At 35.9% G+C, this 72,089-nt stretch overlaps 1 protein-coding gene across 1 annotated transcript; it reads left to right on the plus strand.

The window, feature by feature from the left end:
• The first annotated feature begins 12,252 nt into the window (after positions 1–12,252).
• Positions 12,253–41,620, plus strand: LOC128642580 (lens fiber membrane intrinsic protein-like). The gene is made up of 4 exons (XM_053695346.1): positions 12,253–12,427; positions 15,229–15,369; positions 34,071–34,205; positions 41,553–41,620. Exons 1-4 carry the CDS (start codon positions 12,253–12,255, stop codon positions 41,618–41,620), a joined length of 519 nt encoding a protein of 172 aa, XP_053551321.1.
• The last annotated feature ends 30,469 nt before the right edge of the window (positions 41,621–72,089 follow it).

Raw genomic sequence — 72,089 nt, forward strand, 5'->3', positions numbered from 1 at the left:
CATAAGTAACACCCAATACATTTATTTTTAAAGCTTTGAAATAAAGACTTTAAATGCTAAACAGCATTATAAACCTAATAAAATAATCACACAACACAGAATATATAATTAAACTAAGTTAAATGAACAAAAACATTTGCTAAACAGCATTATAAACCTAATAAAATAATCACACAACACAGACTTCACTTGCATTTTTCTGCAAACAGTTCTTTCTATGCATTCCAATCTGGACTGATTTATAGACAGGAAGATCTTGTTCCTGTGAAATCTGCTCGATAGCTCAGGTCTAGTTAAACTGATTAATTTCAGCTTGCTTGGCTTTGCTGCAACACAAGCGGACAGCTCCACCTACTGGCTATTTTAATAAATGCACTGCTTCTCAATGCTTTTCAATAGCAGTCACATGACTGGAAAAAAAGGTTGTTATTCTGAAATGGTGTAAATTAAGCCGTTGTAAAACTCGAATATTACATAATTCCAATTGAACTATTAGAAAAATTCAAATTGACTATTACATTTAAAGAAAGCATTAGAAATACTATTACATTAAACTAATGTTAGAATGTTGTACAAACATTCGAAATTTGCGTTAAAATTCGTTTAATTTTTCGAATGTTGCAAAACATTCGCCCATCCCTAATAGCCAGGTGACAACTGTTGCTTACTAGCTTATTATCAAGGGTAGCCAAATTTAAAAGAGGGTTTCATACATGTTTTTGGGCTTTTTAATAAAATCTAGAGGTTCCCTTTTTTGCTAGAAAATAAAGGCACCACAGTGATGAAGCTAGTCAAACAAAATACTTTTTTTTCATAAAGGAACTTGTACCCTATAAATAAACTTTATTGGGGGGGGCTTTAAAAATTTAATTTTTTTATTATGTGTCCCTGAAGATACCCCCTAAGTGCTACATTATGAGTGGAGAAGTAATTACCGCGTGACTTCTGCTCTTTGTGCACATCTTAGTTTATTGGCTGGTTGTGCTTAGATTGGCAACAAGCTTTGAAGCGTGAATATAATTTAAATTTTAGTTTTATTTTGTGGAAAAAAGGCAAAAATTGGTCTCAAAACTAGTCTCAGATCGCGAAATGGATCAGGGTGGTATAGCCTATAACGCTAGCATTTTAACCGGACCGCACAACCTGTAATACAGCGGTATGGAAATCCTGCACTCAAACGTAATTTTTTGAGTGTGGAATGGAGATTTGCGGAAAGGCTAAAATGCTTGCGGTATAGCTATACCGAAACGACTTGTAATACGGGAGACCTGCCATTCCATGCACAATGGCCAATTTTTCAGCGGTATAGCCGTACAGCACCATACCGCAAACGTTGTAATTTAGGTGTTTGTGAGGTAAAATATCTTCCTGTTTTACATAGAGATGCTTTTTTGAGTTTTGCTGCATCACTTTCCAGTGATTTAGCCTATGGGTATTATGTCCCTTTAATTAATAAAAATAGTTTTAAAATATTAAAAGTTTAAACAGATAATTGAGCAAACATTTTCAGCTATTAAAAGGACACTTAACACCTTGAGTTGTATTAATTACATTTTTCTGCAGTCCTCCCATATATTAACATATCAGCAGTGTTTGAACATTTTTAAAACAATTTACTCCTTGTTTTCTGCAGTTGTTTTTTTTAATTGTCAAACTCCACACTGCACTTTCCATATTTCTGGGAGCCATGTACAGACTCTGTAGAACACAGGGCTTAACATTGCCATTATGTAAACACAATCTCTATTGTTTGGCTTCACCTGAAATGATAATAGAATACAAATGAGATGCAGATACTGATATGTAGCAGGGTTAGGCTTGCAAACCCGCCATGCGATCTTTCAGTTTTAAGGACTGGAAAATGCACAATTTCCTGACTTTCTTGCTATGGTGCCTCCACACATCTCATGTTTGTACGTTACCATATTCATGCAAAATACATAATATTTGTCTAATTTACAATAAATGATCACTATGAATTAGACCATACAAAATATAGTGACAGCAGGTGGTTTTATGTTAACAATATCACAATCCTGTCTCTAGTTTAGTGACAGCTCACTAAATAATAGCACTTGCCTGTACTTGCTTCATCAATACATTTTACTTTTTGAAAAGAAACATTTCTCAATATAATTGCATTAGCAAAAAAGCTTCTAGCAAAAGCTACCACTGTATTCATTGTGAGTTTTTACTCTGCATGTGCACGTGAAGTATATCCTAAGGGCTACATTTATTAAAGCTGAGGCGTACAGGGGCGAGTATACGCGCCCCTGTACGCCTCAGCTCGCCTGTAGCGGGGCAAAATTACCCGTAGGTATTCGCCATTGCACATGAGCGCAATTTTGCGCTTGCGTGCAATCCCGCCTCCTGCCTGCGCACATCCAATCACGCGCGGGCAGGAGCTGTCAATCTCCTCGGTCTGACTAGACCGAGGAGATTGAATTTCGCCACATTAGAGGTGGCGAAGAGGTTAGGGAAGCGGCGGTCTGGTGACCGCTGCTTGATAAATAACGGCGAGCAAGTTCTTTTGAGAACTTGCAGCCGTAGAGGTTTAATAAATCTAGCCCTAAATATAACAGATTTAAACAGTGTTTCTATTTAGAGACCTGCTGCAGAAGTGGTATGCGTTCTGAACTGCCCATACTGTCCTCCTCTCACCTGTCAGCGTTCTTCACGCTGTGTGCCCGGTGCTCCCCACCGGAAGTCCCTCCAGGAACTCAACCTCACTATTCCGGTGCCCAGGATAAGATAGCCTCACCAACGCTCCCCAAACGAAGACTCCAAAACACAATAAATAATCCTTGCACTTGGAAAATGAAGACTTTTGATACATAAATTGTAATACCAAATATGTGATTTATTTGCTTACATGTAGGCTGTGGCAAAAAGTATGTAGGTCACACGACTCGATCTTTGAAAGTCCGTTTTTTGGAACATTTGAGGGCAATCAATGATCCTGAATCTACAACGCCAATAGCATTACATATTCGCAAATATCATGATTCTAACAGTTTCCTACTGTCAGTACAGGGCATTCAACACACAAAAAGACATCCTAGAGAAGGGGACAGGATAAAGTCACTAAAGCAGCAAGAGGTAGATTGGATGTTTTAATTAGGAACCAGATACCTGCAGGACTTAATTCTGAGTGGGATGTAACGTTATTTGTAGAGTGATGTCAGTAATTTGTAGAGGGAAAGTACATTTTTGTGTGTTATTTTTTTTACATGGATTTTTCATTACATATTATCTTCATCAATAATACTTTTTTTGGAATAAGGTTTTTCTGTACATCATTATAGAAATTAGAATCTAATTATATTTTGATGCACATCAATATATAATGAAACAATGCAGTTGTTTATTAATATGAATTGAAGTTTAAATTGTGTTTTTGCGCCTATTGAATAATTGAAATATAATGTTAAATGAATAGTTGGATAATATATATTAATGTACCGAAGAATGTATCTTATGAGTACCAAGATGACTAAACGAATACTGGTTTGCAATATATATAGCACTTATAGGGTTAAATGAAGGTGTGACTTAACGCTTTATAAGTCAGCATACTGGTTGTTTAGTTCATGAGTCATTGAGGAAGTTTTGTCATTGATGACGAAACGCATTTGACTTGCTACTATTTCACCTGGTTTACACTTTGGAGTAAAATTTTTGCTTTTATTCATCATTCCCAGATCAAAAGTTTTCATTTTCCGAGTGCAAGGATTACTTTCTATTTAGAGAGCTGGCAGGAATTTGTATCATGATGCAAATTGAGTTATCGATCGTCACCATAATATAAGGAATCCTAAGTTCCCGAGTAGATACATAATTCAAAATGCTGGTGCTTTACATGCACACACACAGTAAAAGCTCTCACTTAAAACAGACATAGCTTCTACAACAAGCATTTTAGTAAATGCAAATATATTGCAAAACGTCTTCTATTCAAAAGTAAAATGCATTGATGTACATTTCACTTTTGACCAGAATGTCCCTTTAAGTTTAGTTTTTGAATGGATATTAACATAAAGAGCATTTTTTTGTCTTGGCAACACGCCCCCCCCCCACCCTTTTTATTTTTAAAGTGAAGTGCTTAAAGGACCAGTCAATACAATAGATTTGCATAATCAACAAATGCATGATAAGAAGACAATGCAATAGCACTTAGTCTGAACTTCAAATGAGTAGTAGATTTTTTTTTAAATAAATTTCAAAGTTATGTATATTTCCACTCCCCCTGTACCATGTGACAGCCATCAGCCAATCACAAATGCATATACGTATATGCTGTGAATTCTTGCACATGCTCAGTAGGAGCTGGTGATTTAAAAAGTGTAAATATAAAAAGACAGTGCAGATTTTGTTAATGGAGGTAAATTGGAAAGTTGTTTAAAATTACATGCTGTATCTGAATCATGAAGTTTAATTTTGACTTGAGTGTCCCTTTAACAATTAAGAACTCTACTGTACGAAAAACATAAAGGATAAAGTGATGCAGAGGATGTAGACATTGGTAACGTTGTGAATAATAACTTGCTACAAAGTGCCACATGCTGCAGTGTAGTGGGATAATGTGCCACATGCTGCAGTGTAGTGTGATAATATGCCACATGCTGCAGTGTAGTGGGATAGTGTGCCACATGCTACAGTGTAGTGGGATAATGTGCCACATGCAGCAGTGTAGTGGGATAATGTGCCACATGCTGCAGTGTAGTGGGATAATGTGCCACATGCTGCAGTGTAGTGGAATAATGTGCCACATGCTGCAGTGTAGTGGGATAATGTGCCACATGCTGTAGTGTAGTGGGATAATGTGCCACATGCTGCAGTGTAGTGGGATAATGTGCCACATGCTGCAGTGTAGTGGAATAATGTGCCACATGCTGCAGTGTAGTGGGATAATGTGCCACATGCTGTAGTGTAGTGGGATAATGTGCATGATGCACAGGAAATCTTTTTCAGTCAAGGATTATCAGTAACTTGGGCACATACTCTTAAAAATGTTCTTCACCACTAGTGTAGAGGTACCAGTGTTATTTATATAAAGGGGATCCTCGCCCACTGCCCTAGTAACCTTAACCCAAAAAACACTGACCTTACTAATGGTTACTAAGTCCCTCCATTACAATTAACAACAATGGCCTCCATAATCACTATTAACATTGGCCACTATCACAATTAACCCCAACTGCACTGTCCCCCCCTGCTATTAACAATTAAACTCAATAAAATCAAACTGATAAACCCTGGTCTCCTCTGCACTTATCCCTCAAGCCACACTTGCAATTACCATGATTACAGTAAATCTATTTCTATATAAGCATTTCTATTTTCTGATACAATAACAAACCACAGGCAAACACGCTACACTAACAGACACACACACCACAGGAAAACACACCACACTAAACAGACACACACATGAACACACACACACCACAAGCAAACAAACCACACTAAACAGAAACACACACACACAAACACATCACAGGCAAACAAACAAAACTAAACAGACACACACACACACCACACTAAACAGACACACACACACAAACACACACAAGGAGACAAAAAGCAAGAACAGGGCGCCACAAAGGTGTGATATCTTCACTGTGAAAATAAATTGTGTAACAAAAAGAAATGTACTTACAATAATTTTAATAGCACCGAACAAGTGCTATACAGACAGGATGGACAGTTAGTAGTCACCCAGCAGACTTGTACTCCACAGCAAGGTGTATCCAGTGTGGTCAAAGATATAAGCAGAGACAGGTAAGGTGTGGATAGCCCAAAACCAATAAATGCGATGGAATCAGCAGCTCAGAAAGTAAGTCTCAGAACGATATATAATGATAAAAAGGTATATTTAATAAAAAAAACAGTAAAATCAATACAATAAAAAAATCTCACAACACGTTTCTCGGATTTACCATTTCATCAGGTGAGATACACTGTAACAAAGTTCTGAGTCTTATATACCCTTGAGCTGTATATCAAATGATCACTAGCATGAACCTGTGATCTCATGTGTTACCACTGATTGGACTCAACAGAATTCTAAGATAAATGTGCCAATCTTATGTGTAATATATCGGGCTTAACCCCCTCTATATCTAAATGGTCTAAAGAACATAAGCTCATATTACGTAATTCTATTAAACAATATTAATAAGATCCGCAGATAAACAGATGCCCATTAAATAGATGGAGCCAATCAGAGCCCATTCTTAAGACACCGATTCATCAGAAACACACTTCGAAGAGTGCGCATGCACATTGAAAGTGCATCATATTGTAAAGTAACTCAAATTGGAACTGTCACAGGTGCCATCTACGTAATACGCATGCATGTATGGATCACGATTTCAGATGTTAAACGAACAATACCAGGAATGTTAGATAAGAGAGATATAAAGATATATATATATCGTGGCAGAAGCCCGCTATTATCTATTTTATATAAGTTCATATTTACGTAAGGATGATCCCCACAGACAAGAAATAAAATTGAGCATGACAATATTATAACAAGATCAGCATAATCTAACCGATTACTGATCAAAGAAGATCTATGTTATACAAAATATACAGTGATGTTACAATTTATCACAAAAATAACACTTACAGCTGTATATGCAATTGTATGCAAAAGTTTAGGCACCCCTGACAATTTCCATGATTTTCATTTATAAATAATTGGGTGTTTGGATTTGGACAACGACCCAAAACACTACTCCAAATCTACTCTGGCATTTATGCAGAGGAACAAGTAAAATGTTCTAGAATGGCTATCCCAGTCCCCAGACCTGAATATCATTGAAAATCTGTGGAGTGATTTGAAGCAGGCTGTCCATGCTCGGCAACCATCAAACCTAACTGAACTGGAGATGTTTTGCAAGGAGGAATGGTCCCAAATACCTTCATCCAGACACTCATTACAGGCTATATGAAGTGTCTAGAGGTGGTTATTTCTGCTAAAGGAGGCTCTACTAAATATTGATGCAATATTTCTGCTGGGGTGCCCAAATTTATGGACCTGTCTAATTTCGTTTTGATGCATATTGCAAATTTCTATTAATCCAATAAACCTAATTTCACTACTGAAATATTAATGTGTCCTTCAGTTATTTGATAGATCAAAATGAAATTGCTGATCCAAACACCCAAATATTTATAAATGAAAATCATGGAAATTGTCAGGGGTGCCTAAACTTTTGCATACAACTGTATATGACAGACATATAGACACTGTAGAATAAATGTACAAAACATTAATGTAGAAGGACACAAAAAGATGCAGATAGAATGATACAATATATAATAACAGATTAGTTGTTAAACGCGGCCATATCAATGTTTTCATCTAGCCCAAAAGGAGTTAGGGTGTGCAACTTCCATATCCAAAATGTTTCTCTTTAAATGTATAAATCTATTGGAACCCCAAGATTTGGGTATAAATTAAATCGGTATATACTGATAGAATCAGGGTTACTGTAATGATGACAAGCCACATGTTTCGGAACACTATGTTTCAGCCGTTTCTTATACACACAAACTCACACACCACAGTAAACAGACACACACACACACACATCACACTAAACAGACACACACACTCAAACACACACCACACTAAACAGACACACACACATGAACACACACACTATACTAAACAGACACACACATACACACACCACACTAGACAGACACACACTCCACACTAAACAGACACACACACAAACACACACCACACTAAACAGACAGACACACACACCACACTAAACAGACACACACATGAACACACACACTATATTAAGCAGACACACACACACCACACTAGACAGACACACACCACACTAAACAGACACACACACACATGAACACACACCACACTAAACAGACACACACATGCCACACTAAACAGACACACACACATGAACACACTACACTAAACAGACACACACACACCACACTAAACAGACACACACATACACCACAGGAAAACACACCACACTAAACAAACAAACACACACACCATACATACACACACAAATTTATATTGAGGTTTTCGGTGTACATTTTCTTATACAGACATTTATTTGATCTGACTTTTTTACACACACACATATAACATACAATTCATTGCTTATTTGATCAGTTTAGTTAAAAGCACTTCACACATCCACCCTCTTATTCGCTGTGTTTTGATTTTATTTGTGTAAGTAGTGAGATGTAGCACAATGCAGACCCTAATCCTATGCTCAGCTATCTGCCAATTTGTTAATCCATTTAACAATACTACAAAAAAGGTTGCACCTCGGCATCAGCAGAACAGGTTGCTTTGGTGGGCTTGCCTGATCCAGTGAGTCCCAGATGGTTCCAGGGATTCTCTCAATTGTCCCATAGAGTGGGGTGAGGGAGGGGACAAATCTATATAAACCTTAGTCCCCAGCCAAAGGCATCTTTTATTCTACTGATGTGTAAATATCCAGTTTATTATCAAACTGGAGAGAATTTTATTTATAGCCAGGTCTTGCCATGGGCAAAATGTTTACTGAGCAGCAATAAGGTAAGTTGTGTGGTTTCTATAATTCTCAGTCTGCTGTGTTTTAAAATAATAGCTGAAAACCAGGAATTCTTATGTGTACATGTAAAGAACAACATAGGGAGAAACATCACAAGTGATATAACTGATTAAAAGGGGACATTCTGTTGCAAATTCTATGTATTTTGTTACTGCATTATTAACCCTTGCTATGTGTTTAACTCCCTTGTGGTAAAGTTTCACCCTGGAGCCGTATAAGACTTATTTTGTTCTTTAGATAACAGCAAATGCACCTCTTTCCTACTTACCTCTAAATGAGCATCCTGGCAGCCAGTTCAGAGACAATAATATGGCAATAATGCACAGGAGGGCAGTAGAGACAGTGTTGCCTTTGGCCATTTCTAAAGAATAAAATAAAAGACTTAAGTGATGACAGTAAGTTTAATGGTACAATCTAATAGAAATGGTCTAGCCCACTGATGGGTTAAATACATAGGTAAAGCCTCCTTAAGAGTCACTTCTGAGCACAACGCTGTTAGTAACACAATCAGAAGTAGCAGTTGCACATTGCCACCAATAACCAGTGGTCTCCGGCTTGGGAGATGCAATGCTTGTGGGTCCACAGTAGCACTTTACATGTGTGTTTAATACCTTTGAGGGGCTTAAAGGACAATGTAAATAGGTAAGAAGACAAAAATAATTAAATGTATTCAAAGCTCTTGCTGGAAGACTCTTTTAAATGGGCTAGTCTTTCTATATCTCTACCATTACCCATTGGGGGATTATTTATTCTGCTGCCTTTTGTTTACATAGCTTTTCTATAGCTGGTACTGCAATACAGACATTTTCAGTGTAGAATGCATGTTCAACATGTAAAAACAGCTATTTCTAAATTAAAAGTAAAGGAGATATTTGTACATAATTTATATGCTACAGTAGGTGAAATAAAGCATTGGGGACACATCAAAGGGGATAAAATGTTAGAATAAGATTGCCTTTTAAACACATAGAGCTAGATTATGAGCAAAGTGTTATTTATCACTCCCGTTACTCAGCTAGAAATAAGCTTTTTGCGGGTCGGGTAGCATGTGCATTACAAGTGGAAAGTAGAAGGTTTTTGCATGAACACTAACCTGACACGCCCAAAATGCTTATATTATATTACAACCACGTTAACATATTCCCCCATATGCATAGACTTCAATGCAGTGGGAAAAGTGGGAAAAAAATAATACCCAACAAGTCACGTAAGCCTGATTGCGTTTTATCAAATGTGCTAACCCGACATGAATTATGAATATTTCACATTCCAATGTTCTTCACATAGCAGAATCTGTTCTATTTATTCATAAACACATATTCTATACATATATGATTTTTTGGGGTAAAATATAAATATATACCTATATATATATATATATATATATATATATATAGTCCAGAAGAGAGCACTCTCACCTTACAATCAGCTGCCAGGGTGCCAACGGTTAAATACAAAGGATATGAGGAGGCACTCACTGTCTTTTTCAAATATAATTTAATAGAACAAACATAGAATGCTGCATCCAGGTGGATTCCAAAAGTGGCAGGGTGGTGAAAGAATCCACCTGGATGCAGAATAGGCAAACCCAAAGCCTTAAAAAAAACAAAAAAAAAACACACAACTGCTCGTACAAAATGACTAAAAAACACTTAACCGCCCGAAAGAAACAAAAATAAAAACACGTACCCGCCCGCACAAAGTATAACAAAAAAAACCTAACCTCAAGCACAAAGTATTATCAAACACCTACATCGTCAACCCCCACATCGCAAAATAATAAAGTTATTAACCCCTAATCCGCAAATAACATAATTAAAATATTGACCCCTAAACCGCCAACCCCCCACATCGCAATAAACCTATTTAACCTTTTAACTCTTAAACCACCAACCCCCCACCTCGCAATAGACCTAATTAACCTATTAACCCCTAAATTGCCAAACCCCCACATCCAATAACCCTAATTAACCTATTAAACCCTAAACCGCCAAACCCCCACATCGCAATAACCCTAATTAATATATTAACCCGATCCCACCAACCCACAACGCAAAGAACTATTTTAATTACTAAGCTCCCTAACCTAACAACCCCTAAATTAACCCAATTACTACTAAATTACAATTGAAATAAAAAAACTAACATTAAATTACAAAAAAATAAAAAAGTCTAACATCACAGAATAAAATAAACTAAATTATCAAAAATAAAATAAATTATACCTAATCCCTATGAAAATAAAAAAGCCCCCCAAAATAAAAACACACCTAATCTAAACTACCAATAGCCCTTAAAAGGGGCTTTTGTAAGGCATTGCCCCAAGTTAAACAGCTCTTTTACCTCTAAAAAAATACTCAGTCCCTCCTAACTGTAACCCCCCCACCTACCTAACCCTCCAAAATAAAAAAAAACTAACACTAAAAAAAATAAACTACCCATTGCCCCTAAAGGGGCATTTAAATGGACATTATCCTTAAAAGGGCATTCAGCTCTTTTGCTGCCCTTAAAAGGGCAATCAGCTCTTTTTCAAGCCCAAAAAAACCCAAATCTAAAAAAAAAACCACCCAAAAATTAAAATAAAAGAGTGGAGGTGCGGAACTGTGTTCCAGATGCCTGTATCCTCAACGGCGGCGGTCCTCAGCGGGGTGGAGGCTCCTCTTCATGCACGCTGAAGATTGAATGCAAGGTACCCCAATAAATATATGACATTTTTAAATCAGCCAATAGTATGAGAGTTACTGAAATCTTATTGGCTGATTTGAACAGCCAATAGGATTTCAGTAGCTCTAATCCTATTGGCTGATTTAAAAATTTCAGCCAATAAGAATGCAAGGTACCCCAAATTGATTGTGGTACCTTGCATTCAATCTTCAGTCTACGGACATCGGATTAAGAAGAGCCTCCATGCCGCTGAGGAACACTGCCATTGAGGGCTGCCGCCGTTGAGGACCACCACTGAGGATCCAGGCATCGGGAACACAGCTCTGCACCTCTGCTCCGCACCGCCTTCACTCCGGGTGAAGATAGAAGATGATGGATCCGTCTGGAAGAAGACCTTTTCCGCCGGACTTCAGGAACAGTGAGCACCTATTTCGGGCTTAGGTTTAGGCTTTTTTATTTAAATTTTTGGGGTATTTTTTTTTAAGATTAGGATGTTTTTGGGCTTGAAAAAGAGATGATTACCCTTTTAAGGTCAGTAAAAGAGCTGAATGCCCTTTTAAGGGCAATGCCCATACAAATTCCCCTATAGGGGCAATGGGTAGTTTAGTTTTTTTTAGTGTTAAGTTTTTTATTTTAGAGGTTTGTTGGGTGGGGGGGGGTTACTGTTAGAGGTAAAAGAGCTGTTTAACTTATGGCAATGCCCTTGAAAATGCCCTTTTAAGGGCTATTGGTAGTTTAGTAAGAGATTAAGGGGTGTTTTTATTTGGGGGGGGGGGTATTTTTATAGAGGTATTAGTTTAGGTTTAATTTTTTTATTTTGGATAGATTTGTTTATTTTTTTCTGTAACTTTACATTTGAATTTTTTGTAACTTTAGCTTGGGGGTTTGTATTTTTTAAACATAGACTGCCATAAACACGATTCTACTGTATGATTCCTTTTCTGTTTGTTTAGGAAAGCAAGTTGGTGAGCTGAAAGGACCGTTGCTACCGGAGATGTACACCTTGATGGGAGGAGGCCTGCTATGTGCAGTGTCTGGCTTGGTCCTCCTCATTGTTGCAACAGCCACAGACTTTTGGATGCAATATCGTTATTCAGGCAACTTGAGCAATCAGGGACTATGGCGATTCTGTGTGGCAGGAAAATGTCACGCCCACACCATCACTGTTGGTAAAGACAAATATGTGATGCAAATATAGTAGGAAAATGTGTCCAAAGAAGAAAAAAATGTCATTTAAAGTCTTAAAATATAAAATATTCTCATGATCACCAACAGAGAGTCAGATAAATCCATAAACAACACAAATGCACATCACTGAAAACATTTAGATTGCCACATTAGTAAGATCCTGTTTAGGCAGAGGCTAACTAAGCCTAGGCCTGGGGCTGCACCTTTGAGGGGCACCAAAATGTAAGAAAACCTTCTGTCACTGTATACATTTTCTATCTTTCTATCTATCTATCATCTATCTATCTATCTATCTATCTATCTATAATATATCTCTCTGTCTATATCTTTCTATCTATTTATCTATCATCTATCTATCTATCTATCATCTCTCTCTCCCTATCTATCATCTGTCTATCTATCTATCTATCTATCTATCTATCTATATATATATATATATATATATATATTTTTCTGTCTCTATCTATCTATCATATATCTACCTATCTATCATCTATTTATCTATCATCTATCTCTCTGTCTCTATCATCTGTCTGTCTGTTTGTTTATCATCTATCTATCTATATCTGTCTGTCTGTATCTATCTGTCTGTCTGTATCTATCTATCTATAATATATCTATCTATCCTGGTGACTTATACCTTTCTATTTCACACTTGCTTTAGACAAAACACTTTGAAAAAACAAAAAGCAATCAACTATAGAAAACACAAATTAGAGGAGATGTAAACTAAAGACTTGAGGGGGAACCTATAAACCCTACACTAATTCATCATATAAAGGTTTTTTTCTTCAGTTTCATGCCAGCAGAATGAGATCGAGCATGCACACACGTACACAAATGTAGTAAAAATGAAATATCTGGGCAGGCAGAACATTCAGGAGATAGATAAGATGTGTAAATCCTCATATTTATAAACACTCTGGGTGTGAAAGATGAGCTCACTATTACAGTATGACACTCTTTACTAATGATGTTAACATGTTTTAACAGCATTCAGCAAACTACATCATTTAATCATGTCTGTCACTTTAGCGTCGTTACAGGGGCATTATATTATATAGCTAACAAATTCCTGTATAACGTCTACCTTTAGATATAAGTGTTTATTGAGTACTATAAATGATCATCTTGCTAAGGAATGCATCATTTGTAGAAAATCAGTTTGCTGGCAGTCATGCCCCTATTTAGAAGCAAATGATAAGTATACAGTTGTATAACATTCCCTTTTCTAATAATTACATACAGATCTAAGCAGAGTTGTGTAATAAACAAGGGGATATATGTTTGAGTTATTCATGTGTTGTAATATCACCTCAAAAAAGATGATCATGAAATAACACTCATCTAACTGTAAGCCTCTGTGTCCAGCTGGTTTCTTAAAAATTGGTAGGAACCCTTAAGAAATCTAAAAGGGGAGCAGGAATAAATTAGACAAATGTGTGCAGGCACCAATCAGCAGCTAGCTCCCACTAGTGTAGGATATGTGCGTATTCTTTTTCAACAAGGGATACCAAGAGAACGAAGAACATTTGAAAATAGAAGTGAATTTATAAGTGTCTTAAAATTGCATGCTCTGTCTGAATCCTGCAAGTTTAATTTTGACTTTTCTATCCCTTTAAACTTATAAGGAAAGTCAAGTAAAAATTAAACTTTTCTGATTCAGATAGGGCATGCAATTTTAAACATCTTTCCAATTTACTTTTATTATAAAATTTGCTTTGCTCTCTTGGTATTCTTTGTTTAAAGCTAAACCTATGCTAGCTCATATGCTAATTTATATGCCTTTGAAGGCCATCTCTTATCTCAGCACATTTGGACATTTTTTTTGCAGCCAGACAGTGCTAATTCATGTGTGCCATATACATAACAGTGTGCTCACTCCTGTAGAGTTATTTATGAGTCAGCACTGATTGGCTAAAATGCAAATCTGTCAAAAGAACTGAAATAAGGGGGTCAGTCTGCAGAGACATGGTAATCACAGTGGTAAAAAGTATATTAATATAACAGTGTTGGTTATGCAAAACTGGAAAATGGGTAATACAGGGATTAACTATCTTTTTAAACAATAACAATTTTCAAGTAGATTGTCCCTTTAAGGGAAATGCAAGTAAGTGCAAACACAACTCATAATATTAATCCTCATTGCATAGTGTGTATGCATTTGCGTTTTTATTCTTGTGTGTGCATGTATGTGCATATGTATGCATGCAGGAGCACATATTTAAAGGGACATAAAACCCCAAAAATTTCTGATGAAAAATAGAGCATGCAATTTTAAACAACTTTCCAATTTACTTCTATTATCAAATTGTCTTCGTTCTGTAGGCATCCATTGTTGAAAAGCAGGGACATACGTTTAGAAACGTGCACAGGATCAAAGCACTATGGGGTAGCAGTTTGGAAAGAATGTTACACATTCTCAAGAGTACTAGATGGCAGCACTTTATCCTGCCATCTAGTGCTCCAGACGTGATCTCTACCAACTTAGGTATCTCTTCATCAAATAATACCATGAAAACAAAGCACATTTTAAAATACAAGTAAATTGAAAACTTGTGTGAGTATATGATGTACATGTGTGCCTGTAATGTGCTCAGATACCATAAATAATTATTAGGTTATTAAATACTTATTAGGTTATTAGAGCTGTTTATCTTCCATCCTGTAATGCACCATAGCTTTACTACTAATATTGCAGCTACTATTCACAGGTGTCTGATAAATATAACCATTTCTGTGTTGTGAATTTACTTATATTATTCTTCCCCATCTATCTTAGCTTTCTGGGATGCCACCCGAGCATTTATGCTGCTGTCCATCCTCTCTTGTTTTGCCGGCATTATCCTAGGACTCACAGCTTTTTCTAGTGGTGCCAAGTCAGCTAGAACTCGCTCAGCGGGGGTCACACTGTTAATTGCAGGTAAGTACCAACTACAGAGAAACTGTCTGTGCATATCATAAGATTTATAATAGCAACAATTTCACTGTAAAGTTTTATGAACACAAAATCATTTCTGTGTGTTTTTCTCTACATATACAGGTTACTGCTGTCTGCTTACATGAGAGCTTTAGATGCAAACTATACATTTTTTTTTTAGGCTGCATAAAGGAATTACATTTGTCCGTTATTATGTGGTGAGATCCTTAGTCATGACACAGTAGTAAGTGGTAATTGTGATGGAAGATTAAAAACAGTAGAGGCTTTTGGGGTTGGATGAAGGAAATATGAAATGTGTAAGCTAAACTCATCTCTGAGGTGGTAACAGTGATGAGTGACTAGTGCTGTTGAGTGTTTCTTTTGTTAAGGGAAGCAGATCAGTTAAAAGAGATGACAGCAGATGTGCTAGTAATGTGTAGACCAGCACTAGATCAAAGCTGTATAGCTGTCTGTGTGTGTGAGGGGAGCTAGGTATAGTATTGCGTGATGCTGACAAGTGCTGGACACAAAGAAAAGGCAAAGAATGGTAAACAGATCAGACATTGGAGAAAATGGACCATCATTCAGTGCGTGTTTGAAAGTTGGTCCACCGAGACAAAACAAAATAAAATGTTACAGATCAAGGAGTTAAGTCAGGAGGTATTAGTTGTGTCAGTTGGACTGCTGATATTACCCCGAATGACACACAGATTGTCAGAGGCAAGGAAAAGGGGAAGTCATGCAGTGAAGTGATAAAGAAATTGTGACGATGATTATGAGAGGTGATATATGACAGCAACACATAAAGTGAAGAGAGACAACTGACTGACTCAGGTCATATCAAATTAAAGGGACACTTTACACTTTAGTCATCTTAAAGTCTTACTCCTCCTGATCCCTTTCTATATCATGCAGCAGTAACAGTAAAAAGGTTATTTTAAAATAAATATTGTTTCTGGTCACTTTGAAATGGCTGCCAAGGTCTACCACTGATGACATCACGATCTTGGCTGCATTAAAGGCTTCAGTAGTTACAAAAGACTCATTAATTGGATTCAACAGACTGTCAATGCTATTCAGCAGACCAGAAACAATATTCATTTTAAAATAACCTTTTTACTGTTACTGCTGCATGGTATAGAATGGGTACAGGAAGATATTTGCAGCTTAATCTAAAGTAAGACTTTAAGATGACTAAGGTGTAGACTGTTCCTTTAATTAAATGGAAGGTGCAGTTACAGGATAAAGTGTATTTAGTAGAAGGGGGCACCTACCCTCCCTTTGTCTGTCCTCAGAGTGTGTAGCATAGTGTCAGATGAGGACAACAGGTTTCTGCGATCAGATACATAGAATTATTTTATAAATGTCACAGTGTGAAAGAAGATATTATATGTGTGGAGTTAACAAGACAAACGTAAACTGTAGGAAAATACAATTTCTATAAAACCCATCACATGTAACTTTACATGGTTTTCTTTTTTATTGTTCTGACTATGGAATTTTTTTGTTAGAGAAAAATAAAATACAACAATTTTGTTTACAGAATAGTGTAACACCATTTTCCAATTTTTTAAACCCATACATTTGTTGTGTTTTCTAAGCTTTGATCAGTGTGAAGCTGTTGTTTTATTTTAGTGAGATTATTAGTTCCACAATAAAGTGTTCCGAACAGTTCGTGTCTGTAAAAAGCTGTCATACAAAGGGCAAGAAGAGCTCTGGTTTATATTTGCTGTATTAACGTTAGTCGAGTGATGAGATGTGTTTATATATATACATATACAGTATATATATATATATATATATATATATATATATATATATATAGATATCCAGACATCAACTTATTCCCACAAATGGACATCCGCCTGGGTGCAGACTTGAACAGGATACAAAAAACAAAAAGATGCACTCTCAGGACTTTTCTCAGTGAAGTAAAGATTACTTTATTCGGAACGTTTTCGGGGATCAGGTCCCCTTCGTCAGCATGCTGATGAAGGGGACCTGATCCCCGAAAACGTTCCAAATAAAGTAATCTTTACTTCACTGAGAAAAGTACTGAGAGTGCATCTTTTTGGTTTATATATATATATATATATATATATATATATATATATATATATATATATATATACCTCTTCCCTGCCAAACACCTTGACATATAATAATTTTTATCCATTTTTTTCAATAATAAACATATATTTTATATATAATAGAAACTATATGTGCGTGTAATACTTTATTTGAATATGTTTTACACGTGTTTTCTTATACTTTTCTTGTGGTCTTAATACTTTACTTCCGGTTTCGAGTTGCACTAACTATTTAATTGATGTTATCTGTTGTGCTTGAGAGCAGGTAGGTAGGTAGGTGGAGCAAAGTGGGCGTGGGGGGCCCTGTCACACTTTTGCCCGGGGGCCCTGAATGGTCTCAGTCCGCCCCTGGGAATCAGTTGATGTGATATACTTAGATTTTGCAAAGGCATTTGATACAGTGCCACATGAGAGATTAATGCACAAATTTAAGGGACTGGGAATAGCTAAAAATGATAGCTCATAGATAAATAACTGGATAAAAGATAGGGAACAACGAGTAGTAGTAAATGGATCATACTCAGATTTGACAAAGGTAATCAGTGGAGTCCTCCAGGGATCAGTACTGGGCCCCGTTCTTTTTAATATTTTTTATAAATGACTTGGAGCAAGGATTAAATAGCTACATCTCTATTTTTGCAAATTATACTAAGTTAAGTAAGGTCATTAGGTCAGAGAAGGATGAACTTTCATTACAAAGGGATCTGCAAAAATTAGAAGTATGGGCAAGTAAATGGAAAATGAGATTTAATACGGAAAAATGCAAGGTTCTACATTTTGGAAGTAAAAATAAGCAGGCAACGTATTTTTTAAATGGGACAAGACTTAGCCAAACAGAGGAGGAAAGGGATTTGGGAGTAGTAATAGATAACAAGCTAAATATGGGTGCACAGTGCAGGGCAGCAGCTTCAATGGCTAATAAGATACTAGCATGTATTAAAAGAGGCATTGATTCAAGGGAGGAAAGCATAATTATGTCACTATATAAAGCCCTGGCAAGACCTCACCTTGAGTATGGAGTGCAGTTCTGGGGATCAATCGCAAAAAAAGATATTGCAGAACTAGAAAAAGTTCAGAGAAGGGCCACAAAGCTAATAAGGGGATTGGAGAATTTAACCTATGAGGAGAGGCTAGCCAAACTGAGTCTGTTTTCTTTAGAAAAAAGGCGCTTGAAAGGTGACATGATTACTTTATATAAATATATTCAAGGCCCATATTCAGAGATGGCAGAAGCTCTGTTTATTCCTACAAAATTGTTTCTGACAAGAGGTCACAATTTAAGGTTGGAGGAAAGGAGATTTAATCTCCTGCAACGTAAACGTTTTTTCACTGTAAGAGCAATAAAATTGTGGAACTCATTACCAAAGGAGGTAGTGAATGCCAATACCCTAGATAAATTTAAAAATAGTCTGGATACATTTCTGTATATAAACAAAATTCATGGATATGATTGCTAGTATTAAATGAGTCACCTTTTAGTGGGGTTATTTAAGCTTAACTGGAGCTTTTTGTAAGTATTTTAGATTTGTATAGGTTTAACTCGATGGACTTCAGTCTTTTTTCAACCTTATCTACTATGTTTAACACGTAACTCACCACTTGTAATATGAGCGCTAAACAGGCTCTGGGTATTCTGTTTTACCATGGACTTGTAATACCAGATTGGGTGCTAATCTTAGGACAGTCCAGTGATATTGATAGCGCACCCTGGGCTTGTAATCTAGGCTATTATATATATATATATATATATATATATATACAGTTTATACACACTGTTCAGGGCTCAAAATTTTCACTAGCCCACTAGCCATTGGCGAGTGAAAGTTAGTGAGTGAATGTTGGGCAACCTGCTACAAATATTATCTACAGGAATGTTATATATCCATGAAAGGGCAAGGATATTATGTTCCTCTAGGGCTATAGGGACCCTATTAGTGCTTAGACTGTTACTTCTGAGAGGGTAAACAGGGACAGAGAGAGATTGGAGAGGAAAACTAAGAGTTGAGAAAAGATAGAGTGGAGAGAAAAAAGAGAAAGAGTGAAGAGATATGAGATAGGAAAGAGAGTGAAAAGAAAAGATATGACCTGAAAGGTAAGTAAGGTGGTAAAAAGAGATTGGAGAGAGGAGGCAGTGGAGAAAGATAGATAAGAGATGATAATTACAAAACAAAATTTTTCTGTCCAGCTGTTGTCTTTCCCAGAACCCTAGTTGATGTTGCTAACTGCTATGCACTTATTTTTGTTAATGTGTTACTGTATGTAGCATTATTTAATTGTTGGTATAAAGCATAAACAAAATTAAAAAATTACTTCACAATAAGGTGTTTCACATTGGCTAAACACATGAAAAGATGGGGGTGGGTTAGTGGGTGGGATGTGGGTGTGGTGTGGGTGGGTAGTGGGTTGGATTAAAAGTGGCAACTGGCAAGTAACATTTTGGGCTGGCAAGTAGCTTTGGGCTTGACATGTTTAGCCCTGCTGTATATAATATAGGGCAGTGTGTGTGAGAGAGAGATGTATAGATGTAAAGATGTCTGTGTATGAGCAGAGATAAAGAAGAATGATGGTTCTCTTCTGTGATTTTATCACACAGCCAGTGAATGAAGCTTTTCATACCACACTAACTTTCCAAGGTCTAGACACAAACGTGAACCTGTTACTTTGATAAAACAGAGCCAAACTAAACACACAAATTGTGTAATAAATCATGTCACAGGAATCTGTTAGTTACATGTCACTGGGAAAATACCAAACGTTGTTGCAACTTACAAACATGCAAGTTTAAAATGAATAAACCTTGAGAAATTTCTAAACAGAGTAACAGCGGTGCTCTTTGTTTCTATGGTTCTTTATTTTATTTCATTCTTTAAAGGGGAAGTAAAGTGTAAATTAAACTTTGGTGATTTAGATACAACTTGTGAAAAGATATGTTCAGGAGAAGCAATGCACTACTGTGAGAAAGCTGAACACATCTGGTAAGCCAATGACATAAGACTTACATGCACAGCCACAGTGTCCTGCTGCTCCTGAGACTACCCAGTTATGCTCTTTAACAAAGGATACCAAGTGAAAAAATAAAAATTGAGAACAGAATGAATGCTGTACCTGAATCAGGAAAGTTTCATTTTGACTTTACTGTCCCTGTAATCTCAGTTTGCACTACCCATTTACAGGTTATCTTGTCACATGATAGCCTGTGCTTTTATTCTCTCTCTGGCCTTGGTTGCCTTTTAAACCTGTTTCCTGAATTACTAGTTGTCATTTCACTTATTTATGGTTCCTTTGTCCTGAGGTTCTCTTACCCCAGGTCTCCTTTCCCTGCTATCCCCTTTTTATCTTGTTTACTGGTTGTCTTCACTTTCCTCTGTTTCCTAATAGTGTAACAATATTATCCCCCCCAACACACAAACACAACATGACAAAAATATATCAGACAGGTGACACTAATATGTTTCATTTTAAATTGATATTCAAGATATTACATGTGGCGCAGTAACAGTTGCGCGCAAGCAATATCAGGGTTTTCGTGGCTGTTTGCGTGCATCGGAAGTAGCGAGCGTATTACAAGTTTTACATAAACACGATCACTTGAGAGCAATTGAATTTAACGCCTGTCAGGTTAGCGCAAACTCAGAGCTCTAGTTAACTGTTACGTCCGAATAAAAAGTGTCACCAAACACATCAAAAATACATTTATAAGTACAGTTACACTCATAATAACACCATCTAATAAAATTATTATTAAAAAAATGCATAAAAAAGTTATAAGGGCTCAAAGATGTCTCAGGACTGCAAAAGGCTTTAACATAGTGATACATACACATACATGTCTAAATATATATACAGGTGGCCCTCGTTTTACAACGGTTTAATTTACACCGTTTCAGAATAACAACCTTTTTTTCCAGTCATGTGACTGCTATTGAAAAACATTAAGAAGCAGTGCATTTATTAAAATAGCCAGTAGGTGGAGTTGTCCGCTTGTGTTGTAGCAAAGCCAAGCAAGTTGAAATTAATCAGTTTAACCAGACCTGAGCTATCAAGCAGATTTCAAAGGAACAAGATCTTCCTGTCTATAAATCAGTCCAGATTGGAATGCATAGAAAGAACTGTTTGCAAAAAAATGCAAGTTAAGTCTGTGTTGTGTGATTATTTTATTAGGTTTATAATGCTGTTTAGCATTTAAAGTCTTCATTTCAAAGCTTTAAAAATAATGTATTAGGTGTTACTTATGACAATTTTGAGAGGGGCCTAGAACGTAACTCCCTCACTTCCCATTGACTTACATTATAAACTGGGTTTCAATTTACAACAGTTTCGATTTACAACCATTCCTTCTGGAACCTAACCCGGGCGTAAACTGAGGGCTACCTGTATGTACGTATATATATATATATATATTTAAAGATATATATATATTCATATGTGTATATATATATATATATATATATATATATATATATACTGTATATAGATGTCTATATATGTGTACTTATGTATTTATGTATTTATATGTGTATATACTTTATACTGTATTTACAGACATATGTACACATATAAACACATAAATACATATGCATACATATATAGCTATATATATATATATATATATATATATATATATATATATATATATATATATATATATATATATAAGAGCATTGGAGCCCTTTGCAGTTAAGTAGATGAAAACATGTAAAAGCATATTTATGCAATATTCATATTTAAAGGGACACTGAACCCAATTTTTTTCTTTCGTGATTCAGATAGAGCATGTAATTTTACACAACTTTCTAATTTGTACTAAAATATCATCAGCTATATGTAGAAATATGTATTTATGAATAAATAGAACAAATTCTTCTATGTGAAGAACATTGGAATGGGAAATATTCATATTTTCATATCAGGTTAGCACATTTGAGAAAACATGATCATTTTTGCGTGCGAGTAGGGTGTTAGTTTTCCCCCCACTTTTCTTACTCCTAGAACTTCTATGGGGGAATATGTTAACACAATCTTGATATTTAAAGTTTGGCTTTTAGGTTCCACATGGCTAGGACGCAAGTGAAAACTTTTTACTTTCAACTTGTAATACAAGCACTACCTGACGCACGCATAAAGCTTACTTCTAGCGGAATCAACGAGCAAGTGGATGCAAAAAATAGTGCTTCATTTGTAATCTTATTAATATTAACCCCTTAGTGACCAGACCATTTTTCAATTTTCTTACTGTTAAAGACCAGGGCTGTTTTTACATTTTTGCAGTGTTTGTGTTTCGCTGTAATTTTCCTCTTACTCCTTTACTGAACCCACACGCCATTAAATTGACTTTCTAAAGATACCATTAATTTCATCATATCATATAATTTACTATAAAAAAATATACCCCCAAAATCTCTTACGCATCTACAACCACCAAAAAACACCCATGCTAAATAGTTTCTAAATGTTGTCCTGAGTTTGGAAATACCCACTGTTTACATGTTCTTTGCTTTTTTTGCAAGTTATAGGGCAATAAGTACAAGTAGCACTCTGCTATTTCCAAACCATTTTTTTTTCAAAATTAGCAAGTTACATTGTAACACACTGATATCTGTCAAGAATCCCTGAATAACCCTTCACATGTATATATATATATATATATTTTAGTAGACAACCAAAAGTATTGCTCTAGGCCCATTTTGATATATTTCATGCCACCATTTCACCGCCAAATGTGATCAAATAAAAAAAAAAATCGCTAACTTTTTCACAAACTTTAGGTTTCTCACTTAAATTATTTACAAACAGCTTGTGCAATTATGGCACAAATGGTTGTAAATGCTTCTCTGGGATCCCATTTGTTCAGAAATAGCAGACATGGGTTTGGCATTGCTTTTTGCTAATTAGAAGGTCGCTAAATGCCGCTGTGCACCACACTTGTATTATGCTCAGCAGTGAAGGGGTTAATTAGGTAGCTTTAAGGTTAATTTTAGCTTTAGTGTAGAGATCAGCCTCCCACCTGACACATCCCACCCGCTGATCCCTCCCTGAGCCCTCTCAAACAGCTCTCTTCCGTCCCCTACCCCCAAAAGTCTGCCAGTATGAAAATAAGACTTTTAAAAAAAAAAAAAAAAATTAAAATATATTTGCTGCAGTGTAGGTTCACCCCTAACCCCCAACCTCCCTGATCCCCCCAAAAAAGCTCTCTAACCCTCCCCGCTCTACCTATTTGCCGTCATCTTAGGTAAAGGCAGCTGCAAATTTGGCTATTTTTTTTTTTTTTTAAACTTTGCTGCAAATTTGGCTCATTTAAAAAAAATAAAATAAAATACTTTTCCTGTAGTGTAGCTGCAGCCCTCAATACCATACCCCCTCCCAGATTCCTTTACTTTATCGGATCCCACATAGGATGCCCCTCATTGCCCTTCCTCCCTCCCCCTCCCTCCTTCCCCCTAACTGCCGCAGTGCCACTGCAGCTCAATATAAAAAAAATTTTGTGTTCCTGTAGCGTGGTGTAGCGGTCCCACCCGCTCCTGCCCTCCTCCCGTCCCCTCCAGCGATGGACTGCCCACCTGCTTCCCTCATAACCCTCCCAATGATTGGCCCCATTGCTGGCCGATGTAGAGCGGGCCACAGAGTGGCCCACTCTGCATCGGCAACTGACTGGAAGGTATTGCATGATGCCTCAATATTGAGGCATTGCAGCAATACGCTGAGAGCATCTGGAAGCGATATCAAACGCTTCCAGCGCTCATTTTCACAGAGGACGTACCAGGTACATCCATATTCATTAACTGAAATTTTTTGCAGGATGTTCCTGGTACGTCCTCGGTCGTTAAGGGGTCAATATTAACCCATAATCCACCACACCCCCACATTGCAAAATCTGCACTACACTATTAACCCCTAAACCACCAGCACCCACCGCAAAGTAAGCTTCTACACTATTAACCCCTAAACAGCCAGAGCCCCACAGTAAGATAACCCACTACCATCTAACCCTCTTACTTAACAACCCCTAAATTAACCCAAAAGAAACTAACAATACCTTTAACAAAAAGAAACTAACTAAACTTAAAAAAAGATTATTGCTCCCTTTCCCACTAATTGTAATATTCCATGGCCCTCATTTTCTCCTTGATAGGTTTTTCAACAGTTTTCATTTTCTTGTGGTTCTGATGTTCCAGTAATTGCCTTCAGCCTTGGCTAAAATTGATATCTATATATATATATATATATATATATATATATATATATTCACTTTTCTGTCTCTCTTGTTTCAGTTTGTGTCTTTGCCTCCAGTTACTTTGTTCCTAGATCTTACTTACTAGTTACAAAAGCCCTAACAGCTCAGCCTCTCTCTATGCTCTCTAGGATCACCAGTTCCTATGCTATCAATGCAACTGATTCCCTGTAGAATTGATAGATAAGTGAGCTGGAGCATATTAACTACAAAACAAATAACATAGGAGCTGGTGATCCTGGAGAAGCTGGTGATCCTGGAGAGGTGGGAGAATGCTGTTAAAATTTAATATTGGCTGCTTTATAATTGTTGTGTGTCCAGGTGTGTGAGTTGTTTTTTCTTCCCATTGTTGTTTTTTTCTCATTTCCCGCCTTTCTTGATTTCATGTTTCATTTTGTCTTCAAGATTGTGTTATCTATTTTGTCTCTGATTCGTTGGTTCCTTGTTTTTCTCGTTCCTCTAGCTGTCTTGACCCTCATGTATTTTCTTCTTGTTAACCTGCCCCTCTGGCTGTTTTTTTTATCCTAGTTATCCTGTGGATCTATTTGTCTTTTGTCTGATTTACTTGAATTATGTTACTACCTTATGTGCTTAGAGTGAATGGTTTCATCCCAAATAGCTTTGTCTGTTGTGCCAGTTGTCCTCTCTGGTTGTTTTATTGGTACAATATATATATCTATGCCTAAATATATAGATGATTATATATAGGATTAGATATATATAGTAATATCTATTTAGAAATATATAGAACATATTTTGCTATGTGCAGAACATTGGAATGTAAAATATTTACATAAATACATCATTAAAGAATATTGCATAAATATGCTTTTACATGTTTTCATCTACTTAACGGCAAAGGGCTCTAATGCACTTATATAAATGTTATGTGTGTACATAAGCATTTATGTGTTTACTCTATGGCATCTATTTATCAAGCCATCAACCGCAAATATGCTGGAATTCCGCAGTGTATTTGTGGCGAGCCTGATTCCCCTTAGTTATCAAACCCTACAGACCGGGAAAAGTAGAATTTTGTGACGTAACATACGATCCGCCGGACTCAGTCCGACACAGATCGATGCTTACGTCATTACAGATGTTCCGAATGCAAATTCAGCACAATCTGACTACTTTTGGTAGTTATCAAATACCTACCAGGTATGCTCGCCACTATTCCGGCCCAGCGTACCTGGTTTTCAATCCGCCGCCCTGGAGGCGGCGGATGCCATAGGAATCAATTGAAGTCTGAAAGCAGCGAAAGCTCATGTTCGCTGCTGCCCGATATCCCATTGATTCCTATGGGAGAATAAAAGTTACGTTTACACCTAACACCCTAACATATACCCCGAGTCTAAACATCCCTAATCTGCCCCCCCTACAACGCCGCCACCTACATTATACTTATTAACCCCTAATCTGCTCCCCCTACACCGCCACCACCTACATTATACTTATTAACCCCTAATCTGCCCCCCTACACCGCCGCCACCTTCATTATACTTATTAACCCCTAATCTGCCCCCCCGACACCGCCGACACCTACATTATACTTATTAACCCCTAATCTGCCCCCCTACATCGCCGCCACCCACATTATACTTATTAACCCCTAATCTGCCACCCCCTACACCGCCGCCAAGTATATTAAATTTATTAACCCCTAAACCTAAGTCTAAACCTAACCCTAACACGCACTAACTTAAATATAATTTAAATAAATCTAAATAAATATTCCTATCATTAAATAAATTATTCCTATTTAAAACTAAATACTTACCTTTAAAATAAACCCTAAGATAGCTACAATATAACTAATAGTTACATTGTAGCTATCTTAGGGTTTATTTTTATTTTACAGGCAAGTTTGTATTTATTTTAACAAGGTACAATAGTTATTAACTATTTAATAACTTCCTAGTTAAAATAAATACAAATATACCTGTAAAATAAAACCTAACCTAAGTTACAATTACACCTAACACTACACTATAATAAATTTAATTCCCTAAACTAAATACAATTAAATACAATTAAAGGGACAGTCAAGTCCAAAAAAAACTTTCATTTTTCAAATAGGGCATGTAATTTTAAACAACTTTCCAATTTACTTTTATTAACAATTTTGCTTTGTTCTCTTGGTATTCTAGTTGAAAGCAAACCTAGGGAGGCACATATGATAATTTCTAAGCCCTTGAAGGCCGCCTCTATTTTATTTACTTTTCACAGCAGGGGAGAGCAAGCTCATGTAGGCCATAAAGATAGCATTGTGATCACGCCCGTGGCTAGTGGCAGACACTGCACTAATTGGCTAAAATGCAACTATATGCAAAATAACTAAAAGTCAGGTGATTAGGGGCGGTCAGAAGATGCTTAGATACAAGTTAGTTACAGAAGTAAAAAGTGTATTAGTATAACAGTGTTGGTTTTGCAAAAAAATGGGGAATGGGTAATAAAGGGATTATCTATCTTTTTAAACAACAAAAATTCTGGTGTTGACTGTCCCTTTAAATAAAATTATCTAAAGTACAACCCCCCCCCCACACTAAATTACAGAAAATAATAAACAAATTACAAGATTTAAAACTAATTACACCTAATCTAATCCCCTAACAAAATAAAAAAGCCCCCGCAAAATAAAAAAAAGCCCTACCCTACACTAAATTACAAATAGCCCTTAAAAGCTCTTTTACCTGTAAAAAAAAATTACTAACCCCCCCAACATTAAAACCCACCACCCACACAACCAACCCTACTTTAAAACCCACCCAATACCCCCTTAAAAAACCTAACACTAACCCCTTGAAGATCACCTTACCGTGAGAAGTCTTCACCCAACCGGGCTGAAGTCCTCAACCAATCCGGCAGAAGTGGTCCTCCAGACGGGCAGAAGTGGTCCTCCAGACAGGCAGAAGTCTTCATCCAGATGGCATCTTCTATCTTCATCCATCCAGCACGGAGCGGGTCCATCTTCAAGACATCCGTCCATCTTCAAGACATCTGATTGGAACAGTCAATAGAATGCAAGCTTAATCCAATTGGCTGATTTTTTCTACCTTAATTCCGATTGGCTGATAGAATTCTATCAGCCAATCGGAATTGAAGGGACACCATCTTGGATGACATCACTTAAAGGTACCTTCATTCAACAAGAAGACGTCGGATGAAGAGGATGCTTCGCGTCGGATGTCTTGAAGATGGACCCGCTCCGTGCCGGATGGAGGAAGATAGAAGATGCCGTCTGGATGAAGACTTCTGCCCGTCTGGAGGACCACTTCTGCCCGTCTGGAGGACCACTTCTGCCGGATTCGTTGAGGACTTCGGCCCGGTTGGGTGAAGACTTCTCATGGTAAGGTGATCTTCAAGGGGTTAGTGTTAGGTTTTTTTAAGGGGGTATTGGGTGGGTTTTAGAGTAGGGTTGGTTGTGTGGGTGGTGGGTTTTAATGTTGGGGGGGTTTGTAATTTTTTTTTACAGGTAAAAGAGCTGATTACTTTGGGGCAATGCCCCGCAAAAGGCCCTTTTAAGGGCTATTTGTAATTTAGTGTAGGGTAGGGCTTTTTTATTTTGGGGGGGGCTTTTTTATTTTGTTTGGGGGATTAGATTAGGTATAATTAGTTTAAAAATATTGTAATTTGTTTATTATTTTCTGTAATTTAGTGTTTGTTTTTGTACTTTAGATAATTTTATTTAATTGTATTTAATTGTATTTAGTTTAGGGAATTAATTTAATTATAGTGTAGTGTTAGGTGTAATTGTAACGTAGGTTAGGTTTTATTTTACAGGTATATTTGTATTTATTTTAACTAGGAAGTTATTAAATAGTTAATAACTGTTTAATAACTATTGTACCTAGTTAAAATAAATACAAACTTGCCTGTAAAAAAAAATAAACCCTAAACTAGCTACAATGTAACTATTAGTTATATCGTAACTAGCTTAGGGTTTATTTTTTAGGTAAGTATTTAGTTTTAAATAGGAATAATTTATTTAATGATAGGAATATTTATTTAGATTTATTTAAATTATATTTACGATAGTGGGTGTTAGGGTTAGACTTAGGTTTAGGGGTTAATAAATTTAATATAGTGGCGGCGGTGTAGGGGGCGGCAGATTAGGGGTTAATAAGTATAATGTAGGTGGCAGCGGTGTAGGGGGGGCAGATTAGGGGTTAATAAATATAATCGAGGTGGCGGCGGTGTAGGGACGGCAGATTAGGGGTTAATAAGTATAATGTAGGTGGCGGTGGGCTCCGGCGGTTTAGGGGTTAAACACTTTATTCAGTTGCGGCGGGGTCTGTGAGCAGCGGTTTAGGGGTTAATACATTTATTAGAGTTGCAGCAGGGTCCATGAGCGGTGGTATAGGGGGTAAACAGTATAGTATAGTGTGGGTGTTTAGTGACAGGGTACCAATAAAGCTGTGAAAAAGCTGAAGAGCAGCAAACTCGATGACTGTTAGTTAACAACAGTCCGCTGCTCATCTCCGTACTTGGTGCACGGCTTTTTGACAGCTTTTTTGGTAACTTGGGAGAACGTATTCAGGTCCGTGGCAGCGATGCTAGTCGATCTTAGGCGAGCGTATTGGTGCCGTCTAATGCAAGTAAGTTGACGGCTTGATAAATAGATGCCTATGTGTGTGTGTATATATATATATATATATATATATATATATATATATATATATATATGTGTGTGTAAATACATATATACACATATAAATACATATGTACACATATATAGACATATACATACATACATATACATCATTATATCTTTAGATCTTTAGATGTATATGTATGTATCTCTATGTTAAAGCCCTTTGGCTGCCTTTTTTTCTAATACCTAAGACCTGATATCTTTGAGCCCTTATAACTTTTGTGTGCAATATTTTTTAAATAATTTTTATTAGATAGTGTTATTATGAGTGTTACTGTACTTTGTAATGTATTTTTGATGTGTTTTGCACAACTTTTTATTTTCGCAAAACAGTTAACCAGAGCTCTGACGTCTCGGTAATCATTCTAGTGTAAATCGCAATTGTGCTCAAGTGATCGCATTTACTTTCAACTTGTAATGCGAGCGGTAAGCCTGATGAGCGCAAACCCTCTTGATATACCCCTTATTGCTTGGGCGCAAATGTTTGCGCTCCACTCGTTATCTAGCCAAATATGTTTAGTGTGGTGTGTTTTTTCTTCTTGAAATTTTAGTGTTTTTTCCCCAAACTTTTTAAGGGAAAGAATTATTAATATTAAAATGTTTTTTGCTGGTACTGTTTTACTTAACTCAGTTCATCTTGTATACTAATATGGAATAGTGTAGATAGAAAAAGGATTGAGAGTCAATTACACATGAATACCTATGTAGGTAGAGAGAAAGCACATAAGATGTTTAAATGGAATAAATGGATAATGAGTGAAGACAGAATAAAGGAAGTAGCATCTGTAGACTTTATTGTCAAAGACAATCTTGCCCTTACTTTTTTATATTCCTGTAGTGAATGAAGAAGCAGTTCATCATGCTTGCTTGATCTATGCTCCATTAAAGGGACAGTCAACACTAAAATTGTTATTGTTTAAAAATATAGATAATACCTTTACTACTCATCCCCCCGGCTTAGCACAACACATTGTTATATTAATTTACTTTATAACATTTAGGGCTCCATGTACTAAGCTGTCAATTCATCCGTCATTGTAGACGCGGATAAACTCGCCGTTACTCGCCGCGGGCGAAATGGTGTCCGCTGTCGCTATGTACTAATATTCCCCCAATAAATAGACAAGTCTAGCCCGCCGCGAGCAGTTGCGGATTGTTGATAAATTTGACGCCTCGCTCGCCGCGACTAAGCTGATGGTACTTAACTTTCAGTTGAATTGTCTGGCCAATTATTAACACGTGACATGCAAGGTGTCACGAACATCATAGTAGTCGCGGGATATTTTGCTCCTATAAAAGTTCAACTTATCTAAACAACTTTATTATTGTTCAAAATTTTTTGAAGAGTGATAACAGAGCGTTATTTTTGTAATATTTATTTACAATTTGGATATGGCTTCATCTGGATCTGATAATATATAAATATTAATATAAAAATAATTATAAAGATTGACAACTAACAATACAAATTTAAATAGATTACTCTTTAATTACAGTCGACAAATTGGGCGCAATTTATGTACATGGAAATGAGAGACAAATTAGACGCCAGTTATGCTGTAAGTACAATGCTGATATTACTGCCTTTTATATATGTCTAGACTGGCGTCTAGATTGACTTTCCTATTGTTTTGTACCTTGCCCGCCACCTAAAAGGTGGCGAGGCAAAAATAGCGAGGTGGGAGCGGAAATTGTAGCGAGCGGACAAATAGATTTTTTAGTACATTCGTTTTTTGGCGAGTTGGTGGTCAAATGTGTCTAATTACAGTGAAAAATGGAGCGGTAGCGAGGTTTGGCGGATAAGTACGCTCGCAATTTTAAAGATGCGAGTTTTAACATAATTGACGGCTTTGTACATATCAGTTTGCGAGTTTTGACGCGAGATTTGTTGCGGGTAGCTCGCTGACTGCTTAGTACATGGAGCCCTTAAACCTCAAAATGTCTGCCTGTTTCTAAGCCACTAGAGACAGCCTCTTATCACATGCTTTTTTATTAGCTTTTCACAGCAGGAGACTGCTAGTTCACATGGGCCATATAGAAAACATTGTGCTCATGACACAAAAAGTCATGTGATCAGGGGGCTGTTAAAAGAGGCTTAGATACAAAGTAATCACAGAGGTAAAAAGTATATTAATATAAGCATGTTGGCTGTATTAGTTAACTGCCCCATTAAACACTGTGACTAGTTAACATTCAACTTTAATTTTGACTTTCCTATCATTTTAAACCTAAAGTATTTTTTTATTTGGTACAACTAAAAACCTATGTTCCTGTGCTAAAAAGAAAGTTTTTATGATTAGAGGATATGTTACAATCTACCAGTAGAGCTGTGGCAGGTCCTTCAATGTTTTAAAATCAAAGAAATCATCTTTAAAAAAAAGTAATTGTTTAAAAGAAAGACCACTATTTAACACGTTTAAAATATTTTTGTTTGAACAAAAGATTGTTAAAGCTGTTTATTTTAATTTTGGAACTGCTTTATTATTATTATTATAGGTTATTTGTAGAGCGCCAACAGATTCTGCATCGCTAGTCTGTGCACAAGTGGAGTAAAAATAAATACGAAGCCCCTGACGCGGTTGCGTTTCATGCATACGCTTATCACCCCTCTGAGGAAGCGTATAAGTGAAACACGACCGCATCAGGGGCTTCGTGTTTATTTTAACTGCACTCTGTTAATTTCAGACTATCTACTAATTGATATTTTTATTTCTTGTTGTAACATTTGTTGTAACATTTGGGGAATATTGTGGGAAAGATGGGGAAGGGATATATAGCATATTTAGTGTAAAAAAAGTGGCTTATCTACCCTAATATAGGGCAATACAGGACACAGTTCCTAAATAGAGGCTCTTACATTTACCTAATATCGTTGATTTTTCCCCTCCTCCTCATATATGACAGACAACCTAAAATCAGCAACATTGAAGTACTTTATACAAGCCACAGTTACAGAGTTGTGTTTTTAACTATTTTTCTGGCACGCTAGATACAACTTCTATTTTTGCTGCCTTTTTAACTATAACTAGTGAAAGTTAAATTTTAAGTGGAAAAATATATGCTTTATGTGTATAAAGAGCATACTTTTCCCTATTCTCTTAATTGGTTTTTTTTCCATGATTTGCTTGTATTTCAAGTTGAGCGCAATTTAGGCTAGAATCATTACAGCAATCTCAGAGCTGTGGTTAACTGTTTAACGAAAATAAAATTTTAAACAAAACATCAAAAATACACTTACCTTAATAATAACACTGTCTAATAAAAATTATTTAATAAAAATATTGCACAAAAAAGGGCTCAAAGAAATGAGATCTCGGGTGTTAGAAAAAAAAAAAGTTGGCATTAACATTGAGATACATATATATATATACACACACATGTCTAAATATGTACTTACAAGCAATCAGCTAAGATTAAAAGCAAAAATGGAAGAGTTAGTTACTGCATCTGGCAGTCCCTAATACAGCCATACAAATGCAAGCTCTCAATCAAACAAACTGGGAACAAGTGAAGGGTGCACAGACTTATATAATCACCCTAGACACATACAAAACACAGAAGGGGACTGCACTCTCAGACTGGACTGGGTACACATCCCATGACCCTGCAACATGCACAGTCCTGGGTGCTCAATAGCACTCTCAGGAAGCTGCACTGTCCCCAGAGTCCCAGGCAGTTAACCCCAGACAGGTCTGGGTGCAAGGCCCATAGGGAAAATTACAAAACAAATGAATACAACACACACAGGATGTCCAGCACTCATTTACAAGCACAAGCTAAGATTAAAAGCAAAAATGGAAGAGTTAGTTACTGCATCTGGCCAAATGGGACAAGCTCAGGTACCACATCAAGGTCTCTCCCAAAACCTGGGTCCCTAAACAGCCAAACAATGCATGCTCTCAAGCAAACAAACTGGAAACAAGTGAAGGGTGCACAGACTTATGAAATCATTCTACACACATACAAAACACAGAAGGGGACTGCAAAAGAGGGCATTATAGTTTTTTATTAACAGAAAATGTTGCATTTGTTTTTTTTTATTACAAAAACTGTACTAGGCAGTTTTGGGGCTTTAAAGTTGGTGGGAGTGAGGTGTTAGAAAAAAAAAGTCACTGAAAATGTAATATATATTTACGTGTTAATATGTGTATATACACAAATTAACACAAATATATATGTGTATATTCATATATATTTAAAAATGCTGTGCTACTTACCCCCTTCGCTGCGCGAGGTTCTGATGCCATCTGTGACGGCCTCAGAACGAGGCTTCCATAGCAGCCTATGGAAGCGCGCTCTCAAGAGCGCAATGCTTCCTAGCAATGCAAACAGAAGCTCACGTTCGTATAGCAATTCACTTGTATATTTTTTCTTAAATATGCACAATAAATGGATTTTTCACTTTATTGAGATGGAGCCGGTCCAGGATTATTTTGTTCGTTAAATGTTGTATATAGCCTTGTGCAAATAGGTGGGTGGAGTTTGGCTATTGAAAAACAATTGCAGCAAAAAATATTTAGATTTAAGTTTAGACTTAGTTCATGTGTTATTTTATAGCATGGGAATAGAAATGTATTTTAATTACAAGGCGTTTATGTCCTTTTAATAGGCTCCCTAGTCAAAAATACATTTTGGTTCCATCATACAACCTAGCCCTGAGATAGCATCTTCATGCACTACTGAATCTGAATAAGTGAAAACATTACAGATCTTGTCCTCATTATCTTCCCAGGATTCTTTGCTCTTCTGGCTTTATCCGTTTATACTGGGGTGACTGTCAATTTCTTTGGAAAGCGCTATGCAGACTGGCGATTCTCCTGGTCATACATTTTGGGCTGGATTGGTATCATTCTTACAGTATCTGCAGGTATGTCCTTGTGTAACTTCCTTTGTGTCCTATGACTTGACTAAAAACAAAAAAACCTTTGCACAATGTTCAGAGGTTTTCCTACAAGATAACCGATCTCCAGTACATGAATCATAAACTGCTGCATTTAGCTTGTTTCAGAAATGATGATAAATGTATTGTTCATGTAAGCTCTCCTCTGTGACACATTAGGGAGAGGTATAAAACTGGTGCAACAAGTCCCCATATTAGCTGTCAATATCTTATTTTCATACTTGTCCTTTAGAAATATTTATTGAAATAAACTGTACTGGGTGATCCAAAGCTCCAACACTATGACACATACACAAACACAAAACCATTCATTAGAGTGCAATCATTGTAGCTATAGCAACTACACTACATATAAACACAGCCACATTAATTTAAGACTTCACTGTAATTAAATGATGGGTTTAAATGATAAATATTTACATATATACAGTATATATATATATATATATACTAGTTTACATACATAAACATCCTGCACTCTGTGAATTTTTAAGACACAATGCACAGTTATGTTTGGGAACTGTTGCAGTTATACCAGTGAAAACTGAGATAGATAAATAGATAGATGTGAAAAAGAAAGTTATAAATCACCAGGATAGATAGAGCGATAAATACAGTAGATAGATAGATAGATAGATAGATAGATAGATAGAGAGATAGATAAATAGATATAAAGAAAGCTAGATAGATTGATAGATGATAGTTAGATAGATAAACAGATAGATAGATAGATAGATAGATAGATCGATAGATAGATAGAGGGGTTCAGAGCCTACAGCTGCAAAGGTGGCAGAGTTAAATCACCCCAGTCTGATTTGATTGTGATTGACATACCACGCTCTTGTACCCTGGTTGTGCCATATCAGGGGGCATGGAGGCACAAGCGTTTGCTTGTAAAGTCTTAAATTCTTCCAGCAGATCCTGCTTCACTGAAGGTGAACACAGTTGTACCAGTTCCCTGCCTGGGATCTTTTCCAGTCTGCATTTTTTTTAAATGGGTCCTAAGAATTAAGTAGAAAATATGATTCAGTGATCTTGATAACGTATTTTCTTATTAATATTAGTGAATAAAAAATACAAAAAAATATTCAAGAGTCATTTAAAGAGACAACACCAGAATTTGTGTTGTTTTAAAATATAGATAATCCCTTAATTACCCATTCCCTAGTTTTACATAATCAACACAGTTATAATAATACACTTTTTACCTCTGTTCAAACTTATTTCAGTTCTTTTGATAGACTTGCATTTTAGCCAATCAGTGCTCACTCCTTGGTAAATTCACGTGCATGAGATCAATGTTATCTATATGAAACACATGAACTAATGACCTCTAGTGGTGAAAAACTGTCAAATGCAGAGGTGGCCTTCAAGGTCTAAGAAATTAGCATATAAACCTCCTAGGTTTAGCTTTCAACTAAGAATACCAAGAGAACAAAGCAAAATTGGGGATAAAAGTAAATTGGAAAGTTGTTTAAAATGAAATGCCCTATTTGAGTTATGAAAGTTTTTTTGGACTTGTCTGTCCCTTTAAGCTGCAAACAGAATAAACAAAATAAATAACATAAAAGAAGCAGAGCAGTTATGAGCGTAGGATCATAAAAAAAATAATTCCTCAAGATATTATAGTACAGTGCCCATAAAATAAAAAATAATAAAATAGTAATATTATATAAGTATACACTAAAATCCTTAGCTGATAATTAATATACAATAAACGTCTAAATATTCTTCTGGGTTACGGTATTACAAAAATAACTATAACTGATAAAGGTTTTATTGGCGTTCTGTAAACATTTTTGCCTTTAAAGCATGCATTTCCTTTCAGCTCTTATTTATTTAGTCTGGATCAGATTAAAAACGGTGTGCAAACAATAGCCCAGGCACAATAAGCAATGGTAAAGTGCGATCAAAAGCCAAAACTACGCTATATATGTGTATGTGTGTGTACATCTGTGTGTACATGTGTATTTATTTATTTATGTATATATACACACACAGTATATAAATACACACTTTTGAGCCTTGCTAGTTAAAGGGACATGAAACCCCAAATTTTTCTTTCATGATTTAGAAAGAGCATGCAATTTTAAACAACTTTCTAATTTACTTCTATTATCTAATTTGCTTCATTTCCTTGATATCCTTTGCTGAAAAGCATATATAGATATGCTCAGTAGCTTCTGATTGGTGGCTGCATAAAGATGCCTCGTGTGATTGGCTCACCCATGTGCATTGCTATTTCTTCAACAATGGATATCTAAATAATTAAACAAATTAGATAATATAAGTAAAATGGAATGTTATTTAAAATTGTATTCTCTACCTGAATCATGAAAGAAAAAAATAGGGTTTAGTGTCCCTTTAAGTACCTTGAAAAGTGCAATATAATTTAAATCAATGTTCATGTGTCGTAATGTGTTTTGAATGAACATACTTTAAATTCTTATGTATATATTTGTATATATACTATATATAGCTATATATATTTTTATATCCAAATAATTATTATAGCTATATATTTTACAAAAAAAGATTATATATATATATATATATATATATATATATATATATATATATATATATATATACACACACATACAGAGAGAAGCGCATATATAAAAATATTTTAAAATTAAAAGAACATTCTCTTCTATGTGAAGAACATAGGAATGTAAAGTATTCCTAACTCACTTTGGGTCTGGCTCAGTTGGTGTTGGGCAATAACTGTTTAGTTTTTTTTAGAGCGTGATGGGGTATCCGAAGTCTTGAAGTTAGAAGGAATCAGTTGTTCGCTTGCTCTCTAACTTTTTACTTTCAATTTGTAATACCTATGCTAACACGGCCGCAATAAATTTTTACTTTGAGCACAGTTAGCATGCGAGTGGAAAAATGTATTTAGCGCACCGCTTGTAATCTGGACCTCATGTTTTAATCTTTCACACTTTAAAAAATACGAGATGAGCTGTTCAAAATGATTTTGTTTTTATGTTTGTTACCTACGTTATTAATAAATAAAGCAAGTATATTACACACAAGCACAGATGTTCTGCAAGTCATATGATGGGAAGTATCCTTCTGCACCATAAGGATCACAGGGAAGAGATGACTGAAAGTGTGCATTCTAAAATGATTACCACCCATAAATTAAACAGATTACACCCTGTGGTTAAATTATGTATGTAATGTAATCATTTAAATTGTTTGTAGGTGGTGAGAGAGTTGTGGAATTAGCAGCAAGTCATGGTACAAAGCATTTAAAGGGACAGTCAAGTCCAAAAAAAAACTTTCATGTTTCAAATGGGGCATGTAATTTTAAACAACTTTCCAATCTACTTTTATCACCTAGTTTGCTTTGTTCTCTTTGTATTCTTAGTTGAAAGCTAAACCTAGGAGGTTCATATGCTAATTTCTTAGACCCTGAAGGGCTCCTCTAATTTAAATGCATTTTGATAGTTTTTCACCACTAGAGGGCATTAGTTCACGTTTCATATAGATAACATTGAGCTCATGCACAATGGAGACAGCTCTGATTGGCTAAAATGCAAGTCTGTTAAAAGAACTGAAATAAGGGGGCAGTCTGCTGAGGCTTAGATACAAGGTAATTACAGAGGAAAACGTGTATAATTATAACTGTGTTGGTTATGCAAAACTGGGGAATTGGAAATTAAGGCATTATCTAACTATCTTTTAAAACAACAAAAATTCTGTTGTTGACTGTCCCTTTAAATTACTTCACATTCTATAATTTGCTATAAAGGGGGAAATATACTAAAGGTAAAATAGCTGCTGTATTTAGATTTTGTGCTGCCCTAAATTTCACACGCTATTGGAAAATATTTAGACAGGGCACATAACAGTTTACTTGATTTTTTTTATTGTTTAAAAAGATAGATAGATAGATTACACCTTTACTACCCATTCTCCAGCTTTGCATAACCAGCAATGTTATATTAATATACTTTATAACCTCTAAGCTTACCTGTTTCTAAGCCCCTTATCTCAGTGCTTTTTAAATCTTGCAAGACATTGCTAGTTCATGTATGCCATTTCGATAACATTGTGCTCACTACTGTAGAGAATGGTAATAGTTATCAAGCGGAGAGTGAAACCACGTGGTGTAACTGCGTCAGACGTACCAGAACCAAGCGTGCAAGTGGATGTGTCCAATGAGGATAGAACTAGCAGAGAGCCGTAGCTGCGGTCTGATCCACAGCCGCAAAATGTAACGGACATATAGAAAAAAGAAAATGCAGGCTCTAGTGGCGCTTAATTATATGCTATAGGGCAAAGGAAATATTACCTATTTATAGAGTAATGTGTTAACCCCTCCAATGCTGACAAAATATTGTTTTAAAAACATTATCAATAAAATCATGTACAGACTTACAAAATTGATCTATACATAAAAAATGGGGAATACATAAATATGCTACATATATATAATATCAAAACACAAAAATAAACAATTAATTAATTAATTAAATAACAATTATAATAACCTTATGAATTGATATATATAGTAACTAAAAATAAAAATCAGCATTAAATAATTAATTAATCTGAAAACTTGAATTCATTGAATTCATGTAAGATATAAAAATAGCTTCTACTTTAGTCATCTATTAAGTAGTTGATGTCACACTCTTTATTCATACCATTAGGTTGTCGGTGTTTAATTTTATAATCCAAACTATTTCTTTTTTTATCCAAGATCTTATATCTGTTACCCCCTCTCGGTGGAATAACAGCTATATCAATGATCTGAACAGACATGTCGGCTATATGAGAAAAGTGGAGATTGTACTACCTGTTCTCATTTGATTATAGGTGATTCGTTCTCCTCCAGTACTGACCACAAACAATATGGCATTAAATTTTATGCTAATTGTAAAACCAAATTTGCAATATATCTTTTGACTTGCAATATTTGTAAATATCAATACGTGGGTAAAACCTCACGTGAGGTCAGGACTAGATTTGGAGAACATATTAGGGACGTAAAGAATTATTGCAAAGACTCAGCTGTAGCTAATCATTTCAACAGTATCCACTTTTCTCACATAGCCGACATGTCTGTTCAGATCATTGATATAGCTGTTATTCCACTGAGAGGGGGTAACAGATATAAGATCTTGGATAAAAAAGAAATAGTTTGGATTATAAAATTAAACACCCGACAACCTAATAGTATGAATAAAGAGTGTGACATCAACTACTTAATAAATGACTAAAGTAGAAGCTATTTTTATATCTTACATGAATTCAAGTTTTCAGATTAATTCATTATTTATCACTGATTGAAAATAAAGATGTATAAATTCTCTCTTTTTTATTTTTAGTTACTATATATATCAATTCATAAGGTTATTATATAATTGTTATTTAATTAATTAATTGTTTATTTTTGTGTTTTGATATTATATATATGTAGCATATTTATGTATTCCCTTGTACTTATATATTGAATCCAGGATTTTTTATGTAAAGATCCCTTTTGTAAGTCTGTACATGATTTTATTGATAATGTTTTTAAAACAATATTTTGTCAGCATTGGAAGGGTTAACACATTGCTCTATAAATAGGTAATATTTCCTTTGCCCTGTAGCCTATGATTAAGCGCCACTAGAGGGTGCGAAACGCGTCAGGCGGTTACTCTATCACCTACCCTTGTCTTGTGTCATGCCTGTTTTGTACATTTACTTTTTTCATTAAAGTCAGTTTTTTTATTGCACCCTTTTGTAGCAGAGCCTGCATTTTCTTTTTTTCTAATGGTAATAGTTATGCAAGAACCACCACTGATTGGCTAAAGTGCAACATTATAAAAATCACTGAAATAAGGGGGCAGTCTACAGAGGCTTAGATACTAGTAATAATAGAGATATAAAAGTGTATTTAATGTAATAAAGGGTAATAAAGGGATTATCTATCTTTTTAAAAAAATAACACATTTTCAAGTAGAAAGTCCCTTTAAATTCTGATATATACATATAATACCTTCTTTTTAAAAGAGCTAGGGACTTTATAAATATCTATTTTACTTATATTTGATGCCCCTTTAGGAGTGTGAAAGCAGAGCAATAGCGTGTACACGGTATCCTGTTTTGTGACATGTCTAGGTTCTGTTTCCAGAGCCCACTCTGTCCTCTATTACCCTATCCTATCTCTTTTTAACTAATTGAATGCTGCCTAGTTATTTGCCTAGTAAATTGATTACCAATTGAAATATATTATCTAGGGTTAGTTATATTTTTGGAAGACTTAAAGGGACATGAAACCCACATTTTTGTAGTTAAAGGGACAGTCTAGTGAAAAATTAAACTTTAATGATTCAGATAGGGCATGCAATTTTAACTTTAACAACTTTCAAATTGACTTTTATCATTAAATTTGCTTTGTTCCCTTGGTGGTATTTTTGAAAAGCTAAACCTAGGGAGGCTCAAACTGATTTCTAAACTGTTGAAAACCGCCTCCTAACTCAGAGCATTTTTAAAGTTTTTCACGGTTAGACAGCACTAGTTCATGTGTGTCATATAGATAACATTGTGCTCACTCCCATGGGGTTATTTACGAGTCTGCACTGATTGGCTAAACTGAATGTCTGTTAAAAGCACTGAGATAAGGGGGCAGTCTGCAGAGGCTTAGATACAAGGTAATCACAGAGGTAAAACATATATTAATATAATTGTGTTAGTTATAAAAAACAGGGGAATGAGTAATAAAGGGATTATCTATCTTTTTAAACAATAACAATTCTGGTGTAGACTGTCCTTTAATTATCTGATTCCCCTATACATTTTACACCCTAGGGGGCCGATTTATCAGCTTGTCCACCCAACATCGTAAATGTCGACAGCATACGCTGTCGGCATTTATCATTGCACAAGCATTTGTGGTGAAATTCTTGTGCATGCCAATCGTCCGCTAGCGGGGGGTTGTCAATCATCATCATCTTACGACTGCTGCTTTTTTACTCTTGTTTCCGGCACATCAGAAACATCGGGGGTAGATTGCAGCATTCACTGCTTGATAAATCTACCCCCTGGTCTGGACCTACTTGGTATATTATACCCCTGGTAAAAAGAGGAAGAGAGAGCTATGAGCTAATCACATATGCTATAAGGAGTGCACTCTATAATAAAAATAAATGCAACATAACTACACAATACAGCACTGAGCACTATCTCCTAAAGAACATTGTTTTGTTTTTCCATATACACAAATGTGTCTGTTTTATTGATTGTGTCTCTCCAGCTCTTTTTGTCAATATGTGGATTGCAGTGCTTTTCTGATGAGTTATATATTTTGTACAGGTATTTTCCACATCTGTGCTTATACAAGGAACAGCTCCCAAGATGCTGCTAACGTGTCCAGTGGATGACGCTCGTACTGCTTCCCTCTCTCCACCTTCATAAGCAACCTCTTTCTTCTTCTCTGTAGTCTGTACCAGTAGCCTAGGTGACACCAGTCAGGCAATTGGGTCAGACAGAGCTAGTCATGTGCTACACGGATTCATATTGACGTTTATTCCTTGGAAGCCCATAACAGTTATTCAGAACCCCTGGAGCAGGAACAAAATGTCTGTTAGAACTTTTATATTGACCAAAGTATTTTCCCACAGAATGGAATAAAAAAAAAAAAGTAAACTTTGAGAACCACTGTTGCTTTTATATTGCTGTATGAACATGCTGTGTCCATATGGGATCAAACTTATCTCTTTCATTTTGGTGTTCAGATTGTAGAAAGATAACTGAGAATGGCTGAAATGTAAATAATATTAATGTGACAATAAAATCTATATACAAGTTACTTGAGTTTTTCCATTATTTACATAAGGTTTTAAATCCTAAATTATTTTTATAAACTAAGGTTCTGTTATTCGCTATATAATTCCTTAGAGTCTATTTGTTTGAAAAAGGCTCTGTGTACACACAAGAGAAAATAGTTTTTCAGCTTTTGTAACTCAATGTTTTAATTCCCATTGTAAGGAGTAGGTGAGAAAAGTGTTGTGCAATGTAGTAGTCAGAAATCTGAGATGTTTTTATTTTGGACTTTTTATTTTGTGCAACGCATTTATTAAAAGGATTTTTTTCACATTGTTTGCAATGTTATATGGGCCTCACAGTATAGGTGAGTGGGCTAGGCAAATGGCTAGGCTTTGGCATATGTGTAGTTTATTGCAGAACAGTCTGGTATACAGTAAGTCGTTCTCTGTGCTGAGCACAATTGGTCTTTCATTTCTGATGGTTTCACAAACCTTTTTTTCACACTGTGTAAAGTAAATAACAAAACAATATGGGCTAGAATACGAGTGGAGCGCTAACAGTTACGTGTGAAAAGGGGTTTATCGTGGGTGTTTGCACGCTTCGGGTTTTAAACTCGTATTACAAGTTAAAAGTAAATGCGCAATTTCAAGTTAGCGCAACCTCAGAGACTAGTTTAAATGTTTTGCAAAACAAAAAGTCTCACAAAACAGATAAAAAAATAAATTAAAAGTACAGTTACAAATGTAAAAAAAAAATTGCACAAAAAAGTTAGTTCTAAGTGCTATAGGGGCTCAAATGAGGTCTAAGCTGTAGCAGATCATGTCCGCCCGACACACAAGCATTTCTGGTAAAGTGCTTGTGTAATGCAGCCCCCAGCACATTCGCGGCCAATAGACCGCTAGCAGTGGGTGTCAATCATCCTGATCGTATCTGATTGGGATGATTGCTGTCCGCCGCCTCAGAGATGGCGGATAAGTTAAGGAGAAGCGGTCATATGACCGCTGTTTCTTAACTTAAGTTTCAGGTAGACCTGAACGTTTGGGGGAAGATAGCAGCATCCGCTGCTTGATAAATCTACCCAGTGTATATATATATATATATATATATATATATAAATGTTTATATGTGTGCACATATGTATTTATATGTGTATATATGTATTTATATGTGTATATATGTATTTATAGACATATATACACATGTAAACACATAAATACATATGTATGCATATTATATATAACTGCATTGGAGTCCTTTGCAGTTAAGTAGTTGAAAACATGTAAAAACATATTTTACATGAATATATATATATATATATATATATATATATATATATATATATATATATATATATATGTATAAATATATATCTTAGAAAAAACATCAGATATATGTAGAAATGTGTATTTATGAATAAATAGAACATTGGAATGTGAAATATTCATATTTTCATGTCGGGTTAGCGCACTTGAGAATGGGATGGCGTGCGAGTAGGGTGTACGTTTTTTCACACTTTTTTGCCTATGGATTCTATGGGGGAATACGGTATCGAACGTGCAATATTATAAGTTCGGCTTCTTACGCTCGTTGTTATATGAGGGCAACCTGACGCACGCAAAAAGCTAACATTCTAGCAGGAGCACTAAATACAGATCCACTTGTAATCTGGCTCTATATAGTTACTAGAGGTTAATAATACTAATAATAGAACTTTAATAGGGTTTGTATTCACATCTGACAAAATTGTTTTAGCAGTGCTGGATGCTACTATGGAGCCCTATAAGCACTGTCTCAATTGTATGGAGGGGTATTAAATATTGTAACTACAAGATAATTCTGGTTTGCTGCTATTGAATAATATATCAGCCAAGTCTTAAAGGGACAGTCTACTCCAGAATTTTTATTGTTTAAATAGATAGATAATCTCTTTATCAACCATACTCCAGTTGCACAACCAACACGGTTATATTAATATATATGTTTTACCCCTGTGATTACCTTGTATCTAAGTCTCTACAGACTGTCCCTTTATCTCAGTTATTTTGACAGACTTGCAATTTAGCCAATCAGTGCTGACTCATAAATAACTTCACAATGTTATCTACATGAAATAGCACTGTCTAGCTGTGAAAAACTGTCAAAATGCACTGAGATAAGAGGCAGCCTTCAAGGGCTAAGAAATTAGCATATGAACCTCCTAGGTTTAGCTTTCAACTAAGAATACCAAGTGAACAAACCAAAAGTACATTGGAAAGTTGTTTAAAATTCCATGACCTATCTGAATCATTACATTTTAATTTTGACTAGACTGTCTCTTTAATCTTGATAACTTAGCAGGTTGCATTTCAAGTTCTTAGAATTAAATATGGCTCAATTTTCCAGAGCCACTTTACATGAAAAGGGGGCAAAATAAATAACACAATTATGCTGCAGAATTATTTCATTATGCATAAATACCAATTTTATTTTAAAATCTCAAGGCGTTAACTGTCCCTTTAAAGTCATTTTATTTTATTTATGCATTAGAAATATTTAACTACAACAGATCTGTGTACACAGAAAATTTAAAAAATCTGTCACTTGTTGGAAAATGATGCAATGTTTTGCAGTCCTTGGAATCATCCTTTAGAATATTATTTATCTTACATCCTTTACTGTGGCCAATAAGGAACATTTATAAACAAGCTACTGCACATTCTGTATTAATCAATTGCTGTGCAGTACATAGGAGTGAAAGAGCTCTGTTTTCCATGGAACACACTCCAGCCTTTTAAACACTACAATTTACAGAGATAAACTACAGGAAAAGAAGTCAAAATAAATAATGAATGCGTATTGCAGGCGTTTATGCATCATTAAACATTTTATGAAAAATGAAATTTGGAGTTTAATGTCTCTCAAACAACTTACCTTTTTTCTATATTACATTATGTGGTGACAAGATCTGTGAGGCTTGTGAGCTGTTCACGTGAGTAAAACACTTGTGCCAAAGTTATAATGTACTTATTAAGGAGAGCATTTGGCAAATAAGCCTGAACATGGACAGCACTGTTGTGTCCTTTTAATACTCACTATGAGTGTCATGCTAAATATTGTGTGTGAGCGATAAGGGGTATATTGCAGCTATCTGCACGCATCGGAAGTAGCGCGTCTATTACGAGTTGAAAGTCACTGTGTTTGCTTGAGTGCAATTGAATTTAACGCTCATCAAGTTAGCACAACTTCAGAGCTCTAGTTAATTGTTATGTTCGACTGAAAAGTTGCACAAAACACATCAGAAATACATTGCACAGTACAGTTACACTCATAATAACAGTATCTAATAAAAATTGTTTAAAAAAATAATTTGCACAAAAAGTTATAAGGGCTCAAACATTTGAGTTCTCAGGTGTTAGAAAAATAAAGGCAGACAAAGGGCTTTAACATAGAGATATATTCATATGCATGTCTAATATGTATATGTATGTACTGTATATACATATGTTTATATCTGTGTTTACATATGTATGTATATGTGTATATATTTTATATATGGATTTATAGCCATATATACACAAATACATAAGTACAAATGTATTAGATAGATATTCTGATACATATATCTATATACTGTATATATATATATATATATATATATATATATATATATAATCATAAAGGAACAAGATAGTGTTACGACCTCAGTACTTTTCATAAAAAGCCATATCCCAGTATTACAAATAACGGCATCTTCTTACAAGGAAAAGAGTGGAGCCAAATGCACTTCCGCAGGTAAAGGTAAGTTCCAAGTCCGGATCCCTTCGTGAGCAGGCGACACCACACTACAACTCTATGAGGAGTGTGTCACACTGTGTCTACCTGCTCTCCCCACTACCGTAACCTTGTCTTCCTCAATACTCCGCTTTCGGCTTAACGCTTACTCCACGGCCGGCTCCTCTGGTAGCAGTTAATGACGTTGTATACATATATAGTTATAGATATTTATTTTACAAAAAAAAAATCATATATATATATATATATATATATATATATATATGTATTTAAGAATAAATAGAATATTTATTTAAGGAATAGAATAAATGGACTGTGAAATATTCATATTTCATGATGGGTTAGCGCACTTGGTTAAACGCGATCGGGTTTGCATGCAAGTATGGGTGTTAGGGTTTTTCCACTTTTCATATTCAATTGAAGTCTATAGGGAAAAACGTTAACGCAGTCGCAATATTCTAAGTTCCACTTTTTGCGCAAACTTTTTACTTTCAACTCATCATACAAGCACTACCCGATGCCCGTAAAAAGCCTCCATCTAGAAAAGTTATTGCGCAAGCAAAAACTCTAATTTGCGCTTTACTTCTAATCTAGCTTTAATTTGGTTAAGATACTCAGGAGGATGAAGAATAAATAAAAAGAGACGTGAGAAAAATAGTGAACGTACAGAATCAGAAAGAAATGTGGGACAAAAGCACAAATGAAAGAGAAACAGAATAGTAAAAATGTCAGGACGAAAGAGAAAAGGAGGAAAATATATCCAAGATAGAGGAAGAAGAAATAGAAATTATAGAGAAGAAAAGAAAGAGAAGAAGACAGAAAACAAAGTGAAATAGAGAGTCAAAAAAGTGAGAGTCAAGGGAAAGTGGGACGATACTGGAACTCAGAGAAAACAGATCCAAGAGTGACTCAACCAAAGGGAAGGAGCAGACAAACAGTTCCTTATCAGTCAAGTCACTTTGCTCTTTTATTTTGCAGATTACGTATAATTTAAAAACTGAAAACGTCAGTTCTCTGTGGATGTAACACACAGAGCTTCCAGGCAGAAATCAGATCACTTGTGACTCAGAAACAACCAGACAGAAACAAACACTACCAGTGATATTACTCACCATAGGGAACCCCAAACCCATCGTCTGCTCATAACCTGCAGACTGTTAGATGTACGCCTCTCCCTACTTCCTACCTCTCCTGCAGGGCATTTGTCTCAAACATTTGTGCCTGATAGGGAGCCGTTAATTTGTATAAAAACACATAACAAATACTATGAAATATATAAGAAAAATATGTGTATATTATAGTAAAATAAAACTAAGTTACTCTTTGATGAATTCAATGGTTAAATGCAACATAACACAACAACCATAAGTGATAACAGGAGGACAGTCTTCATTTTTAAAGGGACAGTCAAGTCCCAAAAAACTTTCATGATTTAAATAGGGCATGTAATTTTAAACAACTTTCCAATTTTGCTTTGTTCTCTTGGTATTCTTAGTTGAAAGCTAAACCTAGGAGGTCCATGTGCTAATTTCTTAGACCTTGAAGACTGCCTCTAATCTGAATGCATTTTGACCACTAGAGGGCATTAGTCCATGTGTTTCATCTAGATAACATTGAGCTCATGCACGTGAAGTTACCCTGGAGTGAGCACACTCAGCTCAAAAGAACTGAAATAAGGGGGTAGTTTGCAGAAGCATAGATACAAGTAATCACAGAGGTAAAAAGTGTATTTCTATAACAGTGTTGATTATGCAAAACTCGGGAATGGGTAAGTGGTCACTTGATCTTCTGGTTGACACAATGATTAACTATTATGCAATAGTTTAGAGTGAACAAAGTAAACACTGAAACTGCCTCTCTTTCTGTCAATATTAAATCCACACATCAGTGAGACTCCTCATTCCAAAGGGTGTGTCTCTTTTGTCCAATAAGGGGGCTTTATGTCAAACATCCAAGTCCACTCATTTTTGGATGGGCTTTATGTCATGCCAGAGAGAAAATATCAGTCAAGGAGGAGAACATAATGGCTGAGCAATGAATAAACACTATAGACTAGATTACAAGTGGAGCATAAAAGTGATCTCAAGGTTGTGGTATTCTTTATGCTCAAATCCATATTACAAGTGGAGCGCTATCAAAATTACAGCAAATTAATTTAAGCTCCCCATATTTTCTATGAGGATCGTAAAGAGCAAATTAGCGCTTGTATTGGACGTAAGTAAATGCAATGGTGCAAGTGCTATCGCACTTACCGATCAAACTTTTTATCTGACTTCAAACACTAAACTACACTAATAACCCCTAAACCACCACCCCCACATCGCAAACTACCTAAATAAACTATCCACCATCCACCCACATCGCAAAGTAATAAACATCTTAACCCCCTAACCTAACAGCCTCTAACGTAACCCAAATTAAAATACCCCAAAATTTAAAAACAAAAAACCTAACTACCTTTTAAAAAACTTAACTGTAAAATTAAATAAAAACCTAATCTTACCATTACTAAAAAAAACAACCTAAAATTAAAAAAAAAAAAACCTTATAACATTACATTACAAAAAGTCTAACACTACAGAATATAAAAAAGACTAACATTAGAGAAAATAAAAAGTAAATACCCCCAAAAAAACACCAGAAAATAAAAAAGTAAATACCTCCCAAAAATAAAAAGCCCTATTCTAAAGCTAAACTACAAATAGCCCTAAAAAAGGGCCTTTTGCAGGGCATTGCCCTAAAGCGATCAAGCTCTTTTTAACCCCATTAACCCCTCTAAAATTATACCCCCCCAAATAATAAAAACTATCTAAAAACCCAAATCTAAAAAGTGTCCTGAAAGGGGCATTTGGCTGGGCATTGCCATAAAAAGGGTATTCAGTTTTGATACCCATTGAAATTTTTTTTAAAAAAAAAACACTCCAAAAATAAACCCAAAAAGCTAACACTAATCCCCATTAAGGAACTTACCGATGATGATGGTGGCGGCGGTCCATCTTCATCCAGGCGATGGCGGCAGCAATGGTCCTCATCTTGCAAGCTTAAAGTGAAGGTTAAGTTTTAGCCATCTTATTTCCGATTTATAATTGTATTATAATGTTAAATCGAGTCGCTATATTTTTTTTAAATAAAGATTAGTTATTTATATAGTTTCAAACCTTGTTTTTTATTACCGTAGCCTTCTGATTCTCCTCCCATTCCGTATTTCCTGGCTTATGATATAGTGACGTATAGAGCGGTCCCACCCGCTCTATACGTGTCTACAAAGCTTGTGCACAAAGAACATATAATAACCGCGCATGCGCATCCTTATGTCATTATCATCTTTGCGCATGCGTTAATCCAGAGCATTGCCCTTTGCAGCGCATGTGTCAATCCTCTGCAACATAGTATTGAATGAGTTACAAGATTCATTCAATACTATATTTTACAAGACAGAGAGTAGCTGTGCTATTAGCGATCGTTCGGTTAAAACACTGCATGAAAAATAACATTGTAAATGCGCATGCGTGAAACGTGCTCGCCTGGCCACTATGAACACAAACAAGTTGAGCCAATATTGTCAATTGACGGCCGCCTAACGGCCAAAGAATCAATTGGCTGTCTAAACAACGTGATAGTTGTTTATTAAAAAAAAAATTAAACGGGTTGATTTTGATATAGCGCAATGAATTAGAAAAAGCGAATATATCGAAGGTACTAAGTAAATCTATAAGTATTGATGAATGAAAGTGCTATTAATTTTGGTTGTTAAATTTAATTATTCATTATATACGATATCAGTTTACCTTCACTTTAAACACGGAGGTCCTCTGCATGCGGAATTTCATTCTTTCAAATAAATTGCACTTTCACCACATTCACCGACCCCTGCTGAGAAGATTACAGGTCACATAATACTCGGGAAATGCCTATTACTCATTAGCTTTAGTGTAATAATTTGGGTAGGCCAGTAAAACAGTTCCTCTTGCAAAAAAACAAAAACAAAAAAACTATTCTTTACATCTGAAAAAGGAAGCTTTTGAGTGAGGCAGGTCAGACCAGTCATCGCAATGGTGACTATTTTAATAGGTTTACTGCATACTTATTACAATAAAGGAAGAAACAGGTTTTCAGCTAATCTAACCCAAAACACAATCTAGTCTGCTAATCATACTATTTTAGAATGCATACTTAAAGGGACAGTATGCAATAGATTTTTTTTTAAAAGAGAGATAATTCTTTTATAAACCATTCCTCAGTTTTGCATAACCAACACAGTTATATTAATATACTTTTTACCTCTGTAATTAGCTTGTATCTAAGAATCGTCTGACAGCACCCTGATCATATGACTCTATATTTATTATCTGTTGACTTGCATTCAGTACTGTGTTGTGCTAAATCTTAAATCTCTCCTTGGGCGTGATCACAATGTTATCTATATGGCCTATATGAACTAGCAGCCTCCTGTTGTGAAAAGCAAATAAAAAGGCATGTGATTAAGATGCTGCCTATAGTGGCTTAGAAAAAGGCAGAAATTTAGAGGTTTAAATGTTATTAAGTATATTAATAAATCAATGTTGGTTGTGCAAAGCTGGGGAATTAATAGTAAAGGCATTATCTATATTTTTTAAACAATAACCATTTAATGGAGACTGTCCCTTTAAAAAAAAAAAAATCACCATGGAATGATATGGCCAAGAAAATAAGTGCAAAAATGCTAATAGTAAGGAACACTAAGAACGCTTGTGAGCAATCCGTATCTCTTGTGCTCAGATTTTACATCAATAATTCATGTCATATAATGCTTGAGCAAAAAGCCAATGTGAGCATTTATTCCCCTCCATACATTTATTTCTACAGCATTTTAATGTGCATTTGAATGCACAAAAGCATTAATACTTAATACCAGTATTTTTAAAAACATTAAGGGCCAGATTACAAGTGGAGCGCTAATTTATCTTGCGCCCGCAAACGGGCACATTTCCCTGTTTGTGGGTGCACTATAAATAACCAGCCATTACAAGTGTCTGGTTATTGCTACAATGAGCTTGTGGTAGCAATTAGTGCTCAGAAACGGTATTTGTACTTTTTTTTTTTACAGGTAAAAGAACTTTGGGGCAATGCCCTGCAAAAGGCCCTTTTAAGGGCTATTTGTAATTTAGTGTAGGGTAGGGCTTTTTTATTTTGGGGGCTTTTTTATTTTGTTAGGGGGATTAGAGTAGGTGTAATTAGTTTTTAAAAATCTTGTAATTATTTTATTATTTTCTGTAATTTAGTGGGGTTGTTTTTCTCGTACTTTAGATAATTTTATTTAATTATAATTAATTGTATTTAATTTAGTTAATTTATTTAATTATAGAGTAGTGTTAGGTGTTAGTGTAACTTAGGTTAGGTTTTATTTTAGAGGTAAATTTGTCTTTATTTTAACTAGGTAGTTATTAAATAGTTAATAACTATTTAATAACTATTCTACCTAGTTAAAAAAAAATACAAAGTTGACTGTAAAATAAAAATAAACCCTAAGATAGCTACAATGTAACTATTAGTTATATTGTAGCTAGTTTAGGGGTTATTTTATAGGTAAGTATTTAGTTTTAAATAGGAATTATTTAGGTAATTGTAGTAATTTTATTTAGATTTATTGTAATTATATTTAAGTTAGGGGGTGTTAGGGTTAGGGTTAGACTTAGGTTTAGGGGTTAATACATTTAATATAGTGGCAGCGACATTGGGGGTGGCAGATTAGGGGTTAATAAATGTAGGTAGGTGGCGGCGATGTTAGGGACGGCAGATTAGGGGTTAATAATATTTAACTAGTGTTTGTGATGCGGGAGTGCGGCGGTTTAGGGGTTAATATATTTATTATAGTGGCAGCGATGTCCGGTTCGGCAGATTAGGGGTTAAAATATTTATTTTATCTTTTGCAATGTGGGGGGGGGGGGCCTCGGTTTAGGGGTTAATAGGTAATTTATGGGTGTTAGTTTACTTTTTTGCACTTGAGTTAAGAGTTTTATGCTACGGTCTTGTAGTATAAAACTCTTAACTACTGACTTTAAAATGCGGTACCAGGCTTGGCAGGAGAGGGTCTACTGCTCACTTTTGGTCAGACTCGTAATACCGGCGCTATTATGACATAAGTGGATTTGTGGTATTTCCGAGTCTGGCCAAAAAAGTGAGCGGTACACCTGTACCTGCAAGACTTGTAATACCAGTGGGCGTTAAAAAGCAGCGTTAGGACCTCTTAACGCTGCTTTTTAAGGCTAACACAAGACTCGTAATCTAGCCGAAATTTTGATGAATAAATCTAGTAATGATGTTTCATTAAATAAGCATGAGGAAGTAAATTCACAGCTTAAAGGGACATGCCACACACATTTTTTCTTTTATGGTTTAGAAAGAGAATGGAATTTTAAACATCTTTCTAATTTACTGTTATATTATGTAATTTGTTTTATTCTCTTGGTATTCTTTGATGAAAAGCATATCTAGATATGCTCATTAGCTGCTGATTGGTTGCTGCACATAGAAGCATCGTGTGATTGGCTCACCATGTGCATTGCTTTTTCTTCAACTAAGGATATTTAAAAAATGAAGCAAAATAAATATTGGAAGTAAATTGTAATTTTGTTTACATTTCTATTCTCTATCTGAATCATGAAAGAAAGATTTTGGGTTTAGTAGCCCTTTAACCTTAAAACAGACATAGTAGTTAAGCGTTTTTCTGAAATGTTTATCCCCAAGTGAGATAGAATTAAAAATTAAATTACTACTCTTACAGAGGAAGTTAGACAATTTTCAGGGAGATTGATTGTCAATGAACAGTGTATTTCTGATTTAGAGGACAAAAGGTATACCAGATTCAAATCAGACTATGTTAAAAAAGCAAGTGGTCTTTTTGCTGAATAAAGTAGAAGACTTTGAAAATAGGTCGTGTAGAAATAATCTAAGAATCATTGGTCTTATAGAATTCTCTAAATACAATGACTTATTATTTACCAATTAAAATTGAATGTGCACATTGAATTGGAGCAGAAATAAACAACTGCTAACAAGCACAAGTAATTATTACGTTTCTAAATGTTCAGGATAAGCTTAGAATGATTAAACAATATAAACAACTAAAACAGTTAGAAATAGAGCGTAGAAAATGATGATTTTTCACAATTACTCAGCTGACACACTAGCTAAAAGAAAGGAACCATCACCAATTTGAACAAAATTTATTGAGGAAGGAAAAAAGGCCACTATTCTACATCCTTCAAAATTACGTATTTCTTTACTAGAAGGAGATAAAATATTTTCTAATGTGAAAGAAGTGATGGGATTTCTTAAAGATGCAAATCAGTGCTGAAATTGTACTATTATGTTGTACAACTATTAATTAAACAAGATTAATTAAAGAGATTGATAAAGTAACGATGCACCCTATTATACTATCAGATCATGCTCCAGTTTATTTAAACTTTCTAGGTAAATCTCGCTCTATTAAGGGTTTTAGTTTCCCTATATGCCTCTCACCCAATGTTGTCTAGTCATAATTAAACTTTCATGATTCAGATAGGGCATGCATTTTTTTTATTTTATTTTTTTATCTTTATTGTTGTATTTCAACAGACATTATAAGATTTCATATAATTTCAGAGGAAACAACATAAAAGAAGGGCAAAACAAATAATTAGAAACCAAACAATAATATACATTTCATATCTTGATATGCCCAATATATAAAACAGTGAAAAACAATAACAGAAGAACAAAAGAAAGAACAATAAGAAAAGAATAAACCCCTTCTGTAAAATTTAAGGGCTTTCAACCCTTGTTAATCTTAACATATGGTTTCAATCTAATACTCCTCAAACTTCGTCATTAACTGTTGAGATACATTTTTCCATTTTTTGTATTCCCCCCCTTGACAAAAGACAATTACATTTCGACAAAGCCATTACAACACTCAACAAGACAAACAAAAAAAATAAAAAAAAAATAATATTACCAGAGACCGAGCAAGACCAATTCAGTATTTCTGAATGGGTATATTAAACTGTCAATTTCATTCAAGGGAAGAGATCTAATAAAAACAGACCACTTTCTGAAAAACAAAATAATATCCCCTTCATCTTCCAGATTGGTGTCTATTTGTTCCAGAATACATTGTTTTTTAAGGCAGTTTTTAACCTCTTGGATACTGGGGGCTGCCCTATTCTTCCATTTCTTAAAAATTAAGTATCTTGCTGCTAAAACAGCTAAGTTAACTATTTTAGTGTTTACTACTCGATCTTCCGGTTCTTTCCATAGAAAAATAATGTGTGCTGGCAAGAGGGTCAAAGGGAGAATTCCTAGTGTATTAAGCCAATATTGTACCTTCAGCCAAAACTGTTGAATTTTTGGACAATTTCACATCATATGTAGAAGATTGGCCGATGGTAAGGAACATCTAGGACATCGATTGAATTCAGTGTTCCTGCATCGCACAGCTTTTTCAGGAGTAAAATAGGTCATAAGTAATAATCTTATATGTGATTCTCTCCATGATGAGGAGAGAGTGATTCTTGAGACCTCAGATAGTGAATATTGAATTAATTTAATATCCCCCAAGTTCTGCGATAGAGCCACCGCCCAATTATCGAGTATTTTTTCCAAGCTGGAGTTGCCTTTTGGAGAATTTAGGTCTCGATATATGGGGGAAACTGACATTAAGCCATTTTTAGCTAAAATTAGCCATTTCTCTATATTTCCTAGTGACCAAGTCCAGCCAAATTTATCAACTAAGTTTAGGACAAAGTGTCTTACTTGAAGGTAGGCAAAGAACTCTTTATGGGATAGTTTGAACTCCTCTCTTAGAGTGTCAAAAGTTTTTATACATTTCCTTTCAAAATCCAACATTTGATACATTTTCCCCAAACCTAGTGCCTCCCATCTCTGGAAAGGAGACAAATTAAGACCCGCTTGAAATTGAGGGTTGCCTACTATTGGCATATGTTTAGATACTCCTTGTTCAATATTGAGGAGAGGGCATGCATTTTTAAACAACTTTCCAATTTACTTTTATCATCAAATGTGCTTTGTTCTTTTGGTATTCTTTGCTGAAAGCTAAACCTTGGTTGGCTCATATGCTAATTTCTAAGCCTTTGAAGGTTGTTTCTTATCTCAGTATATTTAGACAGCTATTTCACAGCTAGACAGCACTAGTTAATGTGTGCCATATAGATAACATTGTGCTCACTCAGTGGAGTTATTTATAAGTCAGCACTGATTGGCTAAAATGCAAGTCTGTCAAAAGAACTGAAAAAAGATGTCAGTCTGCAGAGGCTTAGATACAAGGTAATCACAGAGGTAAAAAGTATATTAATATAATCGTGTAGTGCCTTTTGTAGGGCATTTCCCTAAAGAAATCAGCTCTTTTCCCTGTAAAAAAATACAAAGACCCCCCCCCAACAGTAAAACCCACTACCCAACCAACCCCCCAAAATAAAAACCCTAACTCTAACAAAAACCTAAGCTACCTATGGCCCTGAAAAGGACATTTGTATGGGCATTGCTCTTAAAAGGACATTTAGCTCTTTTGCTTTGCCCTGAAAATGTCATTTAGCTCTTTTAAGAAAGCCCAAACCCTAATCTAAAAAAAAACACCCCAAAAAAGTAAAAAAAAAAACTAACACTAACCCCCCACGATCCACTTACAGTTTTTGAAATCCGGACATCCAGGTGGCAAAAAGTCTTCATCCAGGCGGCAAATTCTTCATCCATCCAGGCGGCGTCTTCTATCTTCTTTGAGGCACCGTCTTCTATCTTCATCCTGGCAGCGTGGAGTGGGTTCATCCTTCAAGACATCCAGTGCAGAGCGTCCTATTTATACGGTCGCCGCCGTACACTGAATCTTCAATGCAAGGGAGCCTTTTCAAAATGATGTCCCTTGCATTCCTATTGGCTGATTTGATTTTTGAAATTCAAATCAGTCAATAGGTTGAGAGCTACTGAAATCATATTGGCTGTTTAAATCAGCCAATAGGATGAGAGCTACTGAAATTCTATTGGCTAGTCCCCATTGATGTCTATAGGTGATGTCTATAGGGAAAGCATGCACAAGCACGTATTCTCAGCCCTTGGATTTTGTGTGGTATGGAGCTCATTGCCACCATATTGCACGCACAAGGCAGCTTTTCAAAAACTTGTAATGGCAGCGCTATTGTTGCGTTAGTTTCGCACCCTGTATAGCGCAAAACTTGTAATCTAGGTGATAGTTTATATTCACATGTTACGCTAAATGCCCTTCTTGTTGCTTTAGTAGGCAGAACTAAGTATCTACTATTCTACTCATGGGTGTAATATTTACTCATTTTTCATTATGGTATTATCTCGTCATATTTTGTGAAGGCACCTGGAGATTCCCCCCCCCCCCCCCTTGTTTCAAACGTATGTAACCTTTCTATTATTGTTAAACCTCAATAAAAACAATAAAAAAATAAAAATAAAATGGGAAATTATTAAATTCCCCCATGGTACAATGTTTTAACTACTCAGGATTTGCAATATCATTTACAAAACCTAGTACAAAAATAGAATAGGATTTCTCCACAAGCTCAGTTGACGATTCAGAGGCTTAAAGGGACAGTCAAGTCCAAAAAAAATTGTCATGATTTAAATAGAAAATGTAATTTTAAACAACTTTCCAATTTACTTTTATCACCAATTTTGCTTTGTTCTCTTGGTATTCTTAGTTGAAAGCTAAAATAAGGAGGTTCATATGCTAATTTCTTATACCTTGAAGACTTCCTCTAATCTGAATGTATTTTGACCACTAGAGGGCATTAGTTCATGAGTTTCATATAGATAACATTGAGCTCATGCACGTGAAGTTACCCAGGAGTGAGCACTGATTGGCTAAAATGGATGTCTGTCAAAAGAACTGAAATAAGGGGGCAATTTGCAGAGGCTTAGATACAAGGTAATCACAGAGGTAAAAATTGTATTTCTATCACAGTGTTGGTTATGCAAAACTGGGGAATGAGTAATAAAGGGATTATCTTTCTTTTTAAACAACAAAAATGCTGGTGTTGACTGTCTCTTTAAAAAGACAGTCTAGTTCTACACACCAAAATTTTTATTGTTAAAAAAAGATAGATAACGCCTTTACTACCCAATCCCCATCTGTGCACAACCTACATTGTTATATTAATATATTTTAACTTTTAAACTTCTAAATTTCTGCCTGTTTCTAAGCCACTACAGACAGCCTCTTATCACATGCTTTTTTATTAGTTTTTTACAAGAGACTGCTAATTCATGTGTGCGTGCCATATAGATAACAGTGTGCTCACTCCCATGGGGTTGTGCAGGACACAGCACTAATTGGCTAAAATGCAAGTCAATAGATAATAAATAAAAAGTCATGTGATCAGGGGGCTGTCAGAAGAGGCTTAGATACAAGGTAATCACAGAGGTAAAAAGTGTATTAATATAACTGTGCTGGTTGTGCAAAACTTGGGAATGGGTAATAAAGGGATTATCTATTTTTTAAAACAATAAAAATTGTGTAGTAGACTGTCCCTTTAAAAGAAGTAAAAGGTGTAGATAAATAAAGCTACTGTATCAGAAGGTTGGAGAGAATCTCATAATAGACTTGTATTTGTTATCTTATATAACACCATTTAATATGTCTACATGGAGTAATAGAGTCACAGCTTTTTGTAATATTGTTTGGAATATTGATGCAGATATTTTTCACTGCTTGTTTTGTTGTCCAAGAATTAAGAAAGTTTTTTTCCACCCGGGTGCTTGGAGAGTTCAATGTAATCATAGGGTATAGGGTGATGAGGGCTAATTTATGATATATAAAAATGAATACATATTAGAATAATTTATAATATATAAAATGAATAAATATTGGATGGTTTGTTTGAAACTAGTGCAAAATGTCTCGATTTATCATTGATTGTATCTATTAGTGAATAAGGATTTTGGATATGAAAAAATAATTGTTCACATTTTTGATTTTAGATTTCTTTAATTTATTTGTGCTTAAATAAAATAATAATTAAAAAAAAAAATCTCACAGAAATACTAGACACTTAAATTTCCATTTTTTTAAAGTCCCTTAATTTTAGCTAAATGTGAAGCGCTCCTATGCATCAATAAATTACAAAAGCAGAGCAGAAAGAAATGACGGGGCAGATAAGGGGGTCAAATCACTACCGTTTACATGTATTACTAGCAATCAAAATTATTCAATTGAATGTTACTTGCAACCAAGGGGTACAGTGACTGCTCATTTATAAAAAAAATATACATGGTGTGACCAGACACTTTCAGATTGTCCAGTTGGCTACCCCTATGCCTGACTCATGGTGCTCTGGGTAAGTGTTTGTTCCACCCAAATTTTAGTGTCTAGATGTGCCCCTGGTCATCAGTCTTGAATTAGAAACTTTTAGTGTAGGTTTAACATATTATTACACCACAGAAGCATTGTAAAATGTAAAAATGTTTCCAGCATTATAATATCACTGTGCATAAATTTACAGGTGTTCATTAATGATCGAGTTAGAAGTTTTACATTTATGTAAATTAATATCTTATGATTTTCCAAACAGTTTTGCTCATTTTAAAGTTACACACAATTTAATAACCTCTGTGTTGTGTCAACTGTGTGCTAAACTATATTTGCTGAATCATAAATCTCATTTTGAATTTTTTCAATATCAAAAACTACTGACTGGATTTTCTTTCCTTTTCTAAACTTTTGCACAGACAGTACACTCATTTCAGCCTGAACACCCCATTCTGTAATACAACACATACACTGTAAGCAAATAAAGAATGTGTTATTTTGTTAATTTTTTAGCCCTACAGCTAAGAATGTAAAAATCAGTGCCATTATATATTTTCCCACGTTTGCAATCTCCCTTCCCCCAAAGAAATAATAAAAGATCACGTCCAAACTGAATCACATTAAACAAATAGTAAAAATCTCATATGAAAGGACTCATTTTTAAAATATTGCAGTTTTAACAATACTCACTGTGTGTTATAGAATAAACCACCACACTCTGTTTCAACTGTAAGAGTTCTGTGCTCAATTCATGATAATTCAATGTACATGACTAAAACAGCGTAAAAAAACATTGGAAAAATGCCAATAAATTCAGAAAGGAGACCAGTTGTGGGAAACTGATGTTACAATATAATAGGGCTCCTAGAAACGCTGAACACCAAATTATTCCAATGAACTGGAACTACGTGTGATTGCATTTGCCCTGTAAAGGCTGGAGGCAAACTCACTATTCTGTTGTAATTCCTTTGGACTAAGTTAATATACCGTTCATGAGTAATCAGAATTATGGTAAAATAACTTCAATGGAAATTGATAAAGACATATTTGCAGGCATCAATCTAGTTGACAGAAGTAACCCCTTTTTCACTATGATTTCCATGAACTAACCGTTAAAAGAACATGATATTTTTTGTGTAAAATGTGTATCATTTTGCAGTCCAGTGGCACACCCCTCTAAAGTGCTGTTTTTCTTTTCACTAGACCTGTGCAGCAGCAAAAAAATTGTTTTGGAGGAAAATTAGTTTTCAGAATATTCATCTGCTGAAACGAAGACTGAATATTTGGGGAACGTTTACATTTGTGTTCGTTAAACAAATGTAAATGTTCCTTTGCTACTGGTGAAAATGTGCGCTGGTATTACAAGTGAGGTGCAACGCGAACGCGACCTTGCGTTCACATTGCATTGACGCATTGCACTCATGAGAGCGCTCTTCCATAGGCACTAATGAAAGCCTCATTCTCGTGCCATGAGACACGGCATGAGAACGAGCATAAGGATAAGTCGCGCAGCGATGGGCAGCAAATATAAATATATATGTATATACACTTATTAACACATATATATTTACTGGGAACACACAGTCCCCATAGAACGCAATGTAAAGGCACTTTTCAGTGCAGTTTTTTTCTAACATCCCACACCTGCCAACTTTCAGTCCTCATAACTGCTTTATTTTATTAAAACATAAAAATGCTATAATTTTTATTTTTTAATAAACTACACACCACTGTATTTTGGGGCCAATAGGGGATCATTTATAAAATTAACCAGAGATCATTTGTAATGGCTGGTCATTTATTGTGTGTCCGTAAACGGGCAAATTGGCCAGTTTGCAGGTGCACAATAAATTAGCGCTCCACTTGTAATCTAGCCCTAAAATGTTCTGACTTCAAACTTTTTTCTTTTCTTTGTGCATAATGAAATATTCTGATCTTGCCCTATGGATTTATATGTTGTTGTAAAAACAGGCAGATTTCACAAGCTCCTGCTTCTAGAGACTGTGGAAAATTGAATGATCTGAGATGTGGGTATTTAGACGTGAATGCTCACACAGGCATTTCTTTTATTTCATTTTCCCATAGATAAGTAGAAGATTTTCTCAAAAGAATGTTAAATGTGGGATAAACAGGGCCGGATTTCCCATTAGGCACAGTAGGCATGTGCCTACAGGCGCCTTGCAGTGAGGGGCGCCTGCCTGTCAATAATAAAAAAAAAAAAAAAAAAAAAAAAAAAATTTTTTTTTTTTTTTTTTTTTTTTTTATGAGGGCATTTATTTTAGTAAGAATTGTGCTGCCAGGTGCCTACAAAGTCGAGTGTTTCATTGGGAATATGTTACAGCAGTTGAGGGAGCCATGAAGGAGAGAGGGGCAAAGATTAAAACTAAACCCCTCCCATTGAATTTCTAAATTCTAATTTTAAACACATTTGTTGACCCCTGGATTACATATAATCTACAACATTCCATGTTTTCCTTTGAGAGCAACATCATATGATATTTATATTTCAGAACAAAATAAATGTAACATCTGTGTGTGTTTGTACCAAAAATATCAGAGTTTACAAGATTTTTTTCCCTACATTTTATATTTTCTTCCACTGGCTGCACAGGTTGTTGATGGTGATGAGCTTGCATGCTGCTAGTTTTAATATTGCTATTGTTTACACAAAACTGTGTTTGACTCCAACAAAATGTTAAGCACATAGTCAAAGTCATCTCCAGAAAAGCAATACACTAATGGCTTGTCAATAAACATGTCCTATGAGCCCATCTGGGTCTGCACAGATGTGTATTGCTGTCTCAGAACTGACATTGACTATGTGTTTAACTCTTTTGCAAGAGGCTAACACACTTCTCTGCAAGCACTAGTGCAATAATAAAATGCCCAGCAAACTGTCACATTTGATGTCCCTTTAAATAGGGTTTTCTTTAGAATATTTTGCATTAAAAGTTTAACATGATTTGTTTTTGTTATACATAATAGAAAATGTATGGCCATTTGAGTCAAGTGAATATTGATTTTTGGTGTAGCTTCCATTACAACAAATATTGCAATTGGTGTGTGTATTTGTGTATCTCCATAAAAGGGAAAATGTAATTTTACATCTAATATTTATTTTTAGTTGTCCTAAATAATAATAAAAAAAAGTCCTCATTTTTTCCACTTTTTTCTAGGGGGGGTGGGGGGGTGGGGGGGGCGCTTCAGGTTTTTGTGCCTACAGGCACCTGAGATGTAAATCCGGCCCTGGGGATAAACAGAGTATTAAACCATTTGTGCTGGGACAAAAGTTCAGTCAGAAGTTCTTTTGTTTTCCAAAGAATATTGTGGTTTTTTAAAAAAAAAAACATTTACTGTAAGATTAGATTTTTGCATTTAAAGCCACATCTGACTACACCTTGAATTTTACTCTAAATGCTGAAGTCAGGGGTCATACCTTACTATATATCTGCCAGTGTAGGTATATAGTACATAAAAAGATATATATAGATAGATAGGTAGATAGTAGGGATGGGCGAATGTGCAAATTTTCGAATTTCGAAGGTAGAACGAATGTTATTACCGAAATTCGAATTCTAAATTCGAATGTCGATAAGAACGAATATTCTTAAAAATTCGAAAATCGAATGTTATTTACAGTTTTCGAATGTCACTTTCGAATTCGAATGTTTATAATTATATCGAATGTCTACATTCGAAATTCGAATTTTTCGAATTCGAATATAAATTCGAATTTTTCGAATTCGAATATAAATTCGAATTTTTCAAATTCGAATATAAATTCGAATTTTTCAAATTCGAATATTGCATAATTCGAATATTACATTTAAAAGCATTAGAAATACTATTACAATCTAAATTCGAATTTTTCGAATTCGAATACACGTATTGCATAATTCGAATATTACATTTAAAGAAAAAGCATTAGAAATACTATTACAATCTAAATTCGAATTTTTCGAATTCGAATATTGCATAATTCGAATATTACATTTAAAGAAAAAGCATTAGAAATACTATTACAATCTAAATTCGAATTTTTCAAATTCGAATACACGTATTGCATAATTCGAATATTACATTTAAAGAAAAAGCATTAGAAATACTATTACAATCTAAATTCGAATTTTTCGAATTCGAATACACGTATTGCATAATTCGAATATACATTTAAAGAAAAAGCATTAGAAATACTATTACAATCTAAATTCCAATTTTTCGAATTCGAATATTGCATAATTCGAATATTACATTTAAAGAAAAAGCATTAGAAATACTATTACAATCTAAATTCGAATTTTTCGAATTCGAATATTGCATAATTCGAATATTACGTTTAAAGAAAAAGCATTAGAAATACTATTACAATCTAAATTCGAATTTTTCGAATTCGAATATTGCATAATTCGAATATTACATTTAAAGAAAAAGCATTAGAAATACTATTACAATCTAAATTCGAATTTTTCGAATTCGAATATTTTCGAATGTAATCGTAAAATTCGAAACCGAATATTCGAAAATCGAATGTTAGAATGTTATGTAAACATTCGAATTTCGATTCGAACGAACGAATGTGTTAAAATTCGTGCCGTTTTTCGAATGTTGCGAAACATTCGCCCATCCCTAGTAGATAGATGCATTATTAAATACATTGATAGATACATTGATAGACGTGTGTGTGTCTGCGTGCGCATGTGTATGCCATATAGTGCTCATGACACATGCATGTTCCTCAGCCTACCTCAGTATGTGTTGATGGAAGGAAAATATATTAAGAGAAATGGTTACACTTAAAAACAGACATAGGGGCCAATTTATCATAGTGCGAGCGAACATGATACGATGTAGCGTATCATGTCCGTCGCACATTGATAAATGCAGACAGCATATATCAAGTGAATTGTTTTGCACTTGTTAACTGCTTGTGCAATGCAGCCCCCTGCAGATTTGCGGCCGCTAGCAGGGGGTGTCAATCAACCCAATCGTATTCAATTGTGTTGATTTCTGTCCGCTGCTTCATAACTTCTGCGGAAACTGGGGCATCAAGCTCCATTCAGCGCTTGATAATTCGGCCCCATAAAGTGGATTTTATTTCATTGTAAACTCTATTTGAAAGATAAATTGTGGGCACAAAGCAGTCTCAGAAAAACATTAATTAGTAGATAAATAATAATAAGAGAGGGTTGGTGCTAGCTCTGCAGAGCTTCCTAAAGCTGTGATTTTACCTCATGTTGAGTGACACATTGTTTGCTTGGAAAGTGATCTGCCTTCATTTCTTTCAGCTTGGCTGATGTCTGCTTTGTTCAATGACCAAATGTGCCTACCAGATGTGTGATGAGAGATCATTTGTTTTTTTAGATAATTGTAATGACCACTTTTGAAGATGGCGCAGAGAATACTGACAGTAGCTAGAATGTGACATTTTTTACAGGCAGCCATTGTTGTGGCTCTTGAAATGTTGATTCACTTCATGAGGATGAAGTCTAGATTCTCCTGTGTGTTCCTGAAATTTCCTTTCACTATATTTATTTATGGATCTTGTTTTTCTCCTCCTCTCATATACTATGTATTTTTTATATACATTTTTGGATACCAAGATGGATTTTTGAAGCCTATTAATGGCTAGATTACTAGTGGAGCGCAATTTGTTGCTCGTGCGTTACTTCCGCTAGAAGTACGTTTTTTTTGTGCGTGTCAGGAAGCACTCATATTACAAGTTGAGAGTAAAACGTTTTTGCTCGCGCACTAACCAGAATTGCGCAAAAAGCCAAGGTTAGAATATCCCCCAGAGACTTCAATGTAGCACGAAAAGTAGGGGGGGGGGAAATAACACCCTACTCATGGGCAGACCCAATTGCACTTTCTTAAGTGCACTAATCCGGCATGAAAATATGAATATTTCACATTCCAATGTTCTTCACAAAGAAGAATATGTTCTATTTATTCATAAATAGATATTTCTATATATCTGATGTTTGTTTCGTAAAATACATATCTATACCTATATATACATATATATAATTATATATAGATATATACAGATATAAATAGGACTATCTATGTAAAAGTATATAGAACATATTTCACTATGTGAAGAACATTGGAATGCAAAATATTTACAGTAAATGCACAGTATTAAATATGAATATTGCATAAATATGAATTTTCATGTTTTCATCTACTTACTACAAAGGTCTCCAATACACTTATATATGTATGTATGTATTTATATATTTATGTGTTCATATGTGTATATATGTCTGTAAATACATAAGTACACATATAAATATATAAATACCTATGTACACACACACATATATATATATACATATACATAAATAGATACGTAAATGGGGCATATTTATCAAAGGTCTTGCAATACGCTCTCCACATTTAACATTGCACCAGCAGCTCATAAGAGCTGCTGGTGCAACGCCGCCCCCGCTGGCTCGCGGCCAATTGTCCGCCAGCAGGGAGGTGTCAATCAACCCGATCATACTTGATCGGGTTGAATTCCGGCGATTCCTGTCTGCCTCATCAGAGCAGGTGGACAGGGTTATGGAGCAGCGGTCTTTAGACCGCTGCTTTATAACTGCTGTTTCTGGAGAGTCTGAAGACTCGCCAAAAACACGGGCCCACAAGCTCCGTTCGGAGCTTGATAAATGGGCCCCAATGTATGTATGTCTATGGTAAAGCCTGTCTGCCCTTTTTTTCTAACACCTGAGACCTCATATCTTTGAGCTTTATTTTTTTTTGGAGCAATTTATTTTTGTAATAATTTTATTAAATAGTGTGATAGTGTATTATAAGTGTAACTGTACTTTGTAATGTTTTGTACTTTCTTGTATCGCGTAACAGTCAGTTAACTAGCGCTCTGTGGTTGTGGTAATCATTCTAGAGTAAATCACAATTGCACTCACACGTTCACATTTACTTGTAAACTTGTAAATGAGCGATTCTTCCGATGCACACAAACAGCCACACAAAAAAACAGATATCACCTTGATACACCACTAGTAATCTGACCCTAAATATTTTAAATCAGGTCCCATTATGGTACCTGTAATTTGCAATTGTGCATGAACTGTATGTGTGCTTCTACAATCTCTACATATTTGCCTGCATGAATACCTGCTTGTATGCATGAATCCCTGCTTGTATGCATGAATCCCTGCTTGTATGCATGAATCTCTGCTTGTATGCATGAATCTCTGCTTGTATGCATGAATCTCTGCTTGTATGCATGAATCCCTGCTTGTATGCATGAATCCCTGCTTGTATGCATGAATCCCTGCTTGTATGCATGAATCCCTGCTTGTATTCATGAATCTCTGCTTTTATGCATGAATCTCTGCTTGTATGCATGAATCCCTGCTTGTATGCATGAATCCCTGCTTGTATGCATGAATCCCTGCTTGTATGCATGAATCCCTGCTTGTATGCATGAATCCCTGCTTGTATGCATGAATCTCTGCTTGTATGCATGAATCTCTGCTTGTATGCATGAATCCCTGCTTGTATGCATGAATCCCTGCTTGTATGCATGAATCCCTGCTTGTATGCATGAATCCCTGCTTGTATGCATGAATCCCTGCTTGTATGCATGAATCTCTGCTTGTATGCATGAATCTCTGCTTGTATGCATGAATCTCTGCTTGTATGCATGAATCCCTGCTTGTATGCATGAATATCTGCTTGTATGCATGAATCCCTGCTTGTATGCATGAATCTCTGCTTGTATGCATGAATCCCTGCTTGTATGCATGAATCCCTGCTTGTATGCATGAATCCCTGCTTGTATGCATGAATATCTGCTTGTATGCATGAATCTCTGCTTGTATGCATGAATCCCTGCTTGTATGCATGAATATCTGCTTGTATGCATGAATCTCTGCTTGTATGCATGAAAGCTGCTTGTATGCATGAATCCCTGCTTGTATGCATGAATCTCTGCTTGTATGCATGAATCCCTGCTTGTATGCATGAATCCCTGCTTGTATGCATGAATCTCTGCTTGTATGCATGAATCCCTGCTTGTATGCATGAATCCCTGCTTGTATGCATGAATCTCTGCTTGCATGCATGAATACCTGCTTGTATGCATGAATCTCTGCTTGTATGAATGAATCCCTGCTTGTATGCATGAATCCCTGCTTGTATGCATGAATCCCTGCTTGTATGCATTAATATCTGCTTGTATGCATGAACCCCTGCTTGTATGAATGAATCTCTGCTTGTATGCATGAATCCCTGCTTGTATGCATGAATCTCTGCTTGTATGCATGAATCCCTGCTTGTATGCATGAATACCTGCTTGTATGCATGAATATCTGCTTGTATGCATGAATCCCTGCTTGTATGCATGAATCTCTGCTTGTATGAACAAATCCCTGCTTGTATGCATGAATCCCTGCTTGTATGCATGAATCCCTGCTTGTATGCATGAATCTCTGCTTGCATGCATGAATCCCTGCTTGTATGCATGAATATCTCTGCTTGCATGCATGAATCCCTGCTTGAATGCATGAATCCCTGCTTGTATGCATGAATCTCTGCTTGTATGCATGAATCCCTGCTTGTATGCATACATTTCTGCTTGTATGCATGAATCCCTGCTTGTATGCATGAATCTATGCTTGTATGCATGAATCACTGCTTGTATGCATGAAAGCTGCTTGTATGCATGAATCCCTGCTTGTATGCATGAATCTCTGCTTGTATGCATGAATCCCTGCTTGTATGCATGAATCCCTGCTTGTATGCATGAATCTCTGCTTGTATGCATGAATCCCTGCTTGTATGCATGAATCCCTGCTTGTATGCATGAATCCCTGCTTGTATGCATGAATCTCTGCTTGTATGCATGAATCCCTGCTTGTATGCATGAATCCCTGCTTGTATGCATGAATCCCTGCTTGCATGCATGAATACCTGCTTGTATGCATGAATCTCTGCTTGTATGAATGAATCCCTGCTTGTATGCATGAATCCCTGCTTGTATGCATGAATCCCTGCTTGTATGCATTAATATCTGCTTGTATGCATGAACCCCTGCTTGTATGAATGAATCTCTGCTTGTATGCATGAATCCCTGCTTGTATGCATGAATCTCTGCTTGTATGCATGAATCCCTGCTTGTATGCATGAATACCTGCTTGTATGCATGAATATCTGCTTGTATGCATGAATCCCTGCTTGTATGCATGAATCTCTGCTTGTATGAACAAATCCCTGCTTGTATGCATGAATCCCTGCTTGTATGCATGAATCCCTGCTTGTATGCATGAATCTCTGCTTGCATGCATGAATCCCTGCTTGTATGCATGAATATCTCTGCTTGCATGCATGAATCCCTGCTTGAATGCATGAATCCCTGCTTGTATGCATGAATCTCTGCTTGTATGCATGAATCCCTGCTTGTATGCATACATCTCTGCTTGTATGCATGAATCCCTGCTTGTATGCATGAATCTATGCTTGTATGCATGAATCACTGCTTGTATGCATGAAAGCTGCTTGTATGCATGAATCCCTGCTTGTAGGCATGAATCTCTGCTTGTATGCATGAATCCCTGCTTGTATGCATGAATCCCTGCTTGTATGCATGAATCTCTGCTTGTATGCATGAATCCCTGCGTGTATGCATGAATCACTGCTTGTATGCTTGAAAGCTGCTTGTATGCATAAATCACTGCTTGTATGCATGAAAGCTGCTTGTATGCATGAATCCCTGCTTGTATGCATGAATCTCTGCTTGTATGCATGAATCACTGCTTGTATGCATGAAAGCTGCTTGTATGCATGAATCTCTGCTTGTATGTATGAATCCCTGCTTATATGCATGAATCCCTGCCTGTATGCATGAATCACTGCTTGTATGCAGGAATCTCTGCTTGTATGCATGAATCACTGCTTGTATGCAGGAATCCCTGCTTGAATGCATGCATCTCTGCTTGTATGCATGAATCCCTGCTTGTATGCATGAATCCCTGCTTGTATGAAGAAATCCCTGCTTGTATGCATGAATCTCTGTAAGTATTCATGAATCCCTGCTTGTATGCATGAATCCCTGCTTGTATGCATGAATCTCTGCTTGTATGCATGAATCCCTGCTTGTATGCATGAATCCCTGCTTGTATGCATGAATCTCTGCTTGCATGCATGAATCCCTGCTTGCATGCATGAATCCCTGCTTGTATGCATGAATCTCTGCCTGTATGCATGCTAGAGTAAATATGTGTGTCTATGATCAAGTCTGGGTTTTGTTGCAGGAATGTTTGTTTGATATTGTATGTGTGTGTGCATTTCTGTGTTTTAATGTGTAAGTGACTGACCGTATCCCTTTGAATTCTATGGACACTTTAAAAATAATGCTTGTGCATTACCTCATGCAACTGGCTGTTCTGATGCAGATACATTATAGCACTTAAAACGACTGTAAACACCTTTAGATTTGCTTTAATATAATAAAATGCTTAGTTATGGATAGATAAGAAATATTAAATTGCCAATATACGTTCATTATTTATTTAGTCCCCTTCTCATGCAATTTAGCTCTGAAAAATTTAGATGATCTAATTCTCAGAACTGAAAAAGCATCCTGCATACTTTTCAAGGTTAACCCTGCTACATATCGTTCTCCAATGGGCTCTAACAGATAAGAAGTGCAAAACAATTCACTTGATATTAGCCCAATGGCTGAGGCTAGCCTTGTTAGCTGCAGACTGAAGCCTGGATTAGCTTCTCTGAATAAGGCAAGTGGTGGATGAAGTTTGGCTATTGAAAACAGTTGATGCAAACAAGATGTTGATATGAGGCTGATATGTTATTCTATAGCAAGACAACACAAGTTTGTTGTGATTGCAAGGGGTTTACGGTTCCCTTAATGTGTCCCAAATTATTTTATATACTTAATGCAGAGTATTAAATGCAAGGGGAATTCTTCCTTAATCTTTATTTTAAGCAGGTCTGCAACTGCTATGTCTAAACAATCACATTCTATCAGCTGAGGCCGAATAGGCCACTTTTTGATTCAAAATAATTACAGTAGCGCATTTTTGGCTCTTTCCCAAACCCGTGATCATGTTTTCAGATCCTCACTAAAAGCTCCTATTTTTTACTATGGGGCAAAAAAGTTCTTGGTAATTACAATTCATTTTCCTGAGCATTCTCAACACCTTTTCATAACTTTTCAAATTTGAAACCTTAAGGAGCTTGATAAGGCCTTGAAATGACATTCTGGACATCTATTTTAAGACTAGTTGGAATGTCTGTTATCTTGCACATGTGCAAAACATACTGAAGTGGCCACATGCTTCTGAGTTGTGTGACTAATGCTGTTGATCATTGTCAGTTTCTGCTCGGGACAGCAGTGTTCTTGGGTCCAAAGTGCTACTTGTACTGTGCGTTTAATCCCTTTCAGTTAAAAACCCACTGGAAAAATTATGACTGACTTTTTTGATCTCCTCATAAAAAAAAACACTCTATCAACATTCAGGAACATTTGCAGTACATCCTTAAAACAGATGGCACAGTGGACCATTCCACTTGCCAGACTATTAGAGGTCAGAAAATGTTTACAGCTTAATATTTTTGGCAATGTTGGCGTGATATAGTGGCTCCACATTTGACACTGTCCAACACAACAAACTAGTTCATAGACTGTATCTGCATGGTCTAGACTAAAAAATGTCTGAGTAAAATGCTGTCTTAAGGACAGACAACAGAGAGTCTGGAGTGCATTCATCAGAGGGGGGCAGTTACTATATGGGTTTTATTTATCAGTGATTTCAACAAAGGGCACAGGGGGAAGTATGTCTATTTGCAGGGGAAAAGGGGTCACAATTTAAAGTTACAGGGTTGCAGATTCAGGAGAAATGTGAGGAAGAATTTTTTTACAGAAAGTGTGGTGGATTCATGGAATAAACCTCCAATTGAGGTGGTAGACACAAAGCCTGTAATGGATTTAAAAAATGCCTGGGACATGCATAAGGCTATCCTTAGAAAAAAGTAACATAATGAGGGAAGATATGATGGGCCTTTTTGGTTCTTTACTACCGTCAAATTCTATGTTTCTATGATAAAACATTTGTAATAGAGTTGATATTCCAGTAGGGGTAGACCAAATGAGAAGTGATATAGAAAATGGAGGGCTGAACAAATAACTGGGATCTAAAGTTTAACATTGCAAAGTGCAAAATTTAGGAAATGAAAATCCAAATCTTTATTATAGACACTTTGCTGACTGTTGCAAAAGAGGAATGGGACTTGGGAATTATATAAAATGTAGTAAACATTGTAGTATTGCAGCGTATAAGGTGAGTAGAATGTTTGGTTGTATTGGTATTTGCAGCAGAAATAGTAAGGTTCTTATGGCACTTTGCAGATAACTAGTCAGGCCTCATTTTGAGCATTGTGTGGAGTGGCCACGGGCCGATTTATCATCGGTCTGTCCGACATGATCTGCTCCGCGGATCATGTCCGACAGACATCGATGAATGCCGACAGCAAACTCTGTTGGCATTTATCATTGCACAAGCAGTTCTTGTGAACTGCTTGTGCAATGCCGCCCCCTGCAGATTCGCGGCCAATCGGATGCTAGCAGGTGGTGTCAATCAGCCCGATCGTATGAGATCAGGCAGATTGATGTCCGCAGCCTCAGACCAGGCGGACCAGTTAAGGAGCAGCGATCTTAATACCGCTGCTTCATAACTGCTGTTTCCGGCAAGCCTGAAGGCTCGAAGGAAACAGGGGCCTCAGGGGTCATTCGGCTCTTTATAAAATCGGCCCCATATCTCCAGAAGGATATAAACAAACTGGAATCTACTAAAATGGTACATGGTCTAAAAAATCCAATTTACCAGGAAAAGCTTAGTAAATTGAGGCTGTGAGAATTTTTTATAAAATGAAAAATTCAAGAATAATCTCAAGCTGTAGGGTAGTAGGTTTAGGAGTAATTTGCGGAAGCACTTCTTTACAGAAATGGTGATTGATTCATGGGGGCCTATCTATCAAGCTCCGAATGGAGCTTGATACCCCGTGTTTCTGGCGAGCCTGCAGGCTCGCCAGAAACAGCAGTTATGAAGCAGCGGTCACAAAGACCGCTGCTCCATAACCCTGTCCGCTTGCTCTGAGCAGGATGACAGGAATCACAACAATTCAACCCGATCGAGTACGATCGGGTTGATTGACACCCCCTCCTGGTGCTGGTGGCCCATTGGCCGCGAGTCTGCAGGGGGCGGCGTTGCACCAGCAGCTCTTGTGAGCTGCTGGTGCAATGTTAAATGCGGAGAGCGTATTGCTCTTCGCATTTAGCTAGGTCTTGTTGACCTGATCCGCACTGTTGGATCAGGTCCGCAAGACCTTTGATAAATAGGGGCCATGGAATAAACTACTCTACGAACTAGATAAGGAAACTTTGGGCAGACTTGCTGGTCCTGCATCCTCTCTGTCAGTCACATACCCATACAAAATTAGATGCCTGGCCCTGCAACTCCTCTGTCAAAAAACATAGCCTTATCAGATAAGACTCCTGGCCCTGTATTCCTTCTGTCAATCACATTCCCACATTAGGGGCTAGATTATGAGTGGCACACTAACTGTTGCACGTGATCAATAAGGGGTACTTTGTGGCTCTTTGCACAAGTTGGAAATAGAGCGATGTTACGAGTTGAAAGTGAACGCGTTTGCTTGAATGCAATTGAATTTAACGTGTCGGTTTAGCAGAACTTCAGAGCTCTGGTTAACTGTTACGCAAGACAAAAAAGTTGCACAAAAGACATCAAAAATATATTTAAATGTACAGTTTACATGTGTATACATATGTATTTATGTATTTACTAGTTGGTAAGCCTGCCCAGAAGGCAGTCTATGTGTTGTAAATACAAAAAATAAAAAACAGAACTACAGAAAAAAATAAACACATTATCCAAAATAAAAAAATTCAACCTAATCCCTATGAAAATAAAAAAGCCCCCCCAAAATAAAAACACCCCCTAATC

The sequence above is a fragment of the Bombina bombina genome, chromosome 1, assembly GCF_027579735.1.
Source record: "Bombina bombina isolate aBomBom1 chromosome 1, aBomBom1.pri, whole genome shotgun sequence".
In the NCBI taxonomy this organism is placed as follows: domain Eukaryota; kingdom Metazoa; phylum Chordata; class Amphibia; order Anura; family Bombinatoridae; genus Bombina; species Bombina bombina.

Coding starts and splice junctions, on each gene's coding strand:
- LOC128642580 (XM_053695346.1), top strand. CDS start 12,253: ATGTACACCTTGATGGGAGGAGGCCTGCTATGTGCAGTGTCTGGCTTG. Junction 15,370..34,070: donor GGTCACACTGTTAATTGCAG/GTAAGTACCAAC, acceptor TTATCTTCCCAG/GATTCTTTGCTCTTCTGGCT. Junction 34,206..41,552: donor CATTCTTACAGTATCTGCAG/GTATGTCCTTGT, acceptor TATTTTGTACAG/GTATTTTCCACATCTGTGCT.